Source organism: Melospiza melodia, chromosome 12 (genome assembly GCF_035770615.1).
Source record: "Melospiza melodia melodia isolate bMelMel2 chromosome 12, bMelMel2.pri, whole genome shotgun sequence".
In the NCBI taxonomy this organism is placed as follows: Eukaryota; Metazoa; Chordata; class Aves; order Passeriformes; family Passerellidae; genus Melospiza; species Melospiza melodia.
This window is the reverse complement of record NC_086205.1, coordinates 7769225-7839799: the sequence shown is the minus strand read 5'-3', so window position 1 is coordinate 7839799 and position 70575 is coordinate 7769225. Positions and strand designations below refer to the sequence as shown.

The following is a 70575-nucleotide window of genomic DNA, read 5'->3' as shown; positions in this document are numbered from 1 at the left end:
CCACAGAGCTGCTGCATCCAGGAGAGTGTGAGGGAAGCTGGGCAGGCAGTGCAGGAAAATCCACTCTGGCTTTGCAAGGTGCAGAACAGCTGGAAGGGAGGAGAAAACCCATGGAAAAGAGGGATGTGTGCCACGGCTGCAGCAGAGCTCAGGGAGCCAGCTCATGGCTTTGTGGTCAGGAGGACAGGAAGTGAACGGGAATGGACATCTCCCTGGAGGCTGCTGCACCATGGGCTGGCCTGGGAGGCTTGGAGAGAGCCTGGAGAAAGTGTCATTCTGTGGTGAGGCAGGACAGTCATCCCATCACATGCCATCCCATCACACCACCCCCTCAGCCTCTGCTGCGTCCAGGCAGGAGAAGCAGTCCCAGCCCTTCCAAACCACAGGCTCTTCATGCTCCACCAAACACCATCCCCACTCCCGTGGTCCAAAGACCATCTCCAGTCCATGGTCCATCTCCACTGCCAGTGCTCCCTGAAGGCTGGAGCCCTGCCAGGTGGGAGAACACTGAAAACAACCCCAGGGCTGGAGCATTTCCAGCTCCACAACCTCTCCTGGCTTCAGCACTCGGGGTAGAACTAGGGATCCTTGGGGTGAGCATGGCACAGACACTTAGGGATGGAATCCTGAGCATCCAGGCTCCTGTTGTGCTGTGGATCCTTCTGGCTGCCCACACAGACACACAGACACACAGACACACAGACACACAGAGTCACGTGCTGCACAACCAAGGCACGGCTCTGCATGCCCCAGACTGCCACATCTCACTCACAGGCCAGGGAACAAAACCCTGGGATGACAAAGCAGGAGAATTCCAGGGTGAGCTCTACCACCATGACACAGTCTGGAGGAGAGAGAGGTTTGGGGTTACCCAAATTCTGCAGCCTTCCCGTGGCTAAAGGGGCTCTGAGAGAGCTGAAAAGGGACTTTGAACAAAGGCATGGAGGGACAGGACAAGGAGGAATGGTTTCCTGCTGACAGAGGGCATGTTAGGCGGGATATTGGAAAAAATTCTTCCCTGTGAGGGTGGTGAGGCCCTGGCACAGGGTGCCCTGAGAAGCTGTGGCTGCTCCATCCCTGGAAGTGTTCCAGACCAGGCTGGATGAGGCTTGGAGCACCCTGGGATGGTGGAGGGTGTCCTTACCCATGGCAGGGGGCTGGAATGAGATGTGCTTTAAGATCCCTTCCAACCCAAACCCTCTGGGATTCAATGATTCCCTCCTGGAGACTGAGTTTGCCAGGTAACCCCGTGTGCTCCCCAGGCCTGACTTTCAGAGCATGACTAGAAAGTGCTGCTGGCTCCAACGTGCCCAGGCAAGCGCTGCCTCTTCCTGCAGGCTCTGCAACAAACTGCTGCTGCTGCTGCTGCTGCTGCTGGGCTCTTGTGCAACACCTGGAGCCTTTCCAGAGGCTGGCAGGTAGGGAGGGATGGGAGCCTGAGCTGGGAATGCTGCTGGGTCAGCCTGTGGTCCCACACCACAAGGATCCTGGCACAGCGGGCTGGCAATGCTGCTGCACTCACCCCCTCCCCAGGAGCAGAACCAAGGCAGATTTTGTGATACTTTCTTTTGTTTTGTCCTGTTCTCAAACAGTTACCCATGGGCTGGGGGAAATGCTCCTCTTGTATTCAAGTTTTGTGCAGAAATTCCACAAATTCTTTCAAAACTCCCCAACTTTCTCAGCCTCGCTGCAATCTCGGGGCTTCGCAGTCCTCCAAAACCTGTGGAATGAGCAGCAGAACCAAGGCAGATTTTGTGATACTTTCTTTTGTTTTGTCCTGTTCTCAAACAGTTACCCATGGGCTGGGGAAATGCTCCTCTTGTATTCAAGTTTTGTGCAGAAATTCCACAAATTCTTTCAAAACTCCCCAACTTTCTCAGCCTCGCTGCAATCTCGGGGCTTCGCTGTCCTCCAAAACCTGTGGAATGAGCAGCATTTCCTGGTGTTGAAATGCTGATGCAAGAGGGTGGTGAATCAGTGGGGATCTTTCAGCCTGAACCATGTTGTATGGCTGTTAGTGCTGAAGTTTTGCTATTTTGATCCACAAAGCCCCACACAATCCAGCCGGAGTAAATGTGAGTAACCCCGCTGCACCCAGTGACAAACCTGGGAGCTGGTGGGAACTGAATTCGTGCTAAACTATTCTGGTCGGTGGGACCCTGCTCCAAGCAGCCTGGATGCCATGCAGTAATCCAAGCAGTGTGTAACATTGTAAAGGGTATAAATAGCCCCAGCCGGGTGTGTCGGAGGGGCAGGGGGAATTACAGCAGCCTTGGAAAGATGAGCTGAAAGCCAGCTATGGGCCTGGGGCTTGAATTCACACTCACTTCTGGTTCCTGCCATGTTACAGATGCTAAAACAAATTGGCTTTGCTTAATACATTCAGCCTGCACTGCTTTGTCCAGGTCTTTAAGTAACACCCATCAAATGGGGTGCTGGTCCCCAAGTGCTGGTCACTGCCAGCAGCTCACTGAGGATGGGTTTGGAATCTCCAAAGCTAGAGCTGCCTGCTGCCTTGAACCCAACTCCTCAGCCAGCAGCATCCTCATGTTCCCCCAGCTTTTCCAAGAAAAAGCTGACGCAGCTGCACATTGAGGGGCAGAGGCCACAGAGCCACCAAAACAAGGACGAAACGAGTCCCCAGATGCCATGGCATGACGTGGGGAGATCCTTGGAAGCGACAGAAAGTGACAGAGAAGCCATCAGCCCCAGGTTAGGGCAGCCTGGTCACCGAGGGCCGAGCCCCGCTCAGATTCCAGCGTCCCCCTCCTCCACGCAGGGTGAATGAACTGCAGTGCTGCCGGAGTTTGGAGCGGACACTGTGTCCACATTCTTCACCCAGGCCCGGGAATGTCAGTCAGCTCCTGTCCGCACGCCAGGGGCTCGCGTTCCTCCCCGGTGCTGCTCCCAAAGAATGCCAGCCCGGAGGGTGCCCCTGGCTCCGGGGGGATCAGGGCAGAAAAGGCAGGATTGGCTTTGCCAGGCCGGCAGAGCCGGGCAGGGTTGGCACGTGTGTGTTTACCAAACACCGCTCCCGGCCAGAGGGAATGGCTGGAATTCACCCCTGGCTCCCCAGCAGACCCCAAGGACATGCAGGCGGAGCAGGGGAATTCGCTCCTCCGGCCTGTTGCCATGGCTGCATATTTCAGAGACTCAAGCAGGGAAAAAAATAAAAGCAGAAAACCAAAACATTTCGATGGGAGGGAAGAAAAATAGGAGGGGGGAAAAATGCAGAAGAGTAATGAGAAGGACGAGCGAGTCCAAGAAATGTATTAGATCATCCTTAGAAACTGGTGTCTGAGGAGTTCTCCACAGCTCAGGCCGTTCCAATATTTACTGTGTGTTATTCAAACCATGACTCCTGGCACCAGCTGGGGCTCTGCAGCACCACGAGCTGCTTGGGAACGTTGTTAAAAGCTGGTCCTGGGCTCCAGGAGAGGGGCTGGAAGGAAAACATCCCTGCTGGATGTGGAGAGCAGCCTGTTCCAGAGGAGATGCTGGATCCTGAGAGCAGGACCCAGTGCAGCAGGGCTGGATCCTGAGAGCAGGACCCAGAGCAGAGCTGGCACACAGCAATGTGGGATATCAACCCTTAAGTTACAGGATCGGAGCCTTGCAGAGGCTGAGCAAGGACAGGCAAGGGCTGGCTGCAGGGTGAGAAAGAAGCTGAGCTGAGCAGCAAGCAGAGCCTGAGTGAGGGTGAGAGGCACACCTGCAGCCAGTGAGGTATCCTGGCTCCTCTCATCCTGGAGGGGCTTGTTGCTATCAGTGCCCTGGGTATTTAAAGCCACTCTGTGGGCAGTTTTAATAAGCACGTTCAGACACATGGGTTGCTCCCTGTGCTTGGTGTCCGTGGCACTCTGGAAAAGCCTCCCTTCCTCATGCAGAGGCAGTGCACAGCATCGGGAGCCTGGAGTTCCCACTCTGGCCAGGGTGATGCAAGTCTGGTTCATGTATCCCTGTGGTACCAACTGGAGTTCACAGGGGAGCCACAGGCATGCCAGAATCCAGCGGGGTTTAAAACCCTGCAATGATCTGGCACCTTTGGCTCCCATATCTCCTGGAGGAATCTGGATCTGCAGCAATGTTTATTCTCTCCTGGGATTCCCACTGTTAATTACATGATATGGAACGATGGTGCCATGGTCTGTGCTCCATGCCAGGAGTGCCAGAGCTGTCTGACCACATGCAAGAGCTGGTCTGGAGCTGGAGGTGAACAGGAACAATTTCCCAGGGGATAAAATCAGAGAATCAAGTTTGGGTGGGAAGGGACCTTAAAGATCCCCTATCTTCACCCCCTGAGACAGGCAGGGACAGCTTTCACTATCCCAGCTTGCTCCAAGCCCTGTCCAACCTGGCCTGGAACACTTCCAGGGATGGAACAGACACAGCTTCTCTGGGCAACCTGTGCCATGAGCTCTCCACCCTCCCGGGGAAGAATTTCCTTCCAATATCCCACCTGGCAGTGAGAAACCATTCCCTCTTGTCTTGCCACTCCAGGCCCTTGTTCCAAGTCCTCTACAGCTCTCCCAGATTACCTTTAGCTCTGGAAGGTGCAGTGAGGTGATCCCAGCTCCTTTCCTTTTCCTTTTCCTTTCCTTTTTTTCCTTTTCCCTTTCCTTTTTATTTTCCTTTTCCTTTTCCTTTTTTTTCCTTTCCTTTTCCTTTTTTCCTTTTCCTTTTCCTTTTCCTTTTTTCCTTTTCCTTTTCCTTTTTTTCCTTTTCCTTTTCCTTTTCTTTTCCTTTTCCTTTTCCTTTTCCTTTTTTCCTTTTCCTTTTCCTTTTTTCCTTTTCCTTTCCTTTTCCTTTTCCTTTTCCTTTTCCTTTTCCTTTTCATTTTCCTTTTCCTTTTCCTTTTCCTTTTCCTTTTCCTTTCCTTTTTTCCTTTTCCTTTTCCTTTTTTCCTTTTCCTTTTCCCTTTCCTTTTCCTTTTCCTTTTCCTTTTCCTTTTCCTTTTCCTTTTCCTTTTCCTTTTCCTTTTCCTTTTCCTTTTCCTTTTCCTTTTCCTTTTCCTTTTCCTTTTCCTTTTCCTTTTCCTTTTCCTTTTTTTCCTTTTCCCTTTCCCTTTCCTTTTCCTTTTCCTTTTCCTTTTCCTTTTCCTTTTCCTTTTCCTTTTTTCCTTTTCCCTTTTTCCTTTTCCTTTTCCTTTTCCTTTTCCTTTTCCTTTTTTCCTTTTCCCTTTTTCCTTTTCCTTTTCCTTTTCCTTTTCCTTTTCCTTTTCCTTTTCCTTTTCCTTTTCCTTTTCCTTTTTCCTTTTCCTTCCCCCTTCCCCTCTCCCGCTCCGACAGCGACACCTGGCGGTCGGCGCCGCCCCTGCACCCCCGCCCGGGCCCCGCAGATCGCGGGGCTGGAGGGAGAGGGGGATCTGTTGCCCAGTCCAGCAGGGATAATCTCATTGTATGGGCAGTGAGATGCAAATATCACCAATCTAAAAGCAATTTTGTGAGTGGAAAGCGTGGCTGTAAATTATCCATACAGCTTTCACCCCATAAAAAATGCCTGCGGATGGTTTTCCAAGATGTGCCTTCTGCTTTTTGTGGGGTTCAAGAGATATTAAGTTCCTTTCCAGCTGACCTAACCCTCACCCTGCTCCACAAGGAGATACCTCCAGTAGGAAATGGGACAGAATTCATTGCTGTGACCCATCAGTGTCACAGCAATGTGACCCACAGCTCAAGAAAATGCTGAAATAAGACCTATGGAAGTGGTTCAAGGTCAGACTTCCTCTTCACAGGGAAAACCCAAGGAAATGCAGCTCAATTTACTCATGCAAGCAAAATAGCTGAGTACAGTCATCGCAAAGCAAGAAAATGCCCACGGATTTTTGCCACAATGGAGACAAATTTTTAATCATCTGGTGAAAATGTGTGAGGATCCTGCAGTCATCATCCAAACTAGGGCAAGACCTGGCCTGTGCAGGTTCTTGCTTCCAGGATCCCTTCTCACTGTCTTTGGAGCTTTAAAAGATTTGCTAGCACAGAAATCAATGTGGGAGTGCCTCATGTTTTACATAAGCATTTAAAATATTTTGGATTTTTAAATTTTTTTTGAAAGAAGTTTTCATTGAATTTCAGGTATACGGGGCTTCGTGTGGTGGGAGCTGCTGGAGAGCAAATGGTCTGGCCAGGATTCTGAAATCACCCAGGAATGCTTGGATGGGAGGAGGACAGGTTGCCTTTCCAGAGCCTTTTTCCTGGCTCTTCCCACAATTTCAAGATGAGGATCTATGAAAACACACCAGCACTGAAAGAACAGAATAGAGCCAAAGGCACAAAGCATTTTAATGAGGCAAAAACATCCTGCTAAGTCTTTTGGTTTATTGGTGTTGAGCCTGTTCCAAGCCCAAAGAAAAGGACTCTGAATCTATTAAAATAGTTGGCTTGTGGGATCTGCAATGTAAGCATGATTAAAATCCATCTATTTTTATCCATATGAGAATATACCAGCCAGAGGAATCTGTTTTTTTTAGAAGTAAAATATATTTATCTTCAATAAAAGCATCCAGGTGAGCTCAGTGTGCAAGAGCATTGCCCAGTTCTGGGAAAAGAGAAAGGTACCTGGAGCTTCCCAGCCCCTTTGCTGGCTGGTGCTGGTGACATTCCAAGAATTGTAAAGCCATTTGCACAGAAAATGGGAGACAAGAGTTAGATCTCTGCCACCCGAAGAAATTCAGGCTTGCTGCTGCCCAGGGCAATCTCAGCCCTGAGAGGAGTGGGAGAGTCCTGCTCTTTCCTGCTTCCAGTTTTGGTGGATGCAGGGGCTCCACAATCTCTTCTCTAGGGGGTGTGGGATTTGCTCAGTATGTCTTTCTGCTTCTCATTTATCCCAGTGAAAACGGGGATTTTAATACTTTCTCAGAGTGAAAGTCACATAAATATTTTCCACTTCCTGGGCAAATGCTCCAATTGTGCTTGTGTGAAAGAGGGATGGGATACAGTGACTCCTACAATTAATTATCTCCATTCCTGTATTGTGTGTGGGCTCTGAAAAAACGTGGTAAACCATAAACCAGCTCCAACTGCCAGAGCACAGGGAAACACTTGCATAAGTGACCTGTAAAACACAACCACATCAGTCTGCAACTGCTGCTCTGCTGGCTTCCCAAGGGAAAGGGGAAGTCATGGAGAGGACTGAGCTCTCTGAGGATGGGTGCTGTGTTTGGAGTCATGTGCCTAACTACAATGAAAGGTCTGTTGTTTGAGCAGAGACATAATAAAACCCCAGGAGATGAATTTTGAAGGATCATTTGCACTGAAAAGCCAACAAAAGACCAAGCAGGAGTAGGTTCAGGTTCCTGCTTTCCTTCTCTTCTCCCTCTGACAGATACTCAATTTTCCCTCAATTTTTCAACTGAAAATGGTTTGATTTGTAATTTTCTGTCCTGATACCAACACTCACCTGAGCATCAAGCACTGATTGAGCACAGAACAAACTGTAACAGCATTATAAGCCTTGTTGTGCAACACCCATGGCCCCAAATCCTGGCATCCACTGGCAAGGAAAAGGCTCCCAATGACACACAAACATCAGCCAGCAACCCCTGGGCGTCCTGGGGAGGGAAGAGGTGACACAGCCAGCCCCCAAACACAAACAATTCATTTCATATTTAGCAATATCACGGCATGCATGCTCCCCTTATAAGGCAAACACAGAAATGGCATGTGCCCTCCCAACCACATGCTGAAACTGTATTCCGAGGCTCTGCTCTCCCCCAGCCTCCCTTGCTCCATGCCACAGCAGCTCCAGCCAGCTTCATGTTCCCAGGATGGTTTTGCCATTAAATGCTACATTTCCAGGAGCTTGTACACACATTTCCCTCTGCTGCTGTGTGACTTTTCCTCTCTGTGTGTCCCAGCCCGAGCAGCCAGACTGCAGCAATGGAGCGGACAGCTCTTCCTTCTGCAGGGCAGCTTTATGGACCTGAGAGCACAATTAGGAAATAAATAAAGGAAAAGGAGGAATCTGGTGCAAAGGGGAGCAGGTTGGAAGTCTGAAGGCTTTTATGTTTGCCTCAGTGCTATTCAAGGAACAGGGGGCACTGGTCTTCCCAACAGTGCTGCCTGTTTATAGTTGATGTAACGGGACAAAAAGAATTTGTAGGAAGGTCTGTACGCTTTAAACTTTGAAATTTCAGCTCTTGCCTCCCCTGGAAGACTCCACGGGTCAGTGCTGATTTGAGTGAAGCCATCTGTCTATTTATATTACTCAATATGTTGTCCATTCCCCCATTCTCAGTTCTCCTCCTGCTTTGGGAAAAGGCATGGCAAATTCAGGGATGTGGGAGAAAACAAGCAGCAAGCCACCAGTTTGTTCCACCCTGATGAGCAAGGAGAACTGGAAATCCTGGGGCACCGTGCTCCGGGAAAGACAGAAGAGGGCAACCCCTCAGGAAATGGCAGGAAGTGAAGCAGAGCAAATGAATAGGTTTATCCCTACTCAGAGGTGTATGGCTGCATCCTTGCTCATGGAAAGGGGCAAATAAATACTAAATAAAGGGGAATACTACATAATAAAGAGGTCAATTAATACTAAATAGCTTAGGAAGCCTGCTGCTTGCACCATCTCAGCTGTGCCTAGCATTCCTAAATCTGAAGCCCCTCTTGCCCATTTCTAATGCTCAACCACGAGCAAAACCAAAGCTCCAGAGCATTTCTGAAGAGAAGCCTTGGGGGCAGAGGTCCTTGAGCAAATGATGAGCTGAAGATTCCTGGGTGACAGAACCAAGGTGCAGTTCAGTTGGAAGCCATCCAAGCACTGAGGTCACCGGGTACTCGTAAAGGAGAGAAGCTGTTTGAAGGGGAAAATGTTGGAAGACTGATTGGAAGAGGCAGCAGGACTTCATTCCTGTGTCTGCGTGAAGGGGCCAGCTCTCCTCCCCAGGGAATGCTGCACAGTGACTCACAATCACAAAGAGGAGGGGGGAAAAGCCAGCCCCCGTCGCAGCAGCGTGTGCGAGCGAGTCTGGGCAGGGCGCAGCCATTCCCAAAGCCCTGTCTCCCATCTTCCAGCACCCACACAAACATCCCTGTATCATGTGTCCTCCGTGAGGCCCTCATGTATCAAATTCCTATCAGTGCCATTAATTGTCAGCTATTTGCTTTCACAGATTTGTTTTACACGCAGAAATGAATCCCAGCTCCTCTGTGCCTCTCGGGACACGGCGGTGGTGAATGCTGATACAATCAGGCTGGGAGCACATGCAGTGAGGCATCCCAGTGTCTATCCAAGCAAAACTTTTCCATGTGAGTGCTGTGAGTTCACAGCTATTGCTAGCAGCTTGCCACGGACAGACTTTGTGTATCCTCTTGCAATATAATCTTCCCCAGAATGGTTTTGAAAGACCGTGAACTCGATCCTGCCAAAAATAGTATGCGCAGCCAAAAAAAATCAACACAAGATCTTCAGTGTTTGAGCTGGCCTGTGAATTGCATTTTTCACCTTTTTCCAACGAGATGTTTCTTGACATCCATGAAACCTTCATTTGGCTTCTAATACCCCCAATTATCCTTGCAGCCTTCATTTTAATTACAACATCAGAGCCCAGCAAGCAATTGGCTTCATGGGCAAGGGGGGCCCAGGCAGGCCTGTAGCCCCGTGAGTGGCCGTGCACAGGCTGGCAGCTGCAGCCCAAGAATGTGTTTATTTGTGTTTGGTTTATGTGGTTTTGGTGACCTTTTGTTAAAATCAGCCAGTGGCTTCCAGGAGGCAAAGTTACACACTCACTGAAAAGAAATGCAGGGAAATAACCCCACACGGGCCCTTGTGCTGAACGTCACATTTGTGCTGAATATTGTGTCCTTATGCCTAAGGCAGGGGTGGCTGAGGTTAAGGTTAAAGTCATGTTTGTTATGCATGGTGGCTGCATGAATATTGTCCCTTTGGTGCTCATGAAGAGGGACAGGCCAGAAATAAATTTGGGAAAAATGGGGTGCAGTGGAAAATGAAAAATGGACCCCCATGTTGGGGTTCCTGTGGGTTCTAGGCTGTTACAGCTGAGGACTGTCCGTGTTTTCCTGTTTTTTCTTCCAACTCTTTCACAAACCCACACATAAAAAGAGCTGTTTGTCTCCTGCCTGGTCCCTACACCACGTTTTCAACCTCACTGGGCTCGTCCAGCCTCCAGAGAGCAGCAGCAATTTCTGCTGTTCCTTCACACTCACCGTGAGTGAAGCAGGGGTCTCTCCAATAGATAAATCCATGCCAGCACTCTGCCAGTGCCTTCCCACATCAGCTGCCTGCCAATGTCACCAGAAAAGGGCATCAAAATTTTGCTTGGTCTCTGGCTGGCGAGCCTCAGTCTTGGTTTTGATCACATCAGATACCACACATTGTCTGTCTGTCCGCGAGTCCCTAAGTGAGGTGCATCAGAAACCACGCCGAGTCTGGGATTTAGGCTACATCTGCAGGGCAAATAAACACAGATGCCCAGGCGCCGTGCTTCCAGGCTGAGGAAATGGCCTGTGGAGAAGCTGTGGTGTGGAGGGCTCTGCAGCCTGGGCCACATCCCCCCACTACAGGCCTGCATATAATTTCCAGCTCCATCCCAGTTTGGTATTTTATTTTTTTTTACACCTTACACTGTTTAAGTAAGTGATGGATATTGTGGGGAGGAGTGTGAGCGATTTCTCTTTCACCTCAGTGATTAGAAGAACAGAACTTCCTACACACTTTCCACTCTTATGATTATGAGCTGGAAGAGTCAGTGATTAAACCCTGCTATGGCCAATTAGCCTGCAGTGTCCTCCTGTCACAGTGTCCCACAGGAAAAAATTCCTCCTGGCAGGTCAGGAGGGAGCGCAGAATTTAAAGACATTAAGGGATTTAATGGTCATAAGCGAATATTGTGATGCTGCTGCTGAAAATCTCAACCAAGCAGGCAGCTCCCAACGATGGATTTGCTAAGAGCAAAGCTGTCACTGCTTCAGGGATTCCAGAGGAGCTGGAGAGCAGCCAGGTGTGACAGCAGGTAGGAAGGTGACAATGCAGGTGGCTCTTCAGCCTTGAGAAATGAGGAACAAGATGTGTTCAGGTCAGGAGCCAGCTCAGAAAAACAAAATCCCTTTCCTAAGCCAATTGGAGCAAAGGTTTTGTGTTTCAGGGGAAAGGTGGACACCTTGAGAAAGGGTTTTGCACCAAACTGCCACAGAAATCCTTACTTTTGAAATACTGCACAGCAGAGGATTTTGGGAAAAGGTCAGGAATGTTTGTATAGGAGATTCAAAGCCTCACACTGGAATTTAATGTTGTTTGCATCGTTGGACTTGATTATTATTGCATTCTTTTAAAATATATCAGCTGTCAAGCAGCCCTGCTGCTGGCATTCGATACTGTAACAGAACAGGAGATGTGTTTACAGTTTGGATTTTACTTCAGGATCATTACAGGCAGCAATGCCTTGGCTGGAGCTGAAATCCCCGTCCTCTGTGGGCCAAAGGCCCTTTGTTACAGTGAAATGAAATGCTGCTGTTTCTTAGCTCTGAAAGGACCATAAGATAAAAAAGCAGATTAAAACATTAAATATAACATCAGTATGTTTTATACACTTATAAATAGTGCATTTAAAAAACCCTTATTTTTTAGTTTTAAAAAAAATTACCAAAAAAGGAAATTCTCTTTAACTAAAACATGGGTATTCCAGCAGTATTTCCAATTAGGAAAGCTTCTGAGCAGTGTGTAGGGTAGTGGGGGAGCTATAGGAGTGGTTTCTTTGAGAAGCTGCCAGAAGCTTCCCCTGTGTCTGATGGAGCTGATGTCGGCCAGCTCCAAAACAGGCTTCTCATTATCCTACAAATCTGTTAATAAATTCCATAAATTTCCTCAAACTTCCCTCCTGTTTTGCTCCTGACAGTAATTGCTGAGTGATCTCTTCCTGTTTTTATCTCAATTTAGGAGCATTATATTGTCTCTCCCCCGTCCAGTGGATGGAGCAGCTTTGGTGGGCACCAGGCATCCCACAGTCTGTCACTGGGGGATTATCTTTTTTTTCAGGGATATTTTGGCAGAGCAGTTCCAGTTTTGGCCGTGAACCCCTGGCCTATCCTGAATGGGGGCTGGAAGGAATTGGGGATGGAGTCAACCACAACTAAGTGGGAGCATGGGGATGTGTAGAGTCCCAGGGTGAATATGAGGTGATCCAGTGGGTGGATGCCACTGATGGGGGATTGGGCTCAGATGCCATAAAGGACCTGGCCAAGGCTTTGGAGATGCTGGACATGAGCCCAGGTGTGCCCATGTGGGCAAGAGGCCAGTGGGTCCAGCAGGACCAGGGCAGTGACAATGACTGGGCACTGTGAGGCCCCTCAGGTGCTCTGTCCAGTTCTGGCCCTCATGACAAGAAGGACATTGAGGGGCTGGAGCGTGTCCAGGGAAGGAAACGGAGATGGGGAAGGGGCTGGAGCACCAGGAGAGGCTGAGGGAGCTGGGAAGGGGCTCAGCCTGGAGCAAAGGAGGCTCAGGGGGGACCTTGTGGCTCTGCACAACTCCTGACAGGAGGGGACAGCTGGGGGTGGTTGGGCTCTGCTCACAGGGAACAAGGGCAGGATGACAAGTATTGTATTTGTGGGGTGCCCCGATGAAGGAAGGAATGATGAATCTCACTCCATGTTCTCAGAAGGCTAATTTATTATTTTATGATACTATATTGAAGAATACTATACTAAACTATACTAAAGAATACAGAAAGGATACTTACACAATGCTAAAAAGATAATAAAGAAAACTCATGACTCTGGTTTCCAGAGTCCAGACAGTTTGGCCCTGATTGGTCAAAGAGTGAAAACAACTCACACCATAATCCAACAAAACAATCACCTGTGGATAAACAATCTCGAAACACATTCCAAAGGGGCAAAACAGAGGAGAAGCAAATGAGATAAAAATCGTTTTCCTTTTCTCTAAGGCTTCTCAGCTTCCCAGGCGAAAAATCCTGGGTGAAGGGATTTTTCCAGAACATGAGAATGCCACAGGGAAGGAACGGCCTCAAGCTGTGCCAGGGCAGGTTCATATTGGGCATCATGGAAAGGGTGGCCAGCACTGGAAGGGGCTGCTAAGGAGGTTTGGAGTCCGCATCCCTGGAGGTGTCCAAGGAAGGCCTGGACGTGGCACTCAGTGCTCTGGGCAGGGTGACACGGTGGGGACCGGTCACAGCTTGGACTCGACGATCTTCGAAGCGTTCTCGGACCTCAGTGATTTTGTCATTCCGTGACGGGCACTTCGCAGAGAGCGGGGATGCTGCGCGTCCCTCCTCCCCTTCCTCCCGGCGCCGGGCGGGATGCGGGAAGAGGCGGGAAGAGCCGTGAGGGGGATCCCGCCCCTCCCGCCCGCGCTCAGGGGCCGCCCGCGGCGGCGGGAGCGGCGCGTGCGCGGGGCGGGGCCTGGCGGCGGCCGCGCCGTGCGAGGGTCCGGCGGGGCGGGGGGGTCCCGCCCGCTTCCCCCCGGCCCTGCGTCCGTCCCTCCGTCCCCGCGGAGCGATGGTGCCGCGGCACCGGGAGCCCGGCGGGGGGCGGCGGGGCCGGCCCCGTGAGGCGGCGGCGGCGGCGGCGGGGGAGGCGGGCGCGGGGCCGCGGCGGGGCCGGCGGGTGCGGGGCCCGCGCCGCCATCTCCTCCGCCTCCTGCCGCCGCCGCTGCTGCTGCTGCTGGTGCTGCCCGCCGGCGTGCAGGGCCAGCCCGGCCTCGGCCCGCATGCCCCGGACTGGCCCCCCAGCGGCCCCGGGCCCAGCCTCAGCATCTACCTGAGCGAGGAGGAGGTGCGGCAGCTGATCGGTGAGTGCGCCCCGGGGCCCGGGGCGGGGGAGCCCGGCCGCTCAGGAGGGGCTCAGGGGAGTTCTGCGCGCCGGGGTGGAAGTTTGGGGGGGCTGGAAAAGGATGGGGAGCCGTGAGACCGGACTGGGAATGATGGGCGTTAGCAGGACCGGAGGTGGCTGTGGGGTCCAGCAGGGAATTGGGGGTTTGTATGGGAATGCTGGGAGGGAAACAGATCTCGGATGCTGGGGACGGTGGAGAGGCTGTGAGTGGGGGTGAAGGATCTCTAGTCATGAGAGGACGGGGGTCTGTGGGTCTGGGATGGGAATGGGTGAATCCAGAGATTTGTATAGGTTCTGTGGGAGTGGCTGTGAGCAGGGATGAAGGAGCTGGGGCTCAGGCACTGGGGTGGGGATGGTGGGTGTCAGCACGACAGGGCTTTGCTGGGGGGTTCAGGGCACGGGGGATGTCTGTGGGACAACAATTTGGGGGTGCCGAGGAGGATGGAAAGGGTCGTGAGTGTGGATGAAGGACTTGGAGCTCAGGAGGGGATGGAGAACTATGGGATGGGTGATCCCAGGGATCTGTGGGTTCTGTAGGACTGGGGTCATGGTGAAAATAGACGAGTCAAAGGGGTCTCTGTGCTGCTTTGTGCGTGTGTGGTTAGGGGAAGCAAAGGCTTCACCCTTATGGTGAGGGGCTCCCCAGATTGGAGAAACCAGGGATGGTGTCCTGTGGGAGCAGGGTAAGCCCTGGGAGAGGTGAGTTCAAGCCTATGATTTAATTAGCCAGGCAAGCGACATGCCGAGGGCAGAGAGGAGACCTGGCAATAATTGGGTGTGTGTGTGTGTGAAAGGAATCTTAATTTCTAGGCAGGCTGACAATTGCTGCGCAAGGACTTGGAGGCAGTTCCTGAAGTCCCCCATCTGGCTCGCTGTGGAAGGCTTTCACAGGAGTTCTGTGCTTGGAGAGGCTGACTTAAACAAAGATTTGTTTTCTGTAGGCTTTGCCTTCCATAGGCTCTTGTTTAGAGTTGGTGGCTGGAGTCTCAAAACAAATCTGTTGGTGTCCCCAGTGATTTGTTTTTCCCAAGTGCCCCGTATCTCTGCAAGCTGGAAAACAGGCAGTGCAGGACTTTATTTACGTCAAATGGACAAAATAGAAATATCTCCAGTTAATTTGCACTCTGTGAGCACACAGCTGAGCCAAGTCAGGGGATCTGGGGACTGAAGGACACTGTAAACATTTTTCCCTCATGGTTTGCCCTGGTGATCAGTGTCCTGCTGTTGTCATTTGTACGTGGCACGTGCTTGCTGCCGGATGCTCTGGTACAGATAGAGGGTGAAAATGTCTGGCTTGCTGCTGAGCTGGGATTCTGAATAAGTAGGTAATCTTGGAGTACTGAATGCTGAGGTTTGAGCTCTCCTCTGTCTAGTGTCTGAAATCTCTGTTACTTGGATTTGTTCAGGCTTCCGTGGCACACTGACATAATTATTCATCATGAAGTAGCAACTGAGGAGGCAAGATGTGCTGTTACTATTTTTTAAGCTAAATTTCTTCGTCTAGCCTCAGTTATGGGTGTCTGTTACTACATGGCTGAAATCACTTACTACTTTGTGACTGGTTTATATCACTTTTAGTATCTGACATGAATGATCTGTTCTGCCTCTGTGACCCCATAAATTGGAATCTAACGTGGAGGTAAACTGGGGCTTCCTTCAGTTAGTGGGGTTCAAATCACTGGGAATCTGTTGCAGACTAAACTTCCACGATATAAATTGTGTTGTTGGCATGAGCAGATTTAATTTTAGGGGCATCTCTACACGTGCTGTTGGCTGTAGGTGAGATGTAGTTTAAGGAGGCATTTAGACATAGGCAGAAGAAAATCCAGAGGGACAAACAGTTTAGTTCCAGGTGTTCACGATTCTGAAAACAAAGCCAGCTTTTCACACGTTCCATTTTGTAGAATCTGATTGGGATTTACATACAATCAAGTTCCTGGTTTAAGGTCTCATACTGATGTGTGAAGTTGCAAAGGGCAGTGAGGGGGTTCAGCTTCTGGAACTTCCCTGAGAAAAGCTGTGGGTCAGCAGACGCTGGGACAGTCAGTCACGGGGGATAGGAAAATGAGGTTGCTTGTGAAGTGAAGTGTTAAGTTCAGTGAAGCTGCTAATAGAAGCTGGATTCTTTCACCTTTTGTCTCTAAACAATCTCGTGTCTGCTACTGTCTTGCTGTGGCTGAGCAGAAACTCTCAGATTTTCTGCTCATAAATGCAAATGTTACATGGAATTACTGCAGTTACTGCAGTCATCGCCCCTGTACATCTTTAGGTGACAAATTTGATTAGGAATAAATGTAAGCAACATGTGGCTGCTGAATCACAGACAGTGATGCAGAGCTGGAGCATCCATCCCCATGGAGTTTCCATCCCAGGGTCTGGTGGAAACTCTGTGGGGCCATATCCCCATGTGGTCTCTCCATCAGCCAGGCTGACACGGTTCAGTGCAGTGTCTGGTGCTGCTGCTTTCCCCAGACCCAGAGTTCAGTGTCTTGCAGAACCATGGGTTGTGTTTTAATTAGGCTGTGGCTCTTGGAAGTGAAATGGGAACTTGCTGCAGATTATTTGTGGCTGCTGTTCTTTGTGGCACAGAGGAAGGACAGAAATGGTGATTTATAGTGAAAACTGCCTGCTCCTTTCCTGTGTGCTCACGCCAGATTTCCACCGTCGGGCTGTGGAATCCTGACCATGTGTCTGCCTTAGGAGGAATTGTTTTGTCGTCTTCAGGACTTTATGTAGAAGAAAACTAGAGGAAACTGGCTCATCTTGTTGTGTGAGGTGGATTTTTATTTCGAAACACTGTGGATTCTCAGGGTCTGAAAGCAGGACTTGCTATATGGCAGGCATATGGTGTGTCTGTCAGAAATATCTCTTGCCATTCCCATGGAAAATATCCCCAGCCATCCAGACTACAAGCCTTTGGGAAAAATAATCTGTGGTTTTCACATAGTTGAATGTGTCAGATTCCAGTTACACCAGGCAGGATTCAGCCCTGGAGGGGATGGAGCAGGAAGGAGTTGGCTGAGGGGACTTGGCCGAGGTGACTCCAGCAATGGCAGCAGGAGGCAGCAGGAGGCAGAGGTGTCAGGGTGAGAGCAGCGATGAGCTACAGGGTGAGGGGGAGCTGGGGAGGAGGAAGGGAGGTGCTGCTTTTTGGGGAGAGACATCCAGAGCACCACCACCACTTTAGGGGTGTCTGTGAACTCTCTTAGCACCATCACCTGTAGCTTTTTAGAGAACCTTTTTGGGCCTGTGCTTAGACCTGAAGAAAGCTTTGTTAGTCCTGCATAGTGACTGAACAGGTGTGAGAGCACCACCTGATCCTATCCCTTTTTCCAGTGGTGCTGAACATGCAGGTGGTGTGGAGTTAGTGATGAGTTACTCAGTAGGAGGTCTCTGCTTGATTTAGTGACTTTCACTGCAGTTTTCCCATGAAGTCAGAATGTGGTGTTTGCCTCATGTTGAAATGCTCCATTGTTCTGCTTGTGACAGGATCCTGGGATGTGAGGGCTGGTGTATCCCTGTTTTGCAGGTGCCAATCTAAGGTTTAGAGAATAAGGTAGAAAATACTCATTATTGTTAGATAGCTCACTTTAATAATTAAGTATTGGATCTAGTCTGCTTCAGAGCACTGTTATTTGGCACTTTGTGCATTCCTGGTGTATCTCTTAGACCTTGATTGTGAGTTCCCAGCAGTTCAGCCTCACAGGTTGTACCCTCTGATTCTGAGGAGCAGAATCAATAGCTGCCTGTGAAAACTTGGCTTAAGCAGCTCTCCTGGCATTGCATGCTGTTCTTTTGCAGCATTCATGGCAGCAGTCAGGTGCTTAAGCAGTGAGGACAACCCTTTCTGTCCCTGCAGGGGTTTTTTTGGAGGCTACGTGCCTTTCAGCTGTGAAATTGGTCTGTGGACAGCCCTCCTGTCACATGGCTCTGGATCTTTTTAGGAGTCTGGTCTGGATGTTAACTGAGACTTTAGTCCCATGGGGGGAAACTACCAGCACATTATTGTGTAACTGAGGGCTATCAGAATGCATGTATATGGGGGGCTAAATTAGAATTGCAGGGGAATTTTCAACTCAGAAGTCCTACAGTGTTTACATTGAGTTTCCAAATTTAGTGTTCTCTGGTCTAGTTTCTTCTGAGCAATCACTGAATGCTGTCTGTTGTTAGTTTTATATTTGCACTCGCTCAATTACAGAGTTAAATTAATTTCACTTATGTGACTTGTACTTATGTGTTCTAGAATTTCATTAAAAGCCATTGTGCAGTTTACTAAAATGAGTTGTCTGGCTGCAAGAAGCAACATCGGTGCAAAATCTCTTTCAGCAGAGGGTTGTTTGTTTGGTTTGTGAATTGAGGTGGTGACTCACAGGGCGGTTGAGGTTGGCAGGGACCTCTGGAGGTCATCTGGTCCCACCCCTTGCCCAGACTGGGCCACCCAGAGCTGCTTGTCCAGCACCACATCCAGGAGCTTTTGAACACCTTAGAGGATGGAGATTTCACCTCCTCTGTGGGCAGCCTGTGCCAGTGCTCAGTCACCCTCTCTGTATGAGTTTTTATTGCTGCTCAGGCTGACCCTCCTGTGTTTGTGCCTGATTTTTGGATCAGGTGGGAAGAACCTGCTTCCTTCTCTCTGCACACACCTTTGAATATTTATATACATTGATGAGATGCCCCTGAGCCAGCTCTCCACAGCTTTCTCAGTGTCTTCTCATGGTAGAGGTGTTGCAGTTCCTTTAATCCCCTTGGTGGTCCTTCACCGAACCCTCTCTTGTAGCTCTGTGGCTCTTTTCTTGGGAAGCTCCAGGTGTGCCTTCACCAGAGCTGAGCAGAATCCTGGGAAATTACAGGCCAAGTGCAATTTTGTATGTTAGAAATGGAGTCCAAGCATCATCTTATTGCAGCAGATGATGTTAATTGTCTTCATTTTATGCTGTGAAACATCTTTGTTGATGTCATTGTTTTGGGGAGTTGGCCACAGACAGGAGCTCCCATCAAAAGTGCTTTTTGGTACTTGCACAGCATCTATAGTGACTGGAAATCCTCTTGTTCCTTTGTTGCCTGATTGTTATGAAAGGGAGCTGAAAGTGTGTATTCTTTGTGATTCTTGAAAAGCTTCAGGGCCTTGTGAAAGTCCCACTCAGCCTGCTTGGACAGAATCACAGCCTGGAGCACCACCAGCCAGTCAGTGCTGTGCTCTCAGTGAGGGTTGTTAGCAGCACCCAAGATCATTTTCCATGGGAGTTGGGGAGCTCACAGGTACTGGAAAAATGCAGCAAAGTTTTTCCAGAACTCACAGGTACTGGAAAAAATGCAGCAAAGAGCCTCTAAGGTTGCAGGAGGATGAAGGAGATGTCCCCTAAGGAGCAGATGTTTGGGTACCCCAAGGTATAGAAGCAGATGTGTGTGTGGTACAGGAGTTACAGTTCAGGGTCAGGTTCTCTTGATATGTGTTCTGAAATCTTCATTTCATAGCTTTTAAGTGCTTGGCTTTGAAGAACAGAAGCTTTTTGCAGGCTGTACTTTTCCAGTGTTCCACATACCTGTCTTTGCAGGAGTACAAAATCCCAGTCCCTGGCACCAGTGGAAAGGGAAGATTTACATAGGTGCACACCTGGATGGAAAGTGCACTTCTAATCCTGGCAGACACCACACACTGAAACAAAACTGAACTGCTGAAAATGTTCTGATCTATCCAGTGAAGTGCAGGTGCTGATTTTAGGATAATCATTCTATTACTTTGCTCTGTAAAGTCCTTTAGCCCACTGACAGTTTGTGAGGGATGTGCAGCATGGTGGGTTTGGGATTGTGGGTGGGTTGTACCCAGCCTGCTCTGGAGCTCTGGGGCTGGGGACAGGCAGATGTTCAGGGCTGTGCAGCAGCAGCAGGTTGGGACAAGTTCCCTGCAGCAGCCTGTGTTCTTCTGGAGCCTCCCATTGTGCCTGGGTGTCTGTCTGTCTGTCTGTCTGATTTACCTGTGTTCTTCTGGAGCCTCCCATTGTGCCTGGGTGTCTGTCTGTCTGTCTGTCTGATTTACCTGTGTTCTTCTGGAGCCTCCCATTGTGCCTGGGTGTCTGTCTGTCTGTCTGATTCACCCGTGTTCTTTCTGGAGCCTCCCATTGTGCCTGGGTGTCTGTCTGTCTGTCTGTCTGATTTACCTGTGTTCTTTCTGGAGCCTCCCATTGTGCCTGGGTGTCTGTCTGTCTGTCTGATTTACCTGTGTTCTTTCTGGAGCCTCCCATTGTGCCTGGGTGTCTGTCTGTCTGTCTGATTTACCTGTGTTCTTCTGGAGCCTCCCATGGTGCCTGTTGGTCGGACTGACCCAGTGCCATGGTTCACATCCATATTGAAGTTTTTGAGACGAGCTGCACTTGGGGCTCCTCTGTCCCCTTCCATTCTGTCACCTCCCCTTTAGCTTGCACACTTCTGATAACAGTGCACCACCATTTCTTTGGGGATGTGTGAAATTGTATAATCCACTGCAATATTGGTAATATTTGCAAACTTGCAGAAAAAGAAGCTTCTAGAAGCTTGAAATAGCCCATGGAAGGAAGGCTTTCCTCCTAGTGGAGGCAGCCTCTGGGCTGGGTTAGGATTGCTTTAAAACCATATTCTGTGATGCCACTAAGGCAGAAGTCTGAAATAAACTTCAGGCCTTGTGTGTGTTGATCTGCTCAGCATTGCTGAGATGGGTGGTTGATTTCTGAATCCTGCTTTACCACATCAGCTGTTTTGTTGGGATTTACAGTGCTGGGGGCTCTGTCTGAATCCTGCCTGGAGAAGGCTCTTTCCTTCTGGAAATCGGTGTTCAGGGGGGACTGCAGGGGTGGAGTGCAGCTGGGCTGCCTGGTGCAGCTCTGTCTGTGCTCAGGCCTGGGAGGAAACAGCCATTTCAGCTCCCCAGAGGCCAAGGTCTGTCTAGTGATAAATGTTTGTGGCTCTTGTAACATTTGTGTGTCAGGGACTTGGAAGAAACCTGACCTCTGAAGGCTGTCCTGGTGGTGATGAGGGGAAAAATTCCCGAAGCTGCATTCCTCACTCCTGTGACTTTACACCTGCATTCTGTTTGGCAGCATCCTATTTATCACTGCTGATTGTTTGGTCTCTTTCTCCCTCCAGTGCACAGACAGAATGGAAACGAAAGAGAGGAAATGGAGGCACAGCTCCCTGCATGCAGGAGAAAAGCCAGCAAGAAAGGCTCAGGATACTGAGAGGAAGGCAGGGACCGAAACTGCTCCTAAGCACCACCTGCGCAGAGGGAAATAAAGGAGATAGGGATCATGTTCACAGGCACACAAAATCCCAGGGGGGTGTTTTCCTGGGAGTGGGAGCTGTGCAGGCAGCTGTACTGTACACTCTGGGTATTTTAAACCATGAAGCCTCGTGTTTTTCTCCTCCCCTTCTGCTATTCACGGTTGTGTTTGGATACTGGAAAAGCTGAATTAATGAGACAAATTCCAAATGTGTTGATTCATGGTTGTGCTGAGCTCTAGTGAAATGACTTGATGACTAATTCCTACCTGAAACTCTCCAGACTGGAATATCGTGGAGGCTCCTACTTGGAGTCAGAGTTCCTCCTCTGTACTTTAGTGTGCAGGATTGAATCCTACTCGAGGTCTCAGCCACGAGAGCAGGGAGTACAGGCTGAAGTGCATTTAATGAGTTGTGCCTGTTGAATTGAGCTCTTTTCCCTTTTTCCCCCCAGAATGGCAGCAGCACCAGCAGCTCCCATGTCGGGATGAATGCTAACACTCTCTGCAAATGCCTTGTGGTGGCACAAAGGGCTCGATGGCAGAGGCTTCAAAGGCATTATTGCTCTTCCATCGCTGCCTTTGTCCTTCTCTCAAGCGGATAACTCACATATTTGCACCGACTGCTCCAGAGAGCTGGGAGCAGAAGCAACAGCATGAAACTAATGTGATGCTTTAGAATTTCCCTGCCACTTACTGGGTGTTGAATGGCTGTAATTAAATTAACCAGTATATTGATTTCAGCACGCTGCTTGGGAAAGAGCAGAGCAGGAGCACAGGCATGGGAGCTGCAGCTTGGAATGCTAGAGCAGACTAATAAACTAATGATAGTTATCCTCTCCAATCTGGTTGGGCCTTTATGAAATAAGTTGATGGCCTTGCAGAGTAATTCCTAATAAAAGAAAAAAAATACTAAGCTCTCTAGGTTTAGAGAGTGAGCAGACCTGGCTTGGTTTGTTTAGAGTTGGTTTTGTGTTAAGCAATCCGTGTCACTCTGATGAAAGTGCTCAAAGCATCTCAAAAGATGTGGACAGTCCATCATCCCTTCAGCAGTCCTGTCAGGCACAGAACCAGGAGTACAGACTTCAAAGCTGAGGGATCTGAAGTGGGTTTTTTTTGGTGTTTGAAAAACTTTTATTCCACTTTCAGTCTCATATAAAAAATAAAACAATAGAAATGTTACAATTCACACCATTACAATCAAAACCCAACTATTTCTTAATTACAATACACTATAAGCATTTCTTAACCTATCAGCTGTTACACTATACTATAAATACCTTAAAATCAATCATCTAAAATTAGCTCTCATAAATCCTACTACAATATCTTTCATAGTTCTATTTCTCTAAAATACCTAATCTTTTTTACAAAACCACATTTTAAAACTTATTTCTAATTCTAGTTCTCTCTCAACAATATTTATCCTATTCCACAACATTTCTAAATCAACATTTCTTATATCTAAATTTACATACAAATGCACACTATATAAATCTTCTCTCAAACTTTAAATATTTTCTATAAATCCATTTCCCACATGAAGCACTGGGGGGGGGGGGGAAGGGGTCCATTCTTCCTAATTAATAATAAATTTATTTGTACTTTGTCAGGTACTCATTACTGGAATAGCCATGGCACTGGCCCAGATGCTGTTCTGGAGGTGACTTTGGGTCTTGTCTGCAGGGATAACTAATCAACATGTGGGTGCATTGCCATAACTAAATGAAATAAAAAGAAAAAGGCACAATTTCTCTGGGTAGGTGACACTGAAACTCCACAAACACACGTTATTCACAAGCCCAAATGACCCCTGACATACCTCTGTGGTGGTGTTTTAGCTGGGAAGGTGACAGCAGCTCCCTTCCAAAGCTTTGGGGCACTACTGAGCATTTGATCAGAGATTTTATTTTGAGGGTCGTGCTCTTGGCAGCTGCAGTTCATGAGGTGTGAGGGAACCTTTTTTGTATTCTCAGTGTTCGCTTCAAACTTCATATTACAGTAATTATGAGATCTGCCATAGCTGCTAAGTTAAATTTTTATTTCATAAGTACACCTAAGAATAAAGTTCTTTTATATTGTTCCATAGTTAGATCTGTTTTTTGTATTACTGAGTTTCCTTTCAGTTGCTTCCAACCCTGTATCTGTGCCATTCCTATTCCCACTTGTCTCATTTCCCCTTGCCCTGTGTGTAAATCCTTGCCACTAATTTTCCTCTGCCTTCAAGTATCCATTTTGTGCATCTCTGCTGCATTTTTCCTTTGGAATTGGTGCTTCAGGTAACTCCTGTGCACCATCCTGCCCTATTAACAGCAACCTGGCTGCTGTTCTGGTGAGTTTTCTAGGTTTTCTTTTTTTTCTTGCAATGGCCAAATTTCATTTAGAAATGTGTTCTCAGGAGCAGAGTCCACTTGCATTTTGCTCTGAGGTGAGATATATGGTTTTGGTTTAGGTTTTTCCCCATCTCCCCATTAAGAAGGGTCATTTAACTATTTCTACAGAGATCTTTATATCCTAACTGTTTCTACAGAGATTTGTATATCCTACCTAGCAGAAAAGTGGAGATTTTTCTTTTTTAGGTGAAGGTGAGAAGAACAAGCAGGTGGTTGAAATGTAGTTGTTGCTGTTCAGAGACAAATAAAGGGTAAGCAGGTGGGTCCTAGGAACAATAAATATCTTCTGTTTAGTATGGATGGAGTTAAATATTGATTGTGCTTCAGCAGGTGGCATCTCCTAGGGGAGCTTCTTCCTGTGGAAGTGAAGTCCTCCCTCTGACTTTCCAAAAGACCTTTCAGTGGAAAAAATCCCATTTGCTTGAGGTGTTGAATTTGCAAATTGTATTTAACAGTATCAGTGAGGTGAATTGGGGGTGAACTGCCCGTGAAGATTCACAAGGACTTAATGAGAGCTCTCAGGGAAGAGTTTTTCTCCCATTTGCTGGATGTTGGGAAGCTTCCTGCTAAGATTTCCTGCTGGGGAGTCTTGGGTGGTTCTCAAGGGTGCATTAATCGCCTTGAAGTTATGTTGGGTGTTTCCTCAAATTGAATGCCTTGTACGTTGTATTCCCCCTCCAGCTCATGAGAAGTTAACTCTGCCCAGGTAACAAATAACCACAGCCCGTGTTCCCTCTGCTGCTGCTCCTTGGATGAGCTTGCAGAGGTGTGAGTATTGCTGGGTTTGTGCTGCAGCTTTGTCTTTTGGCTTGACCTGATCACCGTCCTTTGACAGTCCCTGGTGCCTGTGTTAGGAGACTGAAAAGCTGCTTCTTCATCATCTCCATGTTGCTGAAGCTTTAACTTGTTTTTGCCCCTGTTTTATTTTTCATCAGTCATCTTTTCCACAGACTCCCAACGTGTAAGGTGTTTAAAAACAAGTATTTCAGCCCAAAATCCTGCCCAACAGCTCTAACGGACAGACTGTAGCTTTGTGGAAAGCTTAAGTAAAAATGCAGGTGGAAGGCTGTGGTCAGTTACTTGTTTTATTAAAACAAAATTCACTTTATTATTGTATACACTGGATATGCACAAATGTAGGTATTTTTTTGTGTGTTAATATTTTCAGAGGCTTAATATTGCATTCCCAGTAGTTTGCTGTTTTCTAAAATAAATTGATCCATGTGGATCAGTTTGCATTTTTTCCTTCTGTCTTTGAACTCCCAGCTGTAGTTTCAGCCCTGGGCAAAGCTGATTGTTGAATTAATTAAGTACATTCAAACTAATAAGGTTTGTTCTGGGAATGTGTTCTTTCTACCCTATTAAAAAAAAAAAAGGAATTTTCAGTAGTCAAGGGCTGACTTTTAGTTCTGCAGTCACATTTCCTTGTGTTTGGGCTTGTGTTTGTATTTTCCAGTGGACATTAGCAGAACCTGCTGCAAAACCAGCAAAGTTTAGCATTTCAAGTCAGTGTTTCAGACTTAGGGTGCACTTTAAATGAAAGGAAAAGTGAAGTAAAAAGAAGCTGTGTTTTTCAGCAAGGTAGGTTATCCAGTGCTGGGAGAATGCAGTGTGTTTGTGGAGTGGGATGAGCAGGCTTGGGAGGGAGGTGGAATCTTGGGGTTTGTACTCTCTCACATGAGTGTTCATCCTGGCATGGAAACTTCTGCTGTGGCCAGGGGACTGACCCAGAAGAGCAGCTCAGGAGCAGAGGCCTCATTCTCTGGAGTACATAATAGAACAAATAAAATATTTATATAGAGGTCATAACTCACTGAACTGGGTAAATCTTGCCTTTAATTGGTGTCAGTGGCTGTGAGTCAGGATCAGGAGTGGCTCTGCTCTGGGTGGGCTGTGGTGGTTTGATGTCACACTGCAGAGATTTCTCAGCTGCTGGTGAAGAAACTCTTTTAAATTACAGACTAAAACATTAAGAAAACAACCCCCAATTTCAGTCATTTCTCTGCTGAGGAGCCACTGGACAGAAAATTGTCAGCTATTGTTACCAGACTGCTTTTCACTGTTACCAGACAGTGAAATGCTGCTTTTTGCAAAGCAGCAAAAATAATAGGAAACTCTTGCATTGTACACTCAGGAAACTCTTGCATTGCACACTCATTTTGTATCTCCCCATTTAAGACAAATCTGCCAGAATTATTTTGGGGAGATTTCAAGTGATTTAGTAAGAAAGTGCAACCTCAGGTAAGAGATTCCTAAACACTGCTATCATCTTTAAGAACATGTAAGTACTGATGCATATTGCAGGATATATTTTCTTCATGAAAATAAAACCCAATTTTCCCATGATGGCAGAGGCGAGTTTCTTTTGTATATTGTGCTTAAAATGAAAAAAAAAAATAGTTTAAGCTAGACTGCATTTGCACAGGGGCATTTGAAAGGAAGTGTTTTGTTAGGCTGCTAGACTGACATGATTCAATTTTGTCATGAACACAAGGGGTGCCCAGCATCTTTGGCATCTAGGAATGAAAGTTGGCCTCTCCCCTTCCTTTCTGAGCTTCTTCAGATGCTTTGTTATGTTAAACAGTGCAAAGAATGACAGACTTTCTCTGTGCTGCTGCTTAAATTTACCTTTTTGTTTGCCTTCAGTGTTAATTTATTCTTTCGAGTCTGTGCCCAAGGTACAAAGATGGGGAAGTTACTAATGAGATTTAGAGGTTGCCTGGGTGAAAGGTTGGTGGTTTTGCCTCGAAATCCAGCAGAGCATTGCTCTGAACTGATTTCATGTGTGTTGGTGTAGGTTAGTCAAGTCCAAGTAAGGAGAAACCAGATCCTTCTGTGCTGTGCCTTGTCTGCATATGGACTTGTTTAGGGAGCTTTGCCAAAGCAAAGCTGCAGCCCAGCTTTTAAACTGGTCAGAATTGATCACCAATATTCTGCTTAAACCAACAGAAGCTGCTTTTCCTCCTCTGTGCTTTGTGATTTTTCTTTATGTTTTGCCACTTTGCCTAGAAAATTATTGAGGAGCTGCCAGTTTCCTGTAGCTGTTTGTGTTGCATCTGTTTTCCTCCTAGAGCCACCTGTTTGCTCCTTTTATTATTCCATTTAGGACACAAAACATTAAATCCATCTTGGATTTGCCTTACATAGTGTAAGAATTGAGCACCTTCAGAGGAACCCGGCATCTTGCAGAATGACATTTTCTCATTTCTCATTTCCCTCCCCTCACCCATCAGTAAGGAGGGTTAGGTTTAGTAGTTTACTGAGCATTCTTGAAATCTGAAACAACTGAGAAACTAGAATTTGTTTCTCTTTTCCTCTGCAGCCTGCTACCTCAGCTGGTGCACCTTATGCTGCTGCTGAGTTTGGAAGAGATTTGCACTAAAAAACTGAAACATAGAGGTTTCTGTTTGAGGCTGTGTATTGGCAGTGACCTGCTTCATTTGATGCCATTTTTCTAAGTTACCTAAGTCTAAAGTATGCTTTGGAAAAACCTTACAGCATCTGATGAAGTCACAGGACCGTTTCATTGTAAGCTCCATCTAAGTGCTGCTGCAGTCTCACCCTCAGTGTGGGGTGCTCCTGGGTATCCTCACTAATCCAGGGAGTTTTAACTCACTGAGGAGTGTTCCCCCACTTGTTTTCTCTCCCTGCATAGTGTCAGCTTGACTCCTTGCACTTGGCTTGCTGAAGGCTTAAATAAGGAATGTTGCCAGGCTTGTGTAAGTTTGCAAGTCTGAAAGAAAAGGGGGAAATGCAGAATTAAAGCAGTTCTGGGTTCAGCTGTCACAGTGAGTCTCAGATCCCACACCCTATCAGTGAACCAGGGCTCTGGCTCTCACTGATGTTTTGTGCAGTGCCCTGTGTGATTCCTGACCTGGCTGTGCCTTCCCCTGGGGCTGGAATGTGCTGCAGCTCCCAGGATCAGCCCTGGGCTCCCCTGTGCCTGCAGAGCACACTTGCCTGCCTGGCTGCCTGCCTGCAGCACAGGCTGGGGCTTTGTCTCACTGGCAGGTTCAGCTGCAAAGTTCTGTGAGTTTTGCTGGCCTGATTGAGATAAATTATACAGACAGAGTGCTTGGGGAATTCAGGATTGAGGTGGGGAGGTAGTGAGGGGATGAAAAATTAGAAATGGAAGGATGATCTGGAAGCAGATCTGTCCTGATGTGGATTGGAGGTGGGGAGATGGGAGCTTGCTTGTCTGGGGAGGACCCTGGCTCTTAGCTGTGCATGGGAAAAGGAATTTTGTTTGATTTCACTGATGGGAAAAGATGTGCTAGAGGGGAAATGTTTTAATCATTGATAAGCTTAAAAGGGGAAATTACTGTACTGTATTGAAACACTGACATTTCCCAAGGGTGTATCCATCTGTTTCCAGCTTGGAGAAAACATTGACCCAGATTCCTAGGAGAAAAGCTATCTAGTGAGAAGAGATTGGGAGATACTGCCTGTGAGTTTAATCACAGAATCATGGAAAGGTTTGGCTTGGAAGGGACCTTAAAGCCCATCCAGTCCCACCCCCTGCCATGGGCAGAGACACCATTGCACTAACCCAGGGTGCTCCAAGCCTCATCCAGCCGGGCTTTGGACACTTCCAGGGATGGGACAGCCACAGCTTCTCTGGGCACCCTGTGCCAGGGCCTCACCTCCCTCTAAGGGAACCATTCCTTCCCCATATCCCATCTAACCCTGCCCTCTGGCAGTGGGGAGCCATTCCCCCTCATCCTGGCACTCCAGACCCTTCTAAAAGGTCCCTCTCCAGCCTTTTTGAGGAACTTCCTGAAGTTTGTGACCACGAACACTGGAAGCGCAGAGGATCTGCTGGTAAAGTGTCACTGTGTCCTTGGGTTTGAGTCCTTCCCTAGGCTGTTTCTTTAACTCCCTGATGGGAACAGGACTCTGAGCCAGACAATCTTCTGTCTTTTTGTAGAAATCCAGAGCTATAGTACAAAACCTCTGGAAATACTTTTCCATGCCAGTCTTGAAGCATAATATTTTAAATACAACACAGCATTGATGCTCATGAAGCTCTTACATTTTGCTTGTGAAATTCATATAATTATTGTCTCCTGTTAGTGTGGAGCTTTTTCTGACAGTACAGGCACAAAACATTGGTGTCCTATAAAATGAAAATACTCAGTGTTGTACCACTATTAAAGCTTAGAGGTTTAATTTTCTGTAGGGTAAATTGGTTTTGTGTACCTTTGAATGATACTGCACATCAAGATGCTTCTGACAGCCTCAGTTAGGATTGCATTTTATATTACTCTTATGAAGCTGGGCTTTGCAATAGGCAATTTTATTGCTGTGTACCCATTTGATTACAGTGACCCTGACCAGTTTCTCTACAAAGTTTCTATTAAACCAAGAATTATCACCCTGAAATTCTGAAACGTTTCTGTGAACCTCTGGTTGCTGGGACCATTTATCAACAGGAGAAGCTTTTCTTTATTCCAGAGGCAGCTTCCTTGTTCCAACTGCATTGTTTCACATTGTTTCCCTAATTTTAAAAATTATTTGTACTTAATGGCATTCATTTGAATGAAAATTCTACCTTTAAACCTTCCCATCTTGGTTGGATCTAATGCCAAATGTCTGATAGTTGTGAGCTCTTCTCCACACTCCTTCTGTGTTTACTTACTCTGAGTTGGGTTTCATGTGTAAACATGTAGACATGTAAGAATGATCCAGGCAGGGATTTTTGAAGTTTACTGTTGCTTTTATGTGTTACCAAAATTCAGTTTTGTTTCTGGGGCTGTGTGGGCTTCCCCCTCCTCCCTCTTTTGCTGGTGGATACGTTTCTGCATTTCCCATTTATTTTTAAGTGGAAATGTGGACTGTGTGTACAAGAACTGTCTCAGGCTGTTTACATTAAACACTTAGAGCAGCACCTGCATCTTTTTCTGCTCAACATCTCATGTGAGATCATTTCTCCCTGGGATTACTCCATTATCTTGATTCCTTTCTTGCATCCAGTCTTTGGGGTTCTCCCCCTCGCCACCCCCAGTACCTGTGATTAAACTGTGGGGGTTTGGTCAAGTTTTGGGACCCTGATGAGCCAGCAGCTTATCTACACAGTTCAATGATTGGCTTGGATTTATTTTCCCCCAATTTCTTGAAGAAATACCTTTCATGACTCTCTGGATTCTTGAAATGATTTCAAGATGCCTTAAATGCTGTCATCTTGAAGTCACAGCCTCTCCAATATTCTTGACTTTCTAGCCATAAAAATAATAATTAATGGAATCACAAAATGGTTTAGGTTGGAAAAAGCTCATCAGTTCCACCCCCTGCCATGGGTAAGGACACCTTCCACTATCCCAGGGTGCTCCAAGCCCTGTCCAACCTGGCCTGGAACACTTCCAGAGTTAGGACAGCCACAGATTCTCTGGGCACCCTGTGCCAAGGCCTCACCACCCTCACAGGGAAGAATTTCTTCCTAATATCCCTCTAAACCTCTCCTCTCTTAGTTTAAAACCATTCCCTCTTATCCTGTCACTGTCTCACTTTGAAAGTGTCTTTGTGTTTTTTAAAAGCCCCCTTTAGGTGCTGGCAGGCCATGAGGAGGCATCCCAGAATCTGCTATCTCCATCCATCCATCCATCCATCCATCCATCCATCCATCCATCCATCCATCCATCCATCCATCCATCCATCCATCCATCCATCCATCCATCCATCCATCCATCCATCCATCCATCCATCCATCCCTCCATCCATCCCTCCATCCATAATCCATCCCTCCATCCATCCATCCATCCATCCATCCATCCATCCATCCATCCATCCATCCATCCATCCATCCATCCATCCATCCCCATTTGTACTGTGACTGTTTGAGCTCTGTTCTCTCAGTGTGGAATATTCAATGTCTGATTTACCCCATTGTTCTCCTGGCATGTCCAAGAGCCTTGATAGCATTTAACTGGGAGCACTGGAGGATGAGAGAAGGCCAAATGGTGCTGGCTGCAAATCCACTGTGATTTTGTCCTGAGGATATGGAACTGGGATTAATTTTACCCCTGCAGGGAAGCAGTGTTACCCTAGCACTAATTGCTATTGACACCCAGGGCAAGCTGCAGGGTCCTGCCCTGTGTTCAGTGTGACCTTGAGTCGTGTGCCACAAAAAGTAACAGCAGCTGCAGTGTTTGTAATATCACAGGCTGTGTCTTATGGAGGGAAATACACCTTAGTGCCCTGACATGAGTAGTTTGTGGGGCTTTCAGGTCTCTAGGTGAACTAAAATGTTCAGGGAGCAAAGGGTTGGCAGAAAATGTTGGTATTACTGGGTGTACAAATGCCACCTCTCACTCTGTATGAGGAGGACTCACCTTTTACACAAGCAGACAGTGATAGGACAAGGGGGAATAGTTTTAGACTATAAAAGATTTAGATTAGATATTAGGGAGAAAGTGTTCCCTTGTGAGGGTGCTGAGGCCCTGGCACAGGGTGCCCAGAGAAGCTGTGGCTGCCCCTGGATCCCTGGAAGTGCCCAAGGCCAGGTTGGACAGGGTTTGGAGCAGCCTGGGATAGTGGAAGGTGCCCCTGCCCATGGCAGGAGCTTTAAATCCAAACCATTCTGTGATTCTGTGACTTAATCTCCTTGAAGCTAATTCCACACTGCCTAGGTGTTGGGCTCAAGAAATGAGCTATTCCAGAAGGAATTACGTGTGATTAACCAATTGATAATCTGGAGCAGTTTGGTTTGAGTGAGCACAGTTGTAAATAAAACGAGCTGTGATTCCCAGAAGCAGAACAGGGGATGTTCAGGAGAGCCTGTAATGACTCTACTGGATGTTTGTGTGGAAAGTTGAGTTTCCTTCCATTACATTCCAGCTTTTACCTGTTCCTTAGGCTGTGGCACCTCTCTCAAGTGATTGCTCTGTAAGGCTTTGGAGCTCTGTGAGAGCTGCTGGCTGTGAGCCTTGGTCTCCAAACCTGCCTTGGAATTTATGGGCTGGAGAAGTGTTTGCTTAAACATGCAGGTCTAAGTGGAGCTGCTGGTCCTGAAAGTTGCTTGTTCCAATGTGTTTGGTCCTGTTCTTCCCTGTCTTACTCTTCTCCTTCTTCTTACAGGTCTGGATGCAGAGCTGTCTTACGTGAGGAATGATGTGGTTAATCACTATGCCTTGTCCTTCAATCTCCTGATACCCAGTGAGACCAACAATCTCCACTTCACCTGGCACGCCAAATCCAAGGTGAGCAGGCATGACTTCTGCTCTGGGTACTTGAGACATGAGCTGTTCTGCTTGGTGAATACCCACTGCTATCATTTAAGGGCTTTTTTCTCTGCAAAAATTACCATATGCAAGGTGCAAAATACTTATTTATATGACCACGGGCAATAAGTTAAGATGGCATACATCCAAGCTGCTCCTTATTTTAGAAAGTTGAAGCACTCATTTCAAAGTATTTTATACTTCTTGCTCCTAGCAAGGTCCACGATGCAAGTCACTGGCTGTGGAATCTCTTCCCTTGGTGCATTGGACACGCAGAAGGGCAGCCATGAACTGAAGCCTCTGGAAATCATATGTAGAGCAATTGTTGTAGAGATTTCTAGAAACATATGCTTGGAGACAAGGAGAGTCTATAAAAGCAGCATCCAGTGTGTTATTACTGAGGCCTGATTAAATGGAAATGCTTTTTATGTCACTTAATCACTGTGCCTGGAGCATGCAGCAGCAGCTGTCAGAGAGATTGCGTATGCTCTTACATTCTGAAACATTTCCAGTTACTTAACAATTTATTTTCATATATGAAATGATCTGTTTAGTCTCTGCCAGATGTTCATTCTGTTCTTTTAAACTTGACTGATGGTTCTTCTTCTGCCCTGAAGTAGGAAAGGCTGCAGCAGGAGCAGTAGTATTAAACTCCACCAGTGCAGGGCCTGAAGCTTCCTCCTGCCATGGTTCTTCCCTTTGAGGTGTAACTTGTTAAGAGGAGTGACTTTTGGCCTGCAGTGGATTTGGGTTGAGTGCCAACCAGCCCTGATCCCATATTGCACATGCACAGTGACAGTTCAGTCACTTTGTCATTTGAGAGGAGTTCCCTTGTCACAGCTCAGCCCAGGCTGCCTCCATTGCTGTCCCTGCCCTGTGTTTCCTTGGGCCTGGCTGGGAATTCTGAGGAGGAATTTTGGAGCTTCCCATTCCTGGGGTTCCATCCCGCAGCATCTTCCTCTCTAACTTGGTGTAGTGCAACTCAGAGGAGCAACTTGGTTGTGTCTCTTCCCTTGGCATCTTGACTCAAAAATAAATTGATATCAGAAATGAACCATATCATGTTTTAGAAAAGGGGAAGAACTGACTGTTGGCACAAAGTCAAATAATTCAGCTGAGAGTGGAGGGGTAGGATGAATTTCCAAGAGGAGCTTATGACTTAGAGTAGGTCCTGTACTGTTTTTGAATTAATATTTGCAGAATCAGCTTCTTAAATGGAAACAAAATCTTGGCTATAGTTGAATAAACTATTTCTAAGCAATTTTGTTTGTTAAACTGACTGTGGGAGGGGGAATTTTTTGAATTCTAGCAGCTTTCACAAACTGACTTTTGAACAAGTTTAGAAGTATAATCGAGTGAAATTTGTGGGGGAATTTTTTTTTAATACAAGCACTCTGATTTCTGCCCCAGATTTTAAGGAATTATTTCAAGAGTAGCTTCTGTTTTGCCTTTCTTCATTTGAACTGTCACAAAAGTCTTGATACTAAAATGTCACATAAGAAACTTGGAATATGGATGCCTAAAATGACCAACACTCCTTGAAAAAAATGTATGGGTTTTTATTTTCAAGAAGAATTTTGAAAAGGGGTGTTGCATTTCTTTATACTCCAGAACAGATTTCTGATGTGTTTTCTCTCTCCCAACTGTTGTTACAGGTTGAGTATAAACTGGGATTTCAGGTCCATGATCCCATGGCTATGGCTCTGCCCCAGGCCAACATTTCTCTACAAGGAGAAGTTCCTCGCACCCTCTCAGGTAAATTCCCCACCCCCATCCAACTGATGGATGAATCATGGTCATTTAGCCACAAATGCTGTTTTAGTGATCTGTGAGCACTTAATAAAACTGACAAAAATGAATTTAAAATCCATGTCCTTTAATGCTCTAAGAGCTGAAGTGATGAGGCATGAAGACTAAAATAGCATTTCTTAGTATAGAGGTCTTTATAATGTGATAATTTATGATGCTTATAATGTACTTCATAAACATAATCTGAAAAGGCCTTTATTTAAATGTTATTTCAGAGTCTGAGAGTGCCCCACTCCCCTGTAACCCCTGTGTTGTGTTCACAGTGTTCCGTGTTGAACTCTCCTGCACCGGCAGACTCGACTCCGATGTCACAATACTGATGCAGCTCAACTTAACAATAAATTCCTCAAAAAACATCACAGTTTTAAATTTCAAACGAAGGAAAATGTGCTACAAAAGTAAGAGATTAAGTTTCAGATATTTTCAAGTTTTTTTACTGTTTAAGTGTGATAGGAAAAGGGAGTGGAATGGTGTATGATCCAGCACTGGAGTAACACAGTGAATTTTGGGGAGGATTGGAAGAAACCAGGTAAAATCCTGCCTTTCAGAGAGGAATGAGGACTTTTGTTCATTCATCAGCTTCTGCAACTTTCCCCAAGAGTTCCACTGCACTGACTGACCTTTTAATAGATATGTAGCAAAAAACATTTTCTCTCTGTTTGGAAAGAAGAAATCAGTTCCCTCAAAACTGCCACATTCTGAGAATTCAAATTGTCCTAAAAATTACCAAGAAAATCTACTTAGTTTATAAATTGTGATAAAATAGGCTGTTTAGTGAGTGTAGGAGGTGTTAGTCTGTTAGATGTGAAGTACAAAATGATCTTGGGAAATAATCCAGATTTTGGAAATCCTTAGTTGACTCTTCTGTGTTACCACTTGGCAATTTGCAACCATAATTTATTCTTGGATTGTTCCTGTTTACTGTTGCTGCTTCCTAGAATTTTCCTAGGATTTTCTAGTATTTTCATAGACATCAGAAAAAGATTATTTTGGAGAATCCCAGGAGCTGTGCCCTCCTTAAAAATGCCTGTGGTGTTCCACTCCTAGGCAATATTTGGGGATGGCCACCTCTCTCTTTGCATGCTCCTTCTGCCTCTTTCAGCTTACCTGGAGCCTTTGAGGACAGTAGCTGTCTTTCCAAAGAGGGGTTTATTACTTTTCTTGAGTATAAATACCAAAGGATGAGCTTGGGGAAGGTGTGGATGGAAGAGTCAACCATGCCTTGTAGCATATAATGTTGGGGTACTCATTGCATTAGGCTTCAGGAAGAGCATTCTTAATTCAAAGTATGTATCTCCTTCTAGTAAAATGGAGATCTGGCTGATAATGTTGATATTTTTACCTTTTTTTCATGTTTTTTCTGGGTATTTTTTCAAATACTCCCAAGTGGGGGAAGTCAGCCCTGCTGAGGCATTCACAGCTTACTGAGCTGTGGATGTGTGATGGAGCTTTCCAGAAACACCACACTGGGGATGAGGCAGAGCCACTGCCTGAACCATGAGAAGTACTGCTTACAGAGATCTCCTGCAGGTTCATAAAACCAAAAAAAATTGGCTTTGTTTGGTGTGTGTTGATGGGTGTAGAGCATATGGGGTTTCTGAGTGAATTTAATGCATAAGTTAGGAATATGTAGGAACTTGCTAGTGGTTTTGCTCAGGGCATTCCTGATAGCTCCTCCTCAAGTTCAAAAAAGGGATAAAAAAAGAAAAACTCTTTGATTTTGCCCTCCCTTGGATTACTTTTTCCTAAGCTGCACTGGCTTAACAAGGAGTGGGAAGGGGCTGTGCTCTGTTGGACAGAACTGAGAGCAGGAAGGGGGTTGTGCAAGTGGGACTGTGCCTGTGCAGCTGCAGAAATCCATGGGATTCCCTCAGCTGCCTGCAGATCCTGGGGAGGGTTCATCTGGAGGCATCTCCTGCATTCCCCAGCTTTGCACTGCTCCTCTTGGTACCCAGACTCTGAGTAAGCTCCATGAGGATTTACCCACTTTCTAAAGGACTGCTACTCACACCAGATGTGTTGTCCTCCTGCCTTCACTTGCATATTTATGAGTATTTAAATGGACATCACCTCTTCCATCCTTCTGTTTTAACTCTTTGACTCCTGACTGGCATCAGCTGAGAAGGCACAGTGCCTGTGGTTGCATCTCTGACCCTTCCTAGGGTGAGCCACATTAGACTAGAGCCAGGATTTCCTCCATAAGATTCACTGAACATCCCAGCAATGATTTTCTCTCCTGTAGGAACTGATTCTGTGAGGTCTTTGTTTAGTGCCTTAGCAAACACATTCTCTGCACCTCTTCTTTCTTTCTGCTGCTTTGGATCTTGGACGAGCTGCAGGGTTTTACAAGGATTCAGTGGGTCCAAGCTTTGCCTCCCTGAACATGTGTTTCAGTGTGATTTTATTCCTACCTGGTTAGGTATTTAAATGGACATGTAGGGATTGGTGTAGTCCTTGAATCAGCTCTTCCCTTGGAAAGAGCAAATCTGTTTTTTCATACATGAGACAATGTGAAGGGCTGCAATAATAAATGTACTCCAAACTTAATGGTTTTCTCTCATCTCTTTAGAGCTTGAGCCAGAAGTCAAATCTCCAACAGCTGATAAAAACAGCAGCAAGGCTATCTGTAAGTAATCCGGAATGTACAACTTGAGGTTTAAAAAATGAAAAACTTTTTATGTGCTTTGCTTCCACTGCTTCCCCTATGAAAACAATCCCCAGGTAGTCTGAACTATACCCAGTATTGCAGTGGGGTTTTGGTAATTAATTGTTTTAACTGGTGAAGAGGAAAAAACCCTATTCCAAGTCTTGTAATAACTTTTGTATCACATCTTAGGGGCTCTGGTTTCTGTACATGGCTCTGATCTACTTTCTTGACCTTGGGACCTGTCTGGTTTGCTGTTTCAATTTATCTATTGAAGGGATAGAGTGAGGTAGTTTCCTCCTTTTCTAGCTGGAAATATCATTGCCTGACTGTGGCTCCATAATACCCAAAATGAGAGTCTTTTTGCCAAAATGCTGTTGGAAAGCAGTGGGAAAGAGTGCTCAGTGCTCTCTTTACCTCCCACTGTCTCTTCCAGGGTAGTTGTTCACCAGATACCTTATAGAACATTTGGGATGGCTGAGGCTGCTCCCTTCTCTGCCTCCAGCCCCTCTGCTTGTGTGACCATAACAGACTAACAAATGTTGTTTCTTTGAGGTTTTTTTTGTTGGTTTTTCTCCTTTTTGAGAAGGGCTCAGTGCTCTCTTTACCTCCCACTGTCTCCTCCAAGGTAGTTGTTCTCCAGGATACCTGATAGGACATTTGGAATGGCTGAGGCTGCTGCCTCTCCCTGCCCCCAGCCTCTCTGCTTGTGTTGCCATAACAAACTAACAAATGTTGGGTTTTTTGTTGGTTTTTCTCCTTTTTTGAGAGGGGTTCAGTAACTCTCCACATCTGTTGCAGTTGATCCTGTAAATGCAGCTCCCACCACTTCGACCCGGGTGTTCTATATCAGCGTGGGTGTGTGCTGTGCTGTGATATTCCTGGTGGCAATCATCCTGGCTGTCTTGCACCTCCACAGCATGAAAAGGATAGAGTTGGATGACAGGTATGTGTTCAAGCTCTCCCAGTGTGGTTTTGGGACATATTTACTCAGATGAGTGGGAGTTCAGTCTCCAAATGAGCACTCTGTGGTGGTTTGCAATTTGTGCTGTCAGGGCTGTGCTGCAGAAAGGCAGCAGTTGCAGGTGCTCTGCTGTATATGAGGAGGAAGGGTTGTTCAGGTTTTGCCAGAATATTTGTGTGGAGTGGGAAGATTCAGACAGAATTAGATCTGCAGGGATTGTCAGGGTTGAAGGAAAAATTGATTTGGGCTCACTGGAGGTAGGCTGAGGGTGTTGATACTGAAGAAGATTCCAGGGAGACCTTAGAGCCCCTTTCAGTGCCTAAAGGGGCTCCTGAATCAGGGCCTGGAATGCTAGGACAAGGGGAAATGGCTTTCCACTGCCAGAGAGTTTTTACCTTTATTTTACCTTAGGTAAAATAGAGATATTAGGAAGAAATAGGGGAAAATCCTAATATTGGGGATATTAGGGAATATCCCAATATTAGGGATATTGGGAAGAAATTCTTCCCTGTGAGGGTGGTGAGGCCCTGGCACAGGGTGCCCAGAGCAGCTGTGGCTGCCCCTGGATCCCTGGAAGTGTCCCAGGCTGGGTTGGACAGGGCTTGGAGCAATCTGGGATAGTGGAAAGTGTCCTTACCCATGGCAGGGGTGGAACTGGATGGGTTTTATGGTCCCTTCCCACTCAAACCATTCCACGCTTTTACAGGATTGGATGAAAACATTTGGGTTTTTCTGCCACCTGCAGGAGGCTGAATTTCAGTTTTCTCTACTTTGATTGATTTTCCAGTGTTCAGCTTAGCCTTAGGGTACAGTCTGAGCTTTACAACTGCTTGGTTATAAAACTGGCAGTGCTGGGCTCTCTCAAATATATTTCCAGTCAGGAAAAAACGTAGCACATGCATGGAAAATGGAGTTGTAACATGAGTCCAAGGGCACTGGAGTGGGGATTAAGCACTGAGGAGAAGGGAGGCTGGAAAAGCAGGTGGGCTGAGGCTGTGTGAACAGCCTGCATCAGATGCAACTGTTCAGGAGCAGGCAGTGTGAAACTGGATCCTTTGGAAAACAGCCTGTGGGTGGTCACCCCTGTGAAAGGATATCTTGAACTAAAGGATGTCTTGAGCTGCTTCTGTGCTGCCTGCAGCCTCATGGAGTTGCTTTATCTTTTCATCCTCCTCCTTATCCATTCATCTGTTACTTTCTGTTTTCTCCCTGCCCTGGCGTCCCCAGCCCTTGTGACTTTGACAGTGCCACTCCATTGAGCAGTTGTGGTTTCTGGATTGTAACCAAATGAACTTGTCAGCTTTCCTCAATTCCTTTGTGCCTGCTTGTCTGGTGGAGGGATTTTAATCAGATGAAGGTGTTAAAGGATGGGCAGCTTGCTTTAATTCAGAAAGGAAGAACATTCCATTTATAGTGTGGGGTAGTGAGGTGTTGAGGTGTCCAGCCCAGCAGTGTGATCAGATGTCCTCCCCTCTACTCCATTGCACTGGATTTCTGTGGAGATACAAGGTCAAAATCCTAAAAAACCAACTGACTTTCTGTGGAGATAAAGCTAAAAATCCATCTGATGTTAGTCCTTTGTGGTTTGCAGGTGTTAATGATTTGCTCTGAATCACTGGATAAATTCTGGTAAATTCAGGGCACTTTCCCTGTCTGTGGAAAGAGTTCGGAATGAGATGATCTCTGAGGTCTCTTCCAACCCAGACCATTGTGTGATTTTATGAAGTTTGTGCAACTCCTGGGGTTTAGCTCTTGAAGCACCATGTGATGACTTATTTTTTGAGCCTGGAGATGCCTGGCCTGGATGTGCTACTCTGTTAAAGCTGTTGCTCAGGCAGTGCCAGAGCAGAGGTGTAACAGAAGCAAAACGTGCCTGAAAATCAGGAGGTGTGGGGCTTGTTTTGAAGCAAGAATTTCTGACTTGATTGTGGATAATAATCTCAAACTGTTTCTGTGAAAGGTTCCTGAATGGAATATGACAATGTCATTAGGGTTAATGACCTCCCAGGAGCAACAGAGGCTGGAAAAACCCACTGGTGCTCTTAATTTCAACCCCCAGAACTAAATAAAACCGAGCAGGGTTGTTAACTGGAAGCTCAAGCTGAGTTTACAGGCTGCACATGGATTATTTAGGGACATTGTAGTGCAAGTCCACAGCAAATCTGCAAACCTCACAGCAAAGGCACTGAAAAAGTGCCAAGGAAAGCTGGCATGGCTTAACAGCAGGATAATGGGAGTCATTAAAGCAAGAAGGCATCGTTCAAATAGCTGACAGAATATGCAAGTGAGGAAGCTCAGGAAGTGAGTTAAACCAGAATGAAGCCAACCCAAAAGGCAGTTTTTCAGTCTTGCAACAGGCATTAAAAGAATAATTCCTTCCTAACACTTGCCTCCAGCCAAAGGAATTCGCAGGGCTAGTGGGTGATCAGGTTACAAAAGGAGTTTCCAGCCAGAGCAAGAAGAGGAAATGCAAGTTGTGCCTTGGTGTTTGATGTGGTGGCCATGCCAAGACTCTCCTTCCTGCAGAGTGGATCATACTGAGGCAGCTCATGGATGCAATAGTGGGAACAGTTCAAATAAGCAGTAATAAGCTGCCAGCACCGAAGAATATTCATTCAAAAACTCTGCAGGAAGTTAAAGGGGAGGAGCTAGACCAGCATCTGTGGTTTTTAGGCTCGTGCTACATGCTGTGCTGGAATCCTGCACCTGGAAGTGGGAATAACTGTAAAAAAAATGGTTCTAGAGGGAGATTGAGGCCAGCTATAAATGAGTAAGTTTGTATTGTGAGATTCAGTAGATTCTGTTCCAAACTAAAAATTCAGCGGTTTCATCTATGGTTGGGCTATAATGGGGAAGAGTGGACTTGGATTTCTGGTTTTTAAAGGAAGTCTGGCTTCAAAGGTAGCAGTGGGCCTGGAGGGCATCACCAGCCATGTCTGACAGTCCTACAGGGGTGGCTGGCCCTGCTTGGCCAGTGCTCAGCAGCAGTCCAAGAAACCTTAAGCGTTGATTATTTGGCAAAGCAGAGGTTGTATCCCAAACCAGTTTCCTCTTTGTCCTCCCAATACAGTCAGCAGTAGAAAACCCACTTGAAGTTGGATCAAAGAGGGGGACATTTGTGTGTGTTTGGAGGGGGAGGACATCAAAGAAGCTTCTGGCCCTGCTATCTGACCTGCTAACAGGGTTTTGGTCCATAAAAAAAATAAGACAGAAGTGAGCCTGCTGTGATTTAGACTATGGTTTACCTGTTTCATGGATACTCTGTGGGCTCTTGAGTCCTTCTGCCCAAAGAAAGCATCTCAAAAAGCACATTTTAGGTGGTGCTGGAAGGGGCAACAGGTACCCTTAGGGAGGGCAGTGACAAAGTAGGGTAGGCTGTGAAATAGAGCCCTTGTCGGAGTGGGACACCAGTGCCATGGGAGAAATGTGTGCAAATCTTTCCTGGGATGTAATAGTTGTTCTTGGTATGACAAGGTGGTTCTAGCAAGGAATGTTATGTCACTTTGATTATTCCAAAGTGGGGAGAAGTACCAGAAGATAGAGCAAGTTCTGGAAAGCAAATAGGAGGAAGCTGTTCATGCTTAATGCCAAGATTTTTGAGTCACCTGAAGTACATTCTCATGTGGGAGCAACTTTAAAAGAGCAGAGTTTTTCAAGTCTTGCCTGGAAACTCTCCTGTTTTTGACCTGGACAGGTTAATTTGGGATGTGTTGGAGTGGCAGGCAGTGATGTTGATGTGCATTTTTGTTTCCCCACAGCATCAGTGACAGCAGCAGCTCGCAGGGGCTGTCGCAGCCCTCCACGCAGACCACGCAGTACCTGCGGGCTGACACGCCCAACAACGCCACCCCAGTAACCAGTAAGTGTTAATCTAAGCACAGAGCCTCCTGCCACGCTGCTTTGGTGGCAAATGCAAGAGAAGAATATGAATAATTCTCTGGTTCTGTCGCTTTGCTTCTTGAATTCACACAGAGTGTGTTTTACCCAGCCACGCCATAGTCAGGAGTGAGTTTGTGGGGATGTGAGTGGTTGTACGAGCATGAGGCTGTGTTTGTGCCTTGGCTTGTTCTCCCTGCACCCAGAGCAGTCAGCCAGACTTCACCAGTAGCTGTGAAGTATCTGTTTTAACACCGGGAAGAGCCTGCCTCATGCAGTCCAAGCAGAGAAGAGAGCAGGATGTGTCCCCCCAGCCCTGGGATCAGTTCCTAAAGCAGGTGATGCCATGATGGTTGTTGTTCCTGTTATCTCCTGTTGCTTACAGCTTTGCTTGAAATGGTATAAAATAGCTGAAGAGAGCAGTGAGAGGAAAGGAAGGGTGGCAGCAGTTTGGATACTGAGCTGGTAACTGATACCACAGAATCACTGAATATCCCAGCTGGAAGGGACCCACAGGGATCATCCAGTCCAACCCCTGGCCCTGCACAGACACCCCAACAATCCCATCCTGTGCATCCATGGGAGTGTTTTCCCAGTGCTCCTGGAGCTCTGGCAGCCTTGGGGCAGTGCCCAGCACCCTCTGGGGAAAAAACCTTTCCCTGATCTCCAACCTAAACCTTCCCTGACACAGCTCCAGCTGATCCCTGGGGTCCTCCTGTCCCTGGTCACAGAGAGAAGAGCTCAGAGCTGTCCCTTGGGAGGAGCTGCAGACTGGGACCAGCTCTTTCAGTCTCCTCCATGTTGAACAGACCAAGTGCTCTCAGCTGTGTCTGAGTTAATTCTGTTGTTAATGAACATATTTGTTACCTGTGGAATTTTTACTCCTCAAGTTATTGTCTGGTTATCCCATTCAGCCCTGCTCCAGGGAAGGGACTGTTCCAGCTGGAGGGAAGGTGGCCAGCGTAGGACACACATGTTTTTTTTAAAACCAACTAATAAGACCCCAAGGTCTCTCCCATTGTCCTCTGATGGCACCTGGTGATAGTGACTGTCCCATCATGAGAAAGCACAGCAATAAAGTCATCTCAGCTCTCCTGTGCTCTCCTTTTTTCCTCCTCATGTGTAGAAGCAGGTTTTTACCTGAGGTAGAACTGCACCTCTAGAAGAGATTTGGCTCACTTCTAAGTTGTACTGTATCTCCCTAAAACAAAAAAACCAAACTTATTTGTGATCTGAGATCATCTTTTCCTTGCAAAGAGTTGCCTTTAAAATGTATTTGGTATAAACATTAATAAAGAACAGGCTTGTAAGAATTTAATATATGAAATGTTAAAAAAATTCCTTCTCACAGAGTTTGGAAGAGGCATTACCCTGCAAATTATTCTAGAGCTGGTTTCCCTCTTGTCACCCGAGTCTCTCCCCAGCCCTTTTATTTTCTGTCTCTTAGAATCACAGAATCATTTAGGTTGGAAAAGCCCTCCCAGATCACCAAGTTCAGTTGTTCCCCCAGCATTGCCAAGGCCACCCATGTCCCCAGGTGCCACACAGCTTTTAACTCCCTCCAGGGGTGGGGTCTCCACCTCTGGGCAGCTGTGCCAGGGCTGGACAATGCTTTGGGCAGTGGAAGTTCCTTCATGCCCACTCTGAACCTCTTCTGGTGCAGGTTAAGGCCGTTTCCTCTCCTCCTGTCCCTGTTCCCTGGGAGCAGAGCCCGACCACCCCCAGCTGTCCCCTCTTGTCAGGAGTTGTGCAGAGCCACAAGGTCCCCCCTGAGCCTCCTTTGCTCCAGGCTGAGCCCCTTCCCAGCTCCCTCAGCCTCTCCTGGTGCTCCATTCCCTTCCCCAGCTCTGTTCCCTTCCCTGGACACGCCTCCAGCCCCTCCATGTCTCATCCCAGCTCAGGCTGAGCTGCTGATGTCCTGTCAACCTCAGGTTTTTTGTTTGACTTTCCAAGTGACTCAGGTTAATGTGGCTGAATTCCAGTTGCTGGAATTTGGTCCCCAGAATCCTCTGGCCATGGGCAGGTGATCAAGCCCAGGGTGATGGCTCAACCCTTCTCACCCTGCCCAGTGTGGTGGCCCCTGTGCCCAAGTGGCACCTGTCTGCTGGGGGCTGCCCAGTGTCTCTTACCTGCTTTGGGGCACCCCAGTAGCACTGGAAATAGTGAAAATTAGGAGAAGAGAAAAGGTAGGATGTGTGAAAAAAGCATTCCACAGTTGCATCATTTTGCTTTCATTAACATTTAAATTTCTGAAAAACTATTACCAGAGTAATTCTCAAAATTTCTCTAATAATTCATACACATGTACAAAAATATTCCGGGTTTTCTGACTCTACTGGAGTATCCAAATGTCTGGAAGTGCCAGAAGAGGGCACTGGTAGTTTGTTAATGTCCTGCTGGGGTAAGGAATCTTCCCAGCTCTGAGTTTTCCAGCAATCTGTTTCCTCCTCCTGAGGGCAGTGCAGTGTTGATCACCTTCACTAAAGGAGTTTCCTTCACCCAGAGTTAATAATCAAAGTTGTTTGCATGACACTACAGAGAATTCCTGTGTAATTTCTTTCCCTGCAGATGATTAGTTTTGTGTTTTTTGTTGCTAAATACTTAATTATTTTAAAATTTATATATAATATCTTTAAGATGGTGCTGATCCCTGGTGTGTGGAGGTCAGAGGTGGAGCCCTATGCCTGTTCTCATTCCAAGGGTATTTATGCTGGATTGTTTGGCTCTGCCTGTTGTCATTCCAAGGGTATTTATGTTGGATTGTTTGGCTCTGCTGGCTCCTCAGGTTATCCCACATTAAGGATAGAGAAGAATGATCTGAAAAGTGTCACTCTCATGGAGGCCAAAGCTAAAGTGAAGGACATAGCCATCTCCAGGGAGAGGATCACCCTCAAAGATGTGCTCCAAGAAGGTATTTACAGCTCTCAGACACTTCATTCCTACCACATGATGTCGATACATAAATACAAAGATATGGATATTTATTTACAGAAATCATTCATGGATGATGTTTCTGATCTTTGTTGCTTTGGTGGATGGGAGGAATGATGAGTTATGTTTGCATTTGGGGTGTGGGGATGGGGAAAGCAGCTTCCAGAGTTAATTAGGCTGGGGGAGTGACGAGGTGTGCTCAGTAAGTCATTGAGCTTGTCTGGCTTAATAACCTGCTTCCTGAAATGATGGGTGGCTGGGGTGAAAGGGAGTCACTCAGGGCTCAAGGTAACTCACTTTTGGGAATTCCTACAGGAGAGTTACTCTTAACAACATGAAAGTCAAAGCAAAGCCAGCCCAAAGCCCAGAAGAACTTCAGTTGTCCAAATTTGGTGTCTCAGTTTGATAACTTTGCTTTGGAAATCTAATTGGCAGATGCAACATTTAAAAGCCTGAAATAAAAGATTCACAGACTACATGATTGTTTTCATGGAATATCCTGAGTTGGAAGGATCCACAAGGATCATCCAGCTCCTGAATTGTTCACTCTTTGTTTACTGTGCACTTTGAAAGTCTTCATGCACAACATGAATTGACTCTTGTTGATACTGAATTTGAAAAATAGGCTTAAATATTTCATTTTCTTTGTCATTCACCTTTACTGCTGCAGTTTCAAGTCTCTGTTCCCTGAGAAATCAAACTTCTCAAAGCTGGAGATTGGAGATAATCATCCTTTGGAGGCAGAATGCTTTGTGTTAGTCTGAGCAGCAGTGGAGGACGCTCCCATTCTTGTTCAGTGTGTGCCTCTGAACCTCTGGGGTGGCAGCTCTGTGCTCACTCCCAGTGTGGGCTCTGCAAAAACCTTCCTTGGCATGTGGGATGTGCTTTGTGTTGCTCTGGGCTGCCTGGAGCTGGGATGTTGGGAGTCACCCATGACTAGAAGTGACTCAGTGCCCCTGCAGTTGTTTGGTGGCAGAGCTGCCCTGCTCTGCCAGATGAGGCATAAGGAGCTGTGGAATGCAGTTTGGACCCAGTTAATCCTGGGATCTCGTTTCTTAGCCTCCAGCTGTTACTTTGAGTCAGAGCCTTCACAAGTTAATCACAGAGTCATTGAGGTTAGAAAAGCCCTCTGAGGTCATCGAGTCCAAGCACTCCCCCAGAAATGCCGATTTCACCCCTGTCCCCAAGTGCCACATCCACATATCAGAGAAGACCTGACCAATTTTAGTTCAGGATCATAGGGTAATGAGTCTCTGCCATTGAAGAACAAAAGAGCTTCAGAGGGGAAGAAGGGGATAAAGAAAATGCCTGCAAAGAACTTCTCTACAGATCTTGGCCACAGATTCATTATAAATTTCACATAGCTTCTGTAGCTTCACCTGCTTTTACATTTTGGAAATATACATTTAGGCACTTTCTCAAAGTCTTCAAGAACCAAGACAGGTGGAATTTAGTTGCTGTTAGGTAATTAATGTGTTGTGGTTGCCTGAGAGTCTCTGCTGCTGCTTAGTGAGATTGTAGTTTGAAAACCCCTGTCATGCAGGGTTTCCTTGCCAGCCTCGGAGTAGGTGACAGAAATGTTGCACTGCCCCAATTTAAGTTATTTAAAAACAAATAAGACCTGTATTTCATACTGTCAAAGATCTTTCAGCCTAGTCAGGAAGGAGGAATCCTTGGGAAAGGGCTGTTATGCTGGAATACACTCTGTGGAGATGATGCACACCTTGGTGCAGGAAAGTGTTGCCAAGCTGAGTAGTAAAAGCCAGTTAAATTCTCTCTGTGTTACCAGCTGTTCTCAGCCCAGCTCCTCTTCCTGCAGTAGCATCAGTAACATCTTGTAAATGGAAAAATGCTGGAGAGTCTGAATGACCCCCAAACAACCCCAGCACCTTCCAGCTGAGGTGAAACTTGTGAATAATGTGATGCTGGCTGCTTCAAAGTGTTCCATGTGTGCTGGCTGGCCAGAATTGCTGTTTTCTTGTGAATGTTTCCCAAAAAACCTGGTCCTTGTGAGAAATGCCTTGGCTTAGAATTCTAGGCTGGATAGGTGAGAAACAGGAGCTGGAGTTCTTAGTACAGGGAGTTGACTAAGTGCCACAAATAAACCATCATCATATTAATATTAAATTTCTCTGAGTGCTATCACTAGTTCACTCTCATGCTTTTCCCCTTATTTATGTAAAACTTCAGCATTTGCTGCCTGTAGTTTTGAATCCCCCTTGTGCTGGTGTTGAGTTCTCTCTTGGTGACTATAGATTTTGTAGACACTTTAACTGCAGCCATTTCTCACTTTCTGCTGTGAAAGGTACTGTTTGCTTAAGATACTCCTAATGTTATCAGTGTTTCTTTACTTTACTGATTGGATGTTCTGTTCCCAGGCACGTTTGGGCGCATTTTCCATGGAATTCTAATAGAAGAAAAAGACCCCAGTAAAGAGAAACAAGTTTTTGTCAAAACTGTTAAAGGTATGTTTGCATGAAGGTGTGGGTTTGTGTGCAGGTGTTTGAATTGTGCTGCAGGCTGAGGGTGCCAAACCTGGCTTTACAATAATCCCCAGAATATGCAAATGATGAAAAGCAAAAGCAGTTTGGATGCTTCCGTCAGCCACAGAGAACAGCAATCTTATATGGAAGAAAAATGCATGTGTTGTCCACCAGTGCCTTCAGTCATCACCCTCGAATACTTTTGTTTATTAATCTAAGTAAAAAATTATATTGTTTTTTTTTTTTCCTCAGTGTGTCATTGTCTTCCCAGTCACAGCCTTGTCCCCTGCAAATTGCTGAAAAACACCTGAAATGTATCTTAAAAATCTTTTACAAATGCATGGCTGTACAAAAGACTGGGCATAGTTTCTGCTTTGCTTTGCAACTCAAGTGTGAGAATTGGCATTTAGAACTGAATTTATCAAATACAGCACCTGTGTTCAGGAAATACCTTGAAATGGGGATAGGTAGACTTAGAGAACAAGGTGGGTATAGATGAAAGTATTGCAAATGTCCACATGTCTGTCACATGTATCCCATGTTTATCTTACAAGTATCCTGCATGTATCCCTGTGTTACATGTATCCTACATCTGTCCCTTCCTCTGCAATCATCATTTTTGCCAAATTCCCAGTACAGTGGTTGCTTTACCACTTATTTTTGTCATTTCAGTTGGGTGTCTTATTGCCTTTATTTTTTGGTTTTGTTTTTTTGACAATTTCTATAATTCTTCCTTGCAAAAAAAACGCCTCTATAAGAATTTCAACTCATTCTGTTTTTGTGGGTTTTCGTTTTTTTTTTTTTTTTTTTTTTTGGTCTGGCTATTAATTTTGAAGATACTGATTGGGAAATGGTGAAGCTGCTGAATTTTATTGTTGAATCTTTCTGCCACCCATTTATTCTCTGTTACCTTTAGGGAAAATATGTTGCTTAAAGGAAGGAGCCACCTTGGTCTGTTCCTGACACAATCAGATGTTTCTGGTGCTGTTCTCTCTCACATGACATAGAATAATGGAATGGTTTGGGTTGGAAGGGACCTTGAGGATTATCCAGTCCCACCCCTGACCGAGGCAGGGACCCCTTCCCCTATCCCAGGCTGCTCCAAGCCCTGTCCAGCCTGGCCTTGGGCACTTCCAGGGATCCAGGAACAGCCACAGCTTCTCTGGGCACCCTGTGCCAGGGCCTCAGCACCCTCACAGAGAAGGATTTCTTCCCAATATCTCATCTAATCCTTCTGTCTAGCAGCTTAAATCATGTCCTGTCCCTCCATCCCTTGTCCCAAGTCCCTCTCCAGCTCTCCTGGAGCCCTTTTGGGAGCTCAAAGTTCTCCCTGGATCCTTCTCTTCTCCAGGTGAACACCCCCAGCTCTCCCAGCCTGACTTCTCTTATTTAAAAACCAAAAAAAATTGCTTCTTTCTAGTATTTTGGGAACATTTTCTGATGTTTCAGTCCCATTCTGCCTTCTTCTGTTCCCTTTCACTGCCAAACAGTTCTGTCTTTTTTATTTCTTGGCTCTTATTTAATAATAGTTTCTCAAACACTTGGCCCTTGGCATGCGAGCTACTTTTTATAGCACTGGATTAAACAACATAACATTTGTCAAAAGTGATCTTAATTTAGCTGCCTCCCATGACCTCTTATTGAATTGCTTTCCCAAAATGGGACTTCCAATGCACTCCTAAATCCATAATTCTCCCTTAGAGTGGCTTGTGTCTGTGACACATTCATGTCCTATAGGAAAAAAGCTCTTCCTTTGCAGGGAAGGATTCAACATTCATCACTGTTGAGAATTTCCCAGCATTAAAAAGGATTTGTGTGTAAAAAATGTAGAGTAGGTTTTGTTGATACTTGGGCCTGGGCAGCAGAATTTTGCAAGGAATAAAACCTGTACCATCCCCTCTCCTCGCAGCAGTGCTGATATTACACAGCTTCATTTTCACACCCTGGCTGTTATTGCTGTGTGTGTGGCTGGGACATGTAATAAGTTGGGAATTTGATCTGGTTGGAAGCAAAAAACCTGCAAAAATTCTCTTGTAACCAGAGTTTTTCCTTGATCTCAGTCATTCTGTGGCCACACACACACTGCTGTTCTGGCACAAGCAGAAGCAGGGCAGGACCATAAAAGCTTGATGGGTATGAGAACCATTAAACTGACTTAAGTATCTCTTTGCTGAAGGCAATAAAGCCTGAGGGTCATGGAAAATAGACAAGGAATAAAGACTTTGTCTGTGGAGTAAAATTATCCCTTCTGAAAGGTATGAGCTGCTCCAGAACTGCCTTGTTTAACCCAGCAGTGCATTCTGAAAGTGATAAAATGAAGCCCAGTGGTGCCCCAAATGTCAGGAAACAATGGGGAGTGGGGGTGGAGTATCCCAGATCTTTGGAAAATGTGAACTGTGGTTCTTTAAGTAGATACTGTGAGGAAGAATAACCTTGAGAGAAAAAACACCTTTTTTTTTCCTCACCAGGATCAGAGCTTGAGAAACTGAAGATGCTGTTCTGACATTAGGGGAGTTGTTATGGCTTTAAATCTAGAATTTCAAGAGAATCCTAGAATGATTTGGGTTGGAAGGGACCTTAAAGCCCATTCACTCCCACACCTGCCATGGGCAAGGACACCTTCCTCTAGCTCAAGTTGCTCCAAGCCCCATCCAACCAGGCCTGGGACACTTCCAAGGATGAGGCAGCCACAGCTTCTCTGGGCAACCTGTGCCAGTGTCTGACCTCACAAGGAAGAATAAATAATCATTTTTTAAAAAATTATCTTCCTTATGTCAAATGTAAATCTACCCATTTCCTGTTTAAAACATTGCCCTTTGTCCTGTCCCTGCAAGCTGTGATCAAAAGTCTGTTTCAATGTTTCTTACAATCCACAAGCCACAGAAAAGTGTCCTTGGAAAATTTTCTTCTCCAGGCTGAACCTCCTCAGCCCAACAAGTATTACAGGTGGGCCTAGAGTTTGGGTTTGTTGGCTGTTAGAAGAGCTCTGTGCCACTTAGGTGGGTGTCAGGGTTGTGCTGTTCAGGGAGTGGTTTCTGAGTGAAAATCCATGAAGAAAAATCATGCCCTAAGTGCCTGGATCTCTTTTGATGTGTCTCTCCTTCAGCTGTCAGTGTATTACAGCATCCATTCTCTTTGAAGAGGGGTTATTTCCAACACTGTGGGCAGAGGGAGTGTGCTGTCAGTTTTCCCATTTCCTGTGCTGGGGAAGGTGAATGTTGTGGCTGTTGTGCTCATCAGGCAATAGTTCTATCTGTGGGTATTTCCTGCTCTGGAGGGAGAGTGATGGCAGCCTTGTCAGTTTGTCTCTTCCCTGTATTCTTTCCCCTTGGTTAATTGTTGTCCCCAAAGGATCAACAGCACAGGTGATTGACTGCAGTAACTGCAGCAGCACTTCCCACTTTCCTTCCCTGATGTTTCCCAGAGCTCCAGTGAGATGCAGAGCATTGCTATAAACCAGGAGAGTGAAAAAAGTGAGAACAGGATCCCTGATTTCTCTGAACTTTGTGTTTGTTCCCCTTCTGAAGTGATCTGCTCTTAAAGGAGTCAGGAATACATGAAAATGAGAGAGCCTGGACCTGGCTGAGAGGTGGAAGAGCCCATCCAGAGTCTCCTGGAATATTCTGTATTCCCTGTTGTCTCAAGCTGGGGTAGAACTTTTAGGTCAGACTCTCAAAGAGCAAGTTTAAGCCTGATTAAGCAATATCAATGCAGGGGGTGAATAGGTTTGAGTGTGCTTGTTCAGCATTATCTGACTGCATTTTAATCTGTCACAGAACTTGGGGTCTTTCATTTGAACACTTCATGAAGTTATTGAAATACTTTTGAAGTGATTCGGTGATTATTTGTTCTGTAGCTCTTAAATTGATGGGGTGTAAAAGTTGGAGATGCTTCTCTTGAAATCTCAACACCACATCTCTTATAAAGACTGGCTGAAGAAGGATTCATCCCTGGGTTTTACTCCAGATCCTTAAAGGAGTTTTTTCTTTCATGGAGCTTTAGTTCACTCTGGGGAGAAAGTTGTAACATGCCCGTGGCAGTGACAAAGTTTCTACATGCAGGTTCATGAAATAGATGAGTTTATAAGGTTTTTTTAATGCTGTATCATCTGTGTCTGGCTGCCTGAGCCTTCTGATATGTGCAGTGCCTTGTGCCAAGGAGAGCTTCAAAGGAAAATGGATCTCTCTTGGCTTTCTGGAAGCTCTAATAACTTCAGACTGCAAAGATCCCAAGCTCTGGGGGAAAAGTGTGACTTGTTCAGACTGTCCTACATCCTTCATGTTGGCCATACAGCTGTTGTGTTGTCTTTGCACTTTACACTTCCACTGTGTTCATTTGCTAGGCAAGGTGCTCAAAGTATTAATTACTTTCACACTTAGACATTTCAGAGGAAAATTCACCTTCATTCTGTCTTCAAACAGACACTGATGAAGATTGAGGATGTGTGTCACTGCCAGCAAGAACAAGGATATGTTATCTAGAATATTTGGGATTTTGGAATCTTTGGATCAACAGAACCTGAATGAGTTCTTTATTAGAAAGATGAGAGACTTAGCTGGCATTTGCTTTCTTCGTTGTGTTTTTTTGTTTTACAGAAAAATTGGGTTATGAAGGTGGAATGCTTCACTTTCCAATCAGGGGTTTCCAGTCCCTCTCAGTTTTGGGAAGTGTCTCTGATGGCATGTTTCTCCAAGCTGGCATTGCATCTCTTGCCAGGGTTTAACAGATCCCTGCAGCCATTCTGGGGAATCTTTTAAATCATCTGATGTCAGAGGAGGAAGAAAACACACAAGTTTCACCTTTGATTTAAAGAACACATTGTTTAATGGTGCTTTTCCTGTGAAGGAGAAAATTCTTAGCAAAACAAATGGAATTGTGTTATTCCAGGAACATATGAAGTGAGGGTAAGCTGTGCAGAGCCCTGACTCATTTAGGATGTTCTGGCCAAGGTACACTTTTGGTAAAAACAACACAGTGTGCTGTTCAAGATAACCCAGCTGCTCCCATTTTCGTGTTCTAACCACTTAACATTTTTCTGATGTACAAGGAAGGAGTGTTTGGAAACAGACCATCCATGGAAAGCACTGGAAACAAAGTGTTGACAAAGGTCAGCTCTTTAAACTTTATTGTTCTACCAACTTTTAACAAACCTTTTGAGTTCTGTCATCTTAGGTCACTAAAAGACTTTCAGCATTCTTGGCTATCTCTGACATTTTACTATTTAGAGTTTTTTAATATATTGCTAGTCTAGTTAAGAGGAGATGTCCCATTCCTGGCAGTGCTCAGGCCAGGGTGGACAGGGCTTGGAGCATTGTGATCTAGAGGAAGGTGTCCCTGCCCATGGCAGGAGGTGGAGCTGGATGAGCTTTGAGGTCCCTTCCAACCCAAACCATTCCATGGTTGCAACATTGGTGACTCTTTAGGATTTCATGCATTTGGGAAGTGTAGGGATGGAAATCCTGAGAATTCAGGCTGTGCCAAGCAGGAGAAAGCAATTTAGGGGATTTAAGTGAGGACAAGCAGCTCTGTGTTAACCAAGGTGAAGCCTTCTTGTTCACCCTCCACAGGTACCAGAACTTGGAGCATCATCCACAGTTGTTCTCATGGGGTCGTGTTTCAATTGATGGAATTTGCTCTTCTGGGCAGTTCATTCTTAAGAAGCACAGCCTTGTGAAAATAGTTCTGAGTTTAAATTTGTACCTTAAACACACAGCACAGCATTTGAATTAATTGTTCTAAAGTATTTAATCTTCCAAAATTAGAGTGCAGGATCCTGTTTCTGAAGAGTATAGTTTATGCCAGAAAAATAAATCAAGAGTTACTGCTCATCTGAGCTAAATTCTTGAGTGTCTTTATAATGGAAGATATTTGAATTTAAAGAATTTGGGAAAAGTAGCAAATTTCTGAATATCAGCCTAAAAATGCACTTGATTTGTCAGTTAATCCTAGTAGTAGGATTAGAAGCAGTACAGTATACTTCAGAAAATACTGAGGGGATGATTTCCAAAGTATTGTACTATATAATTTAAAGATTTGTTATTCCATGTGCTAAAAGATACCTGCAGGGCAATTTAATTTGCATACAGTTAAAATCTCTACTTGTACATCAGTTTTATTATGTGCTGCCCCTTTACCTTTGGACCAGGACATCAATCATGTCTCTCTTTCCCACTTTCACTTTCAACTTACTTAACACCTTCAGGTTCACTTTGAGTTAAATGGATTATTGAACAAAGAGCCTTTTACTTTCTCCTCTTTGCTGCTGCTTCCTGGATTCTGGTGTTACTGTTACACAGGGAACTAAGACTATCCCCAAATCCTGCTTTTCTCTGCCCTTTCTGTGGTTTAAAACTGCATGTGCATTTGTAATGTAGGAAAACCAGAATAACATTCCCTATTTTAGCAGTGACATGTTGACTCAATCCAAAGATTTATTAAAATTAGGCTTGGATTTGTCAGTGTGAGCTGCTTTGCTTTGCAAAATAAACTCATGTGGTTGATACTTGATGCCTGGATACCAGGATTGGAAGGGAAATCCTGTTCTGTGGAAATTTTATCAGGACTAAGTGCAGTGTCCTGTGCTGTAACCTCTTCTTGCTGTGGTTTGGAGTGCATGTCTTACCTTTACAGGAGACTGGAGTTCTGTAGGATGCAGAACTGCCTTGGAAAGCTGGGAGATGTTGAATTTGTGAGAGTGATGACCTGAACACCTCCTGCAGCTCCAAGCTGCAAACAGGAGCACAGTGTGCAGGAGGAAGCATCAGATGCTCCACTTGGCTCTGGCTCACTCCTGGGGCCTTGAAATTTGAAAGCTGAAATATATTTTATATCTACTTTCCTTTCTGCCTGAGATAAGGCAGGTTGGATCATGCCTTCTTGCATTTCCTTCTGGTGAAGGAAAGTTGTGAAGGTTACCTGATAGAGGCATTAAAAATGTCCTGTGCAACAGATGTGAGCACAGGCATTGAATCACTTCCAAGACTTGTGTGGAGGGGTTAAAGCAATACTCAGGCATGCATTCTCTTTGAACTGGGGTGGAATTCTGCCTTGGGAGCAGTTTTACCTAATTAATTGCCATGCAGAAGCAGCAGTAATTAACAAGGATGTGTTGATACTGGGAGCATTTATCACCTGGAGCTGCTCTAGTCCTGCCCTCTAAATTCCTGTGACCACTGTGCCTCCCTTTGTGGCTGTCACCCTTCAATAACTGGAGCTTGTGCACTTTGTCATGGGATATTTGGCAAAGCCCACAAGGCTGAAAAGTAATAAGGGTAATAGAAGCCTGTGAAAACAGGCAGGGGTGTAGAAATTGGGCTGTGTAAGTGGTGTGGTGTGGGGGAGTATTACCTTGCAGTATGAAACAGGAGGAAGTTCACAGGAGAACATGCCATTACAAATGGTCCAAAGGTGAGAAAAGCTGCAGGTAAAACATCATCTGAAACATTGCAGTTGGAAACATTCATCAGAAGCCTTGGAGCTCCTGGCTGTAGCATTTGCAGAGCTGCTTCTGACAGGAGTCTTGAAAGAATCAGCTATTAGTGCCTGTAGTAGGCTGTGAGAGAGTTCAAATGGGACTCAGTTTTGAACCCTGTGGTTACATGGGTTTTCAGGTTCTGCTTTGTCTTCTGAAGAAACAGATTTCAGTGACCATTCTACAATCAGAAGTCCTTTAAATTGTAGTGCTGCCTGAGAGGAGGTTGTGAGGTGGGCGTCACCCTGTTCTCCCAGGGAACAAGGAACAGGACAAGAAGAAAATTGCCTCAAGTTGCCCCATGAGAAGTTTAGGTTGGATGCTAGGGAAAATTTCTTCCCAGAAAGGGCTGTCCATCCCTGCCACAGCTGCCCAGGGCAGTGGTGGAGTCCCCATTCCTGAAGGGATTTAACAGAGGTGTGGATGTGGCACTTGGGGACATGGGTTAGGAGTGGCTTTGGCAGCACTGGAGGAATGAGTGGACTTGATCTTGGAGGGCTTTTCCAACCTAAAGGATTCTGTGATCCTACTTAAGCTGTGCTTTGCAATTTTGAGGCTCTGGGAGGTCTGACTTCCAAAGTGACTCATGAAAGCACCCAGCTCCTCAGTTCCCCACTGCAATATCCAGGTAATTACTGGTTTTCATCTCTGCTCAGTCCTTTGGGGTGTGGAGTGAGTTTTCCTGCTGAAGCAAAGCCTGGTGCCCTGCAGCTGATGAGTGCCTGGTCTCAGAGCAGGCAATTCCCTTCAATTTAGTGTCATCACAGAACTTCCCCAAGATCTTTTCATGTGAATTCTGATGATTCATGTGACTGATGAATGATAATGAACAAAGATTTTAAAATGAATTTTTGCAGCTGGATTTTAAGAAGTTGGTAAAAATGGAATAGGTGTTTTTCCTCCCCATGAACCAGGCAGGGCCCCAGCACATCCCAGCACAGAGGGATGTAAAACCAGCAGTGCCAAGAGCCCCATTGTGCCTGGCTGCACACAAATCCTGTGATATCAGGAGATAAACCTGCAGCTCCATCAGAGCTTGGAATCCTGCCTTGTTCTTGCCCTGGGCCTCAGGGCAGGCTTTCACAGCCAGACTTTTGGGTAAAAGCAGGGCTTGGAGAGCATCTTCCTCTCTGGAATGCATTTACATCTATCTCAGTCTTGGTTTTAAGCACCTTTTTGGTCCTAACTGAGTATCTGGAATATTTCTGGGTGTTAAATTTTCCTCTGAACTCACCTGAATTTGCTGCTCTTTGGTTTCTCAGCTGTTGGTGCATGATCACCTTGTGGAAATCTGGCTGCTCCACATGAGTATCCAACTGCAACTCCATTTGTGGCTGAGCACTGACATGTTCTTAATCACAAATAATGGTAATATCTCAGTTCAGCTTTTTTCAGGGCTTTAAGGAAGTTTTGCAATGAACCCTTGCCCTGGAGCACTCAACTTAAATTCGAGGCTGTTCCTGGTGCCCAGATTTAATAAAGAGGAGACTGTGACCTCCTCAGTTGTGTCTCCAAGTAGCTATTGTAATTTCAGAGGTTTCTGGCTCTGTGGGAGGCTTTTCCCCCTCTCCCCTCTGTAGCTGTGTGTGTGGCTGTGCTTGCATCTGACACCTTCATGGATTTGGGGCAGACAAAAGGAGCCACAAAAGCCCATGGGCTTTTTATTTCTACATCCCATGGTGTGACAGGATCCTTCCCCTTTTCTGTCTGAGTGGCTGCACAAACAGCTCTGAGAAGAAAACAAAGTGTGTGTGCTTACATCACTCAAGTTTGGGGAATTTGGGGTTATACATTGGCCCAGGCAGGAAGATGGAATCTGTAGGGTTCATCTCACTATGTCCTTGGAAAAAGGTCTCAGCAAGCTGGGATTGCTCTGGCACTGGGACTCTGTTTCTCCTATCAAAACTAGAAATTGTGGGTTTGCTGGATTGGTTTTAAGGATTTTTAGTAAAGGATGCTCAGATTCACCAAGCCTCCACAACAAAATAATATTGCCAAAATCCCCTTTGTCCTGGTATGTGAAGATGTGTGTGTTGGTTGCTCAAAAGTGGTCATAGTCTACTAATTGTGACAGAGGTTGTTTAACTGAACTTTTTCCTTTGTCACTGATGAAAATGCCTTAAAAGGAAGCCTGATTGCAGTGGGGACTGTTGCAGTAGCAGTATTTTGGTGTTCTTTTCCCCCTTTTGACAAGAATCACTCCAAGAAGTGGTGATTAATATTGTGTTTTGAATTATATCTAGTACAAACCCACAATAATCAAATTGTGTGGTGGTTCTAAATTGGCACTGGTTTCAACTAGAGGAGAATTAGCCGTGAACACTATTGTTTGTTCTGAGTCTGTTGAATTTGTTGGTGTTGTGTAAGTTTTTTCTATGCAGAAAACAAGGAAATAATATTGATAAGCAAACACAATATGGATGGTGGGACTGTTTCACAAGATAAGATTTCAGTTTCCGTATACACTTGCCTGGGAGTCAATCATCCCTTTGGGTGCCCAACCACTATAACCTGGAGAGAAAACAACACTGACCTGCTGGAAACTTCCCTGAGTGCTGGAAAGGGAAAGGCTTTGGCAGAAGAGTCACCATGAGGAGATGAATGGGTGCATTGTCCAAACCAGCCTGACTCGTTCTGTAGATCTTAAACCCACTCTTAAACTATCTCTGATTTAAAGCTTCAAATTATTGCTTGGTGGCTCTTATAATTAAAAGCAAACCAGTTCAGCAAGCACGGGGCCAGAGAGTGTGTGAGGAGTTAATCTGCTTAAATTCACACCCAGGAATCTCTTTCCTGCCTTCCTCATGTGCTGGGTGAAGAGGTTGAGGTCTTTGGACCCTGTAGTTACTGCTGAAGCTCTGTACAGGTAACCTGCTCCTCTGACTTCTCAGAATCTGCTTTTCCACCTCCATTTTTAATGCTGGCTTTTAGAACTGCCTGATTCAGTCATTCAGGGCTGTGTAACTTTGTTTTAATGTAGGATCTTAGTTTTTCTTTCCTCTTTCCAAGCCTCTTGCATCTGTCTTGTACGTAATTGAATCCATCAAGTGTCCAGCCCATAGGGCTTCTGTTGTAGTGCAGACCAGAGACTTCAGCTGGCCATGGCTTCAGTGTGTCCTGCACTGTAGGAACCTGTCTGTACCATCCCCACATACAGAGTTGTTATCCAATAGAAGGGAATCACAGATTTGTTTGTGTTGGAAAGAACTTCTAAGACCATCGAGTCCAGTCATCCTCCCAGCACTGCCAAGGCCATCGCTGACCCATGTCCTCAAGTGCCACATCCACACAGATTTAAACCCCTCCAGACTCAAATCCTCAACCAGTGCCCCAGGCAGCCTGTTCCAATGTCTGACCATCCTTTCTGTCAGTAAATATTCCCCAATATCCAGTTTGAACCTTCCCTGGTGCAGCTCAAAGCTGTTTCCTCTCATCCTGTCCTATTCCCTGGGAGCAGAGCCCGACCACCCCCAGCTGTCCCCTCCTGTCAGGAGTTGTGCAGAGCCACAAGGTCCCCCCTGAGCCTCCTTTTCTCCAGGCTGAGCCCCTTCCCAGCTCCCTCACCTCTCCTGGTGCTCCATTCCCTTCCCCAGCTCTGTTCCCTTCCCTGAAGAAGCTCCAGCCTCTCAAAGTCCCTGTAGTGAAGGGCCCAAAAGCACTGGCTGATACATCCCATAATATACCACAGTTGTCACTAATTTAGTGGCACCTCTGAGCTTCTGCAGAATGCTCCCATCACTCTTCACTCAGCCAGAGTCCTGTTTCCTTTTGCAGGGCTGAGGCTCAGTTAGGAAAGGGTGTCAGGGCTGTACAGGGGGCAGGATCAGACCTTGGAGGACGGAAAAGAGCAGAGGATTTCTTGCCTATTCTTCCTCCCAGGGCAGCAAAGCCTTGGCTTGACTCATCCAGGACATGTAAATTCCCCCTGGTGCAGCAAGGAGAGTTCCTTGGGCTGTGCTGGGCTCTCCTGTGCCAGCTCCCTGCCAGAACTAGTCCCAGCATGAGGGAAACACCAAAAATGCTCCCAGGTGTGAGGGAGGTGGGATTGGGAGAGCTCCTGTTGATGTCTCCTTGTGTTTCCCTGGAGGTTCTTGCCACCAGGGGGGGAAAAATACTCCAAATACACAAAGAGTGGTGGGAAAGGGGTTCCAGGCACCACCTGTGCTTCTGCTTTGGGTTATTGGATTTATCACAGGTGCCTGAATTTTGGCTGGCAGCAGTGGTTTTATTTATTTATTCATTTGAAAAGGTGGGGGAGAGAGCAGCAAACAGTTCTAAGGTTACCAAGAGTCAAGTGTGTCAAGCAAGAGAGCAAGGAAATAAGTGAATGTAGACATAAACAGCCTCCAGGCATGTGGCAGTAAACACAACTGTACCTGGAGTGGTAACTCAGCAGCAAAGCGTCCCTTGGAGCACATTTGTGCTTGGGAACATTTGGCACATCCCATTTCTTCCATGGGCACCAGTCCTGTGCAGGATGAGACCCCACTGCCCAGTGCAGCTGCCTTGTGCCTGCCCAGGAGCTGTCAGGAAGTGCAGAACCAGAGCCTGTCAGCCCCTGGAATGTGCTTGGTTTCCTTTCTGGGCTTGACCCCACTCCTTAAAGCAGAAATGAGCCTCAGAACTTGGCCTTGAACTTTTCTTTCTCTAAGTGCTTTTTCTAAGTGCCATTTTAAGAAAGGAGGCAAACAAGTTCTGTTCGTGCTCAAGTGACCTTAAGTGACTTTCAGATCTGGACTGAATTTTGATTAATGTGTTGATTTGTTTCCAAGGTTTATCTGTGCTTCCTTTTTACCTCAGATCAAGCCTCGGAGGTGCAGGTGACCATGATGCTGACAGAAAGCTGTAAACTCAGAGGGCTTCACCACAGGTAGGGTGACAAATCCATGTCACTGTGAGGTGGGAGTACCTGGGTAAAGCTCCCTGGGGAGAAGGAGCTGTTTGCTGGGAATTCAGCAGCACTTCTGTAGAATTGTGAAATGCCAGGGTGGCTTGGATGGGACCTTAAAGCTCATCCATGGGCAGGGACACTTCCACTATCCCAGGTTGCTCCAAGCCCCGTCCAACTTAGCCTTGGACACTTCCAGGGATCCAGAGGCAGCCACAGCTTCTCTGGGCACCCTGTGCCAAGGCTTTGCCACCCTCACAGGGAAGAATTTCTTCCCAACATCCCATCCATCCCTTTCTGGCAGTGGGAAACCATTCCCCCTTGTCCTGTCCCTCCATGCCTCATCCTCCTGGAGCCCCTTTAGGCACTGGAAAGGACTCTGAGGTCTCCCTGATCCTTCTCCAGGCTGGACATTCCCAGCCTTATATAATAAAGGCCTTGCCTAAAATACAGGAGTAGCAGGTTTTTGGTGAAACATACCTAAAATGGAAACAAAATGAACTTGCCCTGCTCTCATCATTCCAAATGAGCTGTTGTCCTCCCTTTTATAAGTCAAGCTTTTAAAAAATAGTCCAAAAAGCTTTTCTTCCCTACACTGTCTATAAAGCTGGGACCCTCATGGGTCTCCAGAGCTGATGGATGTGACACCTGTGTGTGAGAAATTTTCAGGAAAGAGTAAGAAAATTCAAAATTAAAAAAAGTGGTTAGTTGTTGGTGACTTTTACTAGTGGTATTCAATGGAAAAATACAGGTGTTTTAAAAAGTGATTAATGGAAAATGAAACTGTGTCCAGTTTGGTTTGAGTTTCTATGAATTTGCATGTATTATGTATTATATTATATTATATATATTATGTATATTATGTACTATATTTCTTCTAAGGAAGTTGTGCAGAGACACTGCAGCACTGGTTGGGGATTACCTGAGCCACAAAAATCTTGGAAAGGCCCTTAAAATGGCTGATCCAGAACTAAAACTTTCTGTTCTGTTACTTTGCAGTGGATCAAACATGATGTTCTGACTTTTTTTTTTGTTTAAATGCTGTAGGGCAAGTATGTGTTTTATATCTGTAATAGATTTAGAATGCTGCACCTCCCAGTTTAAGGATATAGCACTTCTGTGTATTCTCCTGTATTCACAACAATTTATGTCAGCCCTCTCGGACCAAATGAAAACATTTGGAGGGTTCTTCATAATGGGAAAGTAGTCAAATATTTCATTTATTAAAAGTACTGTCTAGGGCTTCAGCTAATTGGACACATTGTGCTCTGCAATTCCTAATACAAGATTAAATGCTTTTTTTTCATGTTGAGTTAATTTTATTGCTGTGTTTAGGAATCAAAATTATTTTAATCAAATTTCAGTTCGGTAACATTAGGAATTTCTGTGTCTTCCAGGAATCTGCTGCCTATCACTCACGTCTGTATAGAGGAGGGAGAGAAACCAATGGTGCTGCTGCCCTACATGAACTGGGGGAACCTTAAACTCTTCCTGAGACAGTGCAAATTGGTGGAGGCCAACAATCCTCAGGTACCCTTGGGCATGTGGGACTTTGTGCCCATTAAACCTCCATTTGCTCTGAGTTTGTGCCACCAGAGGAATGGTTGTGGCACTCTCCTGTTCAGGAGAGCTGCTGAGGTGGCTCCCCAGCGAGTGTTTGCCTTGTTTCCCACCAGGAAAAGTTTATCCTGGGTGTTCAGAGGGCAGGAAGCTGTCACCTCTCATTAGGGTAGGAGCTCAATCAATGCATCCTAAAATTATAGCAACAGATAGAGAAAATTGTGGATTAAATTAATGGAAGTGGTGTATGGAGAAATTGCAGATTTATTGATACTACTTTTGGTATCCCAAGCTATAAATACAGGCAAGATTTTAATTATGATGGGACTGTGAAGTTGCAAAAGGAGCTGAAGCCTTTGATGCTGGTTTTGGAGAGCAACAAGGATTTTGACTGTGCTGCACCCTGGAATTAGCTGATTTCCAGAGAAACAAAGTGAAAAAGGTGTGGGAAGGGGTAAAATGGACCATTTTTACCTATGTCCACTTCCAATCAAAGGAAAAGTAGGTACAAAGAGTGAGGCACTTGCAAGATGGAAGTATTTTCCCTTGGCATGTCAAAAAGAGAAGTTAAAATTTCGAGTAAGGCACCGTCATGAGTGCCCATAGGTGGTTGTGTCTGTGGGGACTGGAGGGGAGGGGTCACTGGGACACAGCAAACCCAATAACCCTGCAGGTGCTGGGCTGGAGGGGCTGATGGCTGCTGCTCTGGGCTCTTGCAGGCGATTTCCCAGCAGGATCTGGTACACATGGCCATCCAGATTGCCTGTGGGATGAGCTACCTGGCCAGGAGGGAGGTCATCCACAAAGACCTGGCTGCAAGGAACTGTGTGTAAGTACTGTCCCCTCTGCAGCTCCCTGCACTCAGCCTCAGCTCCCCTTCAAAATGCAGGGCTGGGGTCTCTGGTGTAGTCAGTGAAGTTGTTTTTCCCCAAAGCAAGGGGAACCAGGAGTTGTGGTTCTAAAGGATGCAGAACATCCTCTCTGTAAATGCCTCAGCTGGGTTTGACTATCACTTTTTCAAAGGCTTGAAAAGAGTTAAAGTTTCCTTTCAACTTTAATAAAAACTTAGAATATCTTTGACAGTTTATCAATGGATAGATTTTTGTTTTAGGCTGGTTTTCTTCATTTTTTCTCCTCAAAAACTGAGTTAAAGACTTAGTTTGTTGGTAGATTTCTTAGTTGCCAAATGATGGATAGATACAAATGTTCTCTAGAATGGCAGGAATGCCAAAGAGGGGTTTGAGACCAACTTCAGGCTGGAATACACTCCAAAATGTAGAAGTAGAGATGTTTGGTGGCCTTCTAGGAACCTCATCACTTAGTCACCACCATCTCTGCTCTTGTGCCCTGTAAGGGTGCTCAGTGTGATGACAGATGCTGTTCCTAATTCCTATTGCTGTTCCTCACTGCTGAGCACACTGAGGAGGAAGTGGGGCCACAGGAGACAGATCACAAACATCAGGGAATCACAAACATCAGGGACATCCTTTGGAGCTTCATGTTTGGAAAGATAAAGAGGTGCCAGTAGCCAAGGTCCCCTGAAGGACTTTGTTCCACCAGCCCCTCTTTGTTCCCCAGGTTTGCTCTGGGTGGTGAAAGGCTGGGAAGTGCATCAGACCCATCTCCTAATTTTGGGAAGGGAGCCAAGATTCCAGTGATCTTGGCAGGTTTAAGGGAGGAAATGCTTGTGGTCTCATGTGCCCATGGCACAGCCAGGTCCAATTACAGTGGACATGAGGGTTACACAAGTCAGGGCTGTCTAATTGCTGGGGAATTGCCCTTTGCATTGCATTTGCTTTCCACAGGTCTTCTAGGAAATTCTCTGAACTCTTAAAAATTACTAGATAGGAAATTTCCTGTTGTGTAAATTTTGAGGATCATGAACTGGCCTGAAAGTGCATAGGGGGAAAAAAAAGATATCTGGGATAGTAAAGAGAGAAACACACAGAAAGACCATTTATATTTCATTTTTCTCATCAAAATAAATAATTGCCAAGATAAGAAAACAAAAACCAGTTTGTTACAATACCCCCACCCCAATGTTCCTTCTGTATATTTGTCATACAATGTTGAAGCCAACATCTTTGCCATATTCTGAAGTCAGCTGTTTATGAGAACACTGAACTTTATTGCACACATTTTTAAGTTCAAAGAGTTTGAATCACACCCCAGAGGGGGCAAATTCTCTCTGCTATTTTGAGTCATCTTTTCTTGATTAAAGTAAGTTTCCCTTTGTACCCTATTTCTGACAAGCATCAATATCTGTTGTGGAGGGAATAAAGAGTTTTTCAGCAGATGGCTTGATTGGAGACATGCTTTTGGACCACAAAGGGTACTGGTTGGTTACAGATATTAAATTTCTGGCTCTTTCTTTGCTTAGGTCTTTGCCTCATTATTGCCACAGAGGTACTAGAGCTACGAAGTGTTTAATTGCCCTGATAGGGGATCTCCAAAAGAGCAGGAGTAACTTGAGGCAGTTACTTGTTTGCTTTCACAGTATTTTCTTGCACTTGTAAGTGTTTGGTTTTATTTAATCAAGCCTGCTGATTTTTCTAGTGCTTATCAGTTGGCACAGAATAAACTGGTGCTGTGATAATGTTTGCTAATCACAGAGTAAGCGTGTCTTGATGCAGGAGAGTGCCAGTGCTCGAGCTGTGGATTAGCAGTCCCCAGTGAGTGCTGAGTGTGGCCCTTGGGGCTGGGCAGAGCTGTGGGGTTGCTGACCTATTGGAATATTACCAATATAGCTAGAAGGGATGTGCTTGAGCTTGTCTGGCCCTTGCTGCTGAAGCAAATAGGGGCACTGTGGTGTTTCACCCTAGTGACACTTTTGGCTAGCTGGATGCTGCAGCTGGGTGCTTGGAGGCAAGTCCAGGCTTGCAGGAGCTCAGGTTTCCCTCTGATGGAGAAGATTTAAGGTGATGGTGAAGGAAAGGAGTTGGGTTTTGCTAGAGGGTTTCAATGCAGAGCTTTATTCTGGCCCACAGGCCTCTGAATCCAGCAACAGCTCCAACAGAACTGAACTGTGTGGTTGCTGTTCCTTTTAACCTTGAGGAGAGGGGGAGGGAAGGTGTAAGGAGCCACCAACCAGGTACAGGAGAGGAGGTCTCAAGGGACAAAGGACACCTGGATGGCCCAATGCCCCCACAGGGGTAGGGAGCATCCTTTGAATCTGCCCAATCACCCAACACCCTTCTAGAATGCCAGGGTTAACAGACAGTGCTCAGCAGGGATCAGGGTGGGAAAGGAGAGGTGACTGACACACCTGGGAGGGATCAGCAGGGGAGGAACCTGGGGTATCTGAGGTAAATCCTGAAATCACAACCCTGACGTGCTGTTCTCTGTGCCCAGCATCGACGATGGCCTGCAGGTGAAGATCACGGACAACGCGCTGTCGCGGGACCTGTTCCCCATGGACTATCACTGCCTGGGGGACAACGAGAACAGGCCCGTGCGCTGGATGGCCCTGGAGAGCCTGGTCAACAATGAATTCTCCAGTGCCAGTGATGTGGTGAGGCTTTTTTTCCTGGAAATGTGTTTTGATGACATTTTGCTCTTTTTTCAGTTGCTGGAGAATCACAGAATCCCAGAATGATTGGGATTGAAAGAGACCTTTAAAGCCCATTTAATTCACCCCCTGCCATGGACAGGGACACCTTCCACTGTCCCAGGTTGCTCTAAGACCTGTCCAACCTGGCCTGGAACTCTTCCAGGGATGAGGCAGCCACAGCTGCTCTGAGCACAGCAGAGGTGCCCCTTGCTCCCTGTTCCTTTGGAAGTGCAAGCAAGGAACACACTCAAATTCAGGGAGCTGCACTGGGACTGCTTTTCGTAAAGTATCTCAAGTTAGAAGGGACCCACAGGGATATCCAGTCCAGCTCCTGGCCCTGCACAGACACCCCAGCAATCCCAAATGCTGCTGGAGCTCTGGCAGCCTTGGGGCTGTGCCCATTCCCTGGGGATCCTGTTCTGTGCCCCAGCACCCTCTGGAAGTCAAGGTGGGCACCCATTCCTTAGCCATTCCTCACCGTGTGCTCTGTCTGGTCAGCACAAATCTGCGCAGGCACAGCTTTCCTTGATAAATCCACGCTGGCTGTTCCCAGATATCCCTGATAATGAGCTCCCTGACATGAGCAGGAGCTGGTGTTTGACTCTGTGGCCCACAGTCCCCCAAATCCCAGCTCTTCCAGAGAATTCCTTCATTCCAGTGGCCAGGAACCTCTCCCAGCTGAGGTGACCTTTCAGAGATAAGAGCAGTGTTGCAGTGACCTCAGCCTGTTCCCTATGATGCATCCCATCCAGGATAGTGGTCTGATGCCAGTTTGAGAAATTTTAGAGAAGTTCTGGTGGTTTTTTCCCTCCATGGTCTCTGTACTAGTGCTGGAGCCATGTAAACAAGGAAAAGAAGGAAGGAAGGGAAGGTGCCAGTTGTGCTGCACATGTGTATTCATTGGAAAACACATGGGGGCTTGTGTTAGATCCAACCTAAAGACAGAAGAGGAAATGGAAGTTGCCTGTAAAAGCATGTTTTTAGAGAGCTAAATGAACTCAATCAAATGGTGGGATTTTTTGTTTTTACTTTTTTTTTTAAATCTGGGACATGAAAGCAATTACTGTTTGTGAGAACTGGGAAATCAAAGCTTATGTAACAGCAGCAGTGAGATGTAGAATTTTATTAGGATGAGTAAATCTCATGATTGTAACCATTTTTGAAAACTCCAATGCAATTCAGCATTTTTTCCAGTCCATTTTAACCAGAAGTACTTTTTTCATTGCTTAGGGATAAATGCCACCCAACTTTTAACACCCAATTCTAACTGCAGACACGTGGCCATCTGAGTTGTGTAGAGTTCAAAAGTGAAATGGGTGTATTTTTTCTGGGTGTACAAAACACCATGTGCCCTAAATATCAGCTTTGCATCTACCTGGACTCCTTTCACAAAAAGCTGATGTCAGATGTTTTTGTGGGTTTGGTAGGAACAAACCCAGTGATCCATTGCATGTAACAGGGAATGGGTGATGAAGTCTGGTACAAACAGTGTGTGTGTCTGCAGGGATGCCAGGGGATGTGTTCCAGGCTTGCTTTTTGGATGACTTTCTTTCAAATGTGTTTGCTGGCTTGAAACTTTCCCAATAAAGTGTTGCTCCCCTGCCAGCAGCTCTATCAGTCAGCCAGAGTGTAGGAAAACAAACCACCATTCCTGCTGAATCTTAATTCCCTGTTTTTCCTGCTGTGGCACATGAAGCTCTGCATCTCTTCATGCCATCTCTATGCAGCTTCCTATGGAATTAGAACAGCTGTATTCCCAGAGTGGTTTTGCTTGAATCACTCTCTATTTTATCTTCATGATCACCCCTTGTCCCTCAGCAGTCTTCTCCACTGCAGCTAAAAGGGGCTTTATTTCCTTTGGTGGCTGTTTGAGCGCGTCTGTGCTCTGCCCTTCCCACCTGAAAATATCCCTTCCCTAAGGCTTGGGTCAAGGCAGCGAGTGGGATTTCTCTTGATTAAAACAAGAATTGTGTGAGCCATGCATGATTGTGGCCCTTTTTAATGAACGATGATGTGGAGCTTGAGTCGTGAGTCACGAGCGTGCCGTATCAGCCCCATCTCTGTTTGGTCTCGTGGCTCTCTGGATACCAGATAATAAATCATTTTCCTTGTACGCTGCTTGTATGTGGATTCATAGATGGATTTTTCATCACTTCAAGCTCCTTCTGGCAAGGGTTGCCAGATGAATGTGTTGAATGCTGATTGTCAGATTTACTGAGGTGAAATCTCTTTTTTTTTTTTCCGAGTCCTATTCCTGAACATACTCTCCAAATATACAGATGATTTGGAATAAAAAAATTATAATTATTTCATTTCTGATCCTTTGAATTTTGCAGACTTTTTTGAGGATTTTCGAGGCATTTTGAAGAAGTAAAGTATAACAAAAAAAATCATTAAATTATTATCTCCTATATATTTGTTTTTTTACACTTTACTTCTTTTTAAAGAAGTAAAGTGTAAACCAAAAAATATATAGGAGACAATCATTTAATGTTCACTAATTTAGATGTAGGTGTTCTGTAATTTCATGTTAAAGAAATGCACGATTTTTAGCACTGATATCTTCGTGCAGTAAGATTTTAAGTTTGTAGAATCACAGGTTGGTTTGGGATGGGAGGAACCTTAAGACCATCTGGATCCCACTCCCTGCCATGGGGCAGGGACACCTTCCACTATGCCAGGTTGCTCCAAGCCCCATGCAGCCTGACCATGGGGCAGGGATGGGGCAGCCACAGCTTTTCTGTGCAATTTATCACCAATTCTGTGATTTTTCATTAACCCAGTTCAAGACATGTTGAATTTGGTTATATATAGAGCATTCATGCAAAGCTTTCTTACTATGTGTAATTGCCTTGGACAGCAATCCTCCTCACAGCTAGCTTTGTGGCCTGGCTGGAGGAGCTCTGGGGGTTCAGCACGTTGTGTTAATGCTCCTTTGCACTGTTCCTTTGCAGTGGGCCTTTGGGGTGACCCTGTGGGAGCTGATGACCCTGGGCCAGACCCCGTACGTGGACATCGACCCCTTCGAGATGGCAGCTTATTTAAAGGATGGCTATCGGATAGCTCAGCCCATCAACTGCCCCGATGAACTGTGAGTGCCTCTGTGGGGGAGGACAAACGTGCTGCTTTCTGCTTGGGGTGCTGAGCCAGGGCTGCCTTTTCTTGCCTGATTGTTCTGCCTGGCAGACAAAGCCTGGGGTGAACATTGCTGGTGGAACTCTGGCTCTGGGGTGCCCAGCAGCAGAAGGAAGTGGAGCCAGTCCAGAGGAGGCCATGGAGATATTCTGATGGCTGGAGCCCCCTCTGCTCTGGGAATGTTCAGCCTGGACCAGACAAGTGTTCAGCCTAGACCTGGGAGAACTTAGAGGCCCTTCCAGTGCCTAAACAGGCTCCAGGAGAGCTGGAGAGGGACTTGGGACAAAGGGTAGAGTGACAGGACACAGGGAATGGCTTCCCACTGCAAAGGGCAGGGTTAGATGGGATATTGGGAAGGAATTCTTCCCTGTGAGGGTGCCCAGAGAAGCTGTGGCTGCCCCTGGATCCCTGGAAGTGTTCCAGGACAGCTTGGACAGGGCTTGGAGCAGCCTGGGATAGTGGGAAGAGTCCCTGCCCCTGGCAGGGGTGGGACTGGGTAATCTTCAAGGTCCCTTCCAACCCAAACCATTCCATGCTTTTATAGCAGTTGAGCGATTTCCAGTGAATTCTCTACTGCTCCTTCCTGGATTGCCATGGGTTAAATCCTAAATCAAGCCAGGACATCTGGTGACAGCCCCTTTGCTCGTCATTCCAGATGTCCATCCTTGGAAGGAGCTGTTCAGCATTATGAGCCATAAGATCCAGAGCTCCTTGTCTCTCTCTGGCTGCTCAGCCAGCTTCCCCTTCCCAGTGCCAGATGCTGCTTTGCCTTCCAGGCTGGGGCTGTGGCTGCCTGGCTGACTGCATGTGCCTCTGTGTTGCAGGTTTGCTGTGATGGCCTGCTGTTGGGCCCTAGATCCTGAGGAGAGACCCAAGTTTCAGCAGCTGGTGCAATGTCTCACTGAATTCCACGCAGCGTTGGGAGCCTACGTCTGAAACAGCAGCAGAAGATGGAATTCCCTGCCTGGGAGAAGCCATGGCATCCACCTGCAGCTCCTTGCATCCCTTGGACTCACACACATGATGTGTATAAAGCAACACTACAGGGAGAAAGCACTTCTTCCAAAACACTGTGCCTTAGAATGCCTTAGTAGTCTCAAGTTTTTTTTGTAAGACCTCTTGGTGTTGAATATTTTCTAGATATCACTTTTGCTAAGTTAAATTGAGACCTTTTGGTTTGCCATCAGGATTTGTAAAGTGTAGAGATAGTGAACTGAAACATGAGATTTGGATGGACTTTGCACTCTGACAGCAGACACATGATTTTTTCAGAAGGGTTTATGGAACTGGTAGAAAAGTGAGGAGAGGGGAAATGAAAAAAACACACTGCAGAAAATTTTCCCTGCTTTTAAAAAAAATGTTGAAACTGAATCTTTCTGACCAGCTCTAGTGTTTGTACTTGTATGTATCTGGAATAGCTTTTTAGTATCAACTTCTTCTATTTTGAGACAACAGCACATTATGGTTGGATCCACACATCTTTCTTACCTTTTTAACCCATTCACAAATGTTCTTTGGAAAAGCTGGTCTTCAGGATACAACATCTCCTTTCTAAAGTGATGATGTAAAAGTGATCCCAGTTTACCTCATAGAGAGAGTGGTGAAAGGGGGGTAAGAATGGTGCCCCTCCTTTCACATCCAAGGATTTTTGAGATGGTTTTATGTGCTAACTAAAGGCCTTCAGAGAAGAGCCAGAGCAGCCCCTGTGTGGGAGTCTGTCACCTCAGGCTTCTGCCCTGCAGTTTCTCTCGTTCAAAAAGGTACTGGTTGTTTTTTATGGGCTTTTATGGCCTGAAACGGGCTTAAATATATAAATATATATTTGTAAAGACACTTGCAGAGTAAAGAATGTTTTTCTATTACACCTAACGTGAAAGCTTGGTCCCTCACCTTGCCCTGTGTGTGGATTGTGCAGGTTGGTGGTGGTTAGGTTGGCGTTGGCAGGAAGAGAAGGTGGATTACCTGCCTCCCAGTGGAACTGATAGCTGGGACTTCAGGAATTATCCTGCTGCCTTCCTTAACCCAGAGATCCAGTCCACCCCAGGTTGTTTTGAACATTGCTTAAGAGGACTGAACATGTTTTTTCAGCAAAATGTGTGATAGATTCAAGCTTTTTATATATGTTAGAAAGTTGCTTGCAGGATAGCTCCTGGTTCTCCTGGTGAACTGCAGACTGCATCCTCTGCCTGGTGGCCCCATGAGGAGGGCTGTGCTTCAGCACAGTGTGGGACATGAAAAGTTGTCTTTTGTCTCTCACCATCTGCAGCTGAGCACCCGCTGCCTTGAGTGTTTGTGCAAGTGCAGGGGTGGGACATTGCCCTGACAGGCTCTGGAGCCACTGCAGTGTTTTAGGAGACTGCTGTGCAAGTATGAGCAGCTGGATTTGGCTGGCTCATGCAGATGTGCAGCTTCTGTTCCTTCCAGAGTTGTCAGCCTTGCTGAAGACAATTAATCATCTCAGAGGATTAATGAGGCAAAGCTTTGTGTGTGGTCCATGTCCCTCAAAACACCAGAGCTTTCCTGTCTGTACTCCAGGGTTTGTTACCTGTGGCCAGTGACCCAAGCCTTGCTTTATCCTGGAAGGAAATTTTCCTGCTGGCTCAAGTTTGGGCACGCTGTGATGGGCTGTGCTTGCCTGACAGAATTGGAACTGGTTTTGTTTGGCTGAGTTTGGAGTGGCTGAGTCTGGGGACAGCAGCAGGGCCTTGGGTGTGTGGTCTCTCCATTCTGACCTGGGGAACTGGTACCAGTGGCAGGACTTGACAGTGACGTGGGTGTTGAAATCAGCAGTGGCAGTTCCTGACACCCAGGTCGGTGTTCAAACAGGATCTGTGGAGATCACAGCTCTGAAAGTGAGGTTGGAGAACAGCCCAGGGTGAAAATGATCCACCTCTCCTCTGTGCCCAGAGTCACATGCACACAGGATGTGCATTGTGCAAGTTCTGCTCACACCCCAGGGCTGTCACAGGTGACATCTGACCACGGTGGGCTGGACGTGGCTCAGGGATGTGCTGCACCTGAACCTGCTCGACTCGGAGCTGTGGGAGCAGGAAATGTGTCAGCTCTCCCTTCCCTGGGCTGCTTTTCCCTGCCTTCATCCACTGGGAGAGATGGGAGACTGGGAAGTGGTTCAGCACAGCTTAGGGTACAGATACAACTCTTCATTTTGGAAATTTGCTTTCGTTTAATCGGGGTTCATCTACAGGATGAGGGTGCTGGGCCACCTGCTCCACCCAGGGCAATGGTGGAGTCCCCATCCCTGGAAGTGTTCAGAAAGCAGGTGTACGTGGCACTTGATGGTACAGTTTGTTGTGTAGGGGGACACAGTATGGGTAAATGAAGGTGGTATAGAATGTAATCTTATCCCCAAAAGAGTTGCTGCTGAGCCAATTACTAAAGATCAGGAGCAGGCCTGACTTTTAACAGGTCACACCTGTAGTCAATAAGAAGAAGAGTGTTATAAAAGAGTGGATTGGTGGGAACTGGAGTCAGATGGCTGCTGCAAGGACCAGGAACAGTCAGTGCTTAGAGGAGCTGCCTGTGAGAAACTTCGAGGAGGTACAAAACTCTGGCAATATGGAACCCTTGCACTATAATGATAAT

General features: G+C 46.1%; 1 protein-coding gene across 2 annotated transcripts; it reads left to right on the top strand.

The window, feature by feature from the left end:
- The first annotated feature begins 13469 nt into the window (after window positions 1-13469).
- Window positions 13470-68836, top strand: RYK (receptor like tyrosine kinase). 2 transcript variants are annotated; one of them, XM_063166646.1, is made up of 15 exons: window positions 13470-13761; window positions 31519-31640; window positions 33317-33416; window positions 33734-33868; window positions 36040-36096; window positions 36916-37060; window positions 40837-40937; window positions 43740-43865; window positions 46264-46350; window positions 58640-58709; window positions 60125-60257; window positions 61007-61116; window positions 63639-63798; window positions 66792-66928; window positions 67797-68836. In XM_063166646.1, the coding sequence occupies exons 1-15, from the start codon at window positions 13470-13472 to the stop codon at window positions 67906-67908; spliced, it is 1887 nt and encodes a 628-aa protein (XP_063022716.1). In that variant the 3' UTR covers window positions 67909-68836. The 2 variants fall into 2 exon arrangements, with proteins under 2 accessions (XP_063022716.1, XP_063022715.1); XM_063166645.1 differs by having other exon boundaries at window positions 40837-40938; window positions 43732-43865.
- Window positions 68837-70575: the final 1739 nt, after the last annotated feature.

Coding starts and splice junctions, on each gene's coding strand:
- RYK (XM_063166645.1), top strand. CDS start 13,470: ATGGTGCCGCGGCACCGGGAGCCCGGCGGGGGGCGGCGGGGCCGGCCC. Junction 61,117..63,638: donor CTGGCTGCAAGGAACTGTGT/GTAAGTACTGTC, acceptor CTCTGTGCCCAG/CATCGACGATGGCCTGCAGG. Junction 66,929..67,796: donor ATCAACTGCCCCGATGAACT/GTGAGTGCCTCT, acceptor TCTGTGTTGCAG/GTTTGCTGTGATGGCCTGCT.